Genomic DNA, 72,089 nt, shown 5'->3' on the forward strand with positions numbered 1-72,089 from the left:
AAGGTCTTCAGCGACCCATGCTTGCCGTACGAGGCTGTGCTATGCTTCTTGTTGTTAGAGGCGACTAACGGGATCGGGTCGTCGAGCTCCTGACTTGGTTGATGCATGTCATCATATACCTAATGCGTGGATCGATGATGCTGTCAATCACTGTACTGTCTGGTCCAGACTCGATTATTTACAGACCGCCGTCATATAGCTGGAATATTGCTGAGTGCGGCGTTAAACAACAAACAAACAAATTGTTGATAGCACGACACGTGTTGCCGGGTTACCTTAAACAGGATCCAACCACTAGAACGCCATTTTTACATCCTGTATAACCCGGTTTCCGCCCGCCGTCATATAGATGGGATATTGCTGAGTGCGGCGTTAAACAACGAACACACACACACGCGCAGACAGCCACACACACACACACAAACGCACACACACATACACACTGGATCCGCAAATCTCTCTCTCTCTCTCTCTCTCTCTCTCTCTCTCTCTCTCTCTCTCGTTTGTGTGGAGACATATGTATCAATATGGAAACGGTGTTTATATGTGAGTACCAGCTGTCCCCGTTAGTCACACAGGCACTCGTATAGACTAACATCTAGTCTCTGAGTTGAACATATTTTACAGAAAATAAATAAAATATAATGAAAAGGAGCCCAGAGACTCTCTTCATTTTCAGAAACAGCAGTAATCTAGACTTGCCCGCTAGACTGACTAACACGCGTAGTATATGTGTGTGTATTGATCACCCAAAATAGTAATTTACCCCACCCCCTCTCGGCACGCAAAGGGATACGTTCTAGAAGCGTAGTGGGCAACCTCACACCTTGTAGTCACATAATAAAAACGTGATGTTTCATTGACGTGTAAGCGTATACGTGTGATTCATTTCCCGATCTTTCCTTGACATAGGTAAATGTTAAGTATTTGCACAATTCAACCTGTAGAGGTCTCCAGAGAAGACGTTGGATAGCTAGAAAGCGCATTCCAATTAACATTTATGCGAAAATATGCCTGTTTTTATTGACGTCAGTGTCACATATAGATATTTGCAATATGAAGATCGGAAGAACATTAATGAGTGGATCTTTACTGTTCCCAGGTGCATATAATATGCGAGCTTACAGTTCGTTCAGTGTGTAAGAATAATACAGACCACTTAACAGTACATCTGAATCGGAATGAGTCAGCCCGTTCGCGTTCAAATTGATATGTTCGATATTTCCATTTCGCATGTGTCATTATGTTTGCACTGTAACTTCAAACACATGTTAATGTATGGCGCTTTATCGAGCATGGTATATTAGCTTTGAAATATTTCTCCAAATATGATTAAAAAGAGTTATGGCAGCATATGTTCTCTATGCTTCTGCACAGTGAACCTAACCACGGGGATGGTGGCCTGTGTAGTCGCTAAAGCCTTGGTTCGTCACGTTGAAGGCACAGGTTCGATTCCCCACAAGGGTCCATTTCTGATGTTCCTTGCCATGACATGGCTGAAATATTCATCAGCGGAGTAAAATCCGCCGTGATGTGGCTGGAATATTGCTCAAAGTGGGGGAACATCCGCCGTTACATGACTTGAATGTTGAACAAAGCGATGTTAACCTAGCCATGATATAGCTGGAATGTTTATCAGAAGAGTAAAGCCCGCCATTATATGGCCAGAATAATGATCAAAGCGGAGTGATATGGCTAGAATGTTGATCGAAGCGGTGTGATATAGCTGGAATATTGATCAGCGGAGTAAACCCCGCCATGATATAGCTGGAATATTGATCAAAGTGGAGTGATATAGCTGGAATATTGATCAGCGGAGTAAACCCCGGCATGATATAGCTGGAATATTGATCAAAGCGGAGTGATATAGCTGGAATATTGATCAGTGGAGTAAACCCCACCGTGATATGGCTGCAATATTGATCAAAGTGGAGTGATATAGCTGGAATATTGATCAGCCGAGTAAACCCCGCCATGATATAGCTGGAATATTGATCAAAGCGGAGTGATATAGCTGGAATATTGATCAGCGGAGTAAACCCCACCGTGATATGGCTGGAATATTGATCAAAGCGGGGTGATTTAGCAGGAATATTGATCAGCGGGGTAAAACAATCCGTGATATGGCTGGAATATTGATCAAAGCGGGGTGATTTAGCAGGAATATTGATCAGCGGGGTAAAACAATCCGTGATATGGCTGGAATATTGATCAAAGCGGGGTGATTTAGCAGGAATATTGATCAGCGGGGTAAAACAATCCGTGATATGGCTGGAATATTGATCAAAGCGGGGTGATTTAGCAGGAATATTGATCAGCGGGGTAAAACAATCCGTGATATGGCTGGAATATTGATCAGCGGAGTAAAGCCCTCCATGATGTAGCTGGATTATTGACCAGCGGAGTAAACCCAACCGTGATATGGCTGGAATATTGATCAAAGCGGGGTTATTTAGCAGGAATATTGATCAGCGGAGTAAACCCCGCCGTGATAAGGCTGGAATATTGATCAAAGCGGGGTGATTTAGCAGGAATATTGATCAGCGGAGTAAACCCCACCGTGATATGGCTGGAATATTGATCAAAGCGGGGTGATTTAGCAGGAATATTGATCAAAGTGGGGGAAAACAATCCGTGATATGGCTGAAATATTGATCAAAGCGGGGTGATTTTGTAGGAATATTGATCAGCGGGGTAAAACAATCCGTGATATGGCTGGAATATTGATCAAAGCGGGGTGATTTAGCAGGAATATTGATCAGCGGAGTAAAACCCTACGCAATACCTACGATCGGTATATCGCCAGGAACAATTGTAAATGATATAGCAAATGGATGGTTGGGCATAGGAACCAAGAATCTAGTAGTTAACTGGAACAGCAAGTGTACAAAACGGGGGCATGGGTGGCCCAGACGTCAAAGGCGCCGTATTTCGCTCTGTAGAGTTGCGTCCCTTAGGCGTGTTAGGCCTCAAATCATGTGTTCGAATCCCAAATTCGCCCTGATTATGTTGGTCAACACAATACACGTGCTCGGTTATTGGTGAAAAGACATATATCAATTCAGACTTTCGTCCCACATCAAGCTGACACGCCATGATATATGACAGTAGTTATCATATAACTAGTTATCAATGATAAGAGGCATTTTCCATAGAACCATTATGGAGACGGTCATATCACAGGGGGTATAATAACCACGTATTACACCCCCTACCGGGCTGATATGGCCTTTCAATACATTTTGAATGGGCGATCGATATCAGCTCGGGTGGAAAGAAATTAGAGTTACGTCCCTTAGTGCGTCGTCTGCTCGTCTGTTCAGCTAGATTTCCCGTGACAATGACTTCCGAACAAGGTGAAAATGTTTTGTATTCACTTACAAAAAGATACATTTTATAATCTTATGTTGAGGTATATGATAAAAAGGTTAATATATTGCAGTTTTCATATCAGATCCACGAAGACCAAATATCTTCAGCAAAATATGGTTGCTGTAAAAGGCGACTATGCTTGTCGTAAGAGGCGACTAACGGGATCGGGTGGTCAGGCTTGCTGACGTGGCTGATGCATGTCATCACTGGATTGTCTGGTCCAGACTCGATTATTTACAGACCGCCGTCAAATAGCTGTAATATTGCTGAGTGCGGCGTTAAACAACAAACAAACAAAACAGCTCCCCGGGCTGATGTGTGGCTCTCGGGTTGATATGGGATATGATATGAACTCAACCATATCATAGCCTTTTAATTATCAGCACATGTGTACGAAACTACGGTTTCAGTTCGTATCCAGAACGGATACGAAACTAAAAGTATCTTGAGATACAATCGAGCATGCTCTTCCTGCCAAGATTTCAAAGAGCGTCATAATACTCTTGCTCAGAAGTTGTTTGATCAAGGTTACAACATTCGAGGCCTCGGTAAAGCTTTCAAAGGTTTTTTGGTAGACATGTTGAGTACATTTCCAACTCGACGCATCAGTGACAAAAAGTGATTTCCGATGAAATTCCCTATTTTGACTTGTACCATATGTTCCCGTGTTTTTTAGGTGAACAATTGACTTGCTTTTGCATGTGTTAGTGACGGGTGCGATTGGATTCGTAAATGACTCATTAATTAATATATTTATACTGTAGTGGAATTCTACAATGCATGTCCACTCAAGTTATGTTTTTCATAAAACGGTATAAGTTTTTATAAGAAAAATATTTGTTCATTTTATCACAAGAGTCTATGCCCCGTACGTAAACCTTCTGTTTTGTGATATGCAAATATAAATCGTCAATGCCAGAAAACTAAAATCTGGGATGACCACGGGTAAGCATATCCTGTCCTACCGGACAAGAAAAAGTGTTTGTCTGTTGTCTGACGGCGGCCCGTAAACAATTGAGTCTTGACCAGACAATCAAGTAGCGACAGCGCATTTATTGATATTTTGTTTTAATACAAACAATACAAACATACAAACAAACAAACAAACAAACAGATATCCTGAGCTTATGGTTAAACTCGGGGATTTATGTGGCGATTCTGTCCTACTATGTATTTGTACTATTAGACCGGAAGAAAAGATTTTGTTTGTTTGTTTGTCGTTTAACGCCGCACTCAGCAATATTCCAGCTATATGACGGACGTCTGTAAATAATCGAGTCTGGACCAGACAATCCAGTGATTGACATCATGAGCATCGATCCACGCATTTGGGATGACATGCATCAACCAAGTCAGCGATTCTGACCACCCGATCCCGTTTGTCGCCTCTCACGACAAGCATAGTCTCCTCTTACGGCAAGCATGGGTTGCTGAAGACCTATACAACCCCGAATTTTCACAGGTCTCAGGAAGAAATGAACATCAGGGATCTGGTGATGATGTTGAGTCCTCGCCTCTTGAAATAAAAAAACAAAATTAACGGAAATAGCTGCATGTGTGTTAATACTTATACAGTGAAAACAAGCCTTTTCGGCGATAAGGAATTAAAGAAAAATGCAAAGTGCGCTATTCAAGTAATATCCATTTGGTATTAATCACTTGGTTACAAGCCGGGTACGAATCGACAGGCAGCTGACCACGAACTGCTACATTTAGCAGTGTGTGCACTGTGCGTTCATTGCCATCACGAAATGAAGACAATGTGCTGATATGGTATTTAAAGCGCTATTGACAAGTTCACTGCTTAGCATGACCGCTCTTAGTCACCAGCATAATATTGTTACAATCACGATTTTGAATGTTTTCCGTGCGAGCATTACCCATCCCACCCAGAAGGCTAAGTCACATATTGGTTTTTACATCTACCTAACATATCCGTAAAGTTATTTTTCAGAAAACGGATGCTGTTTCTATCTGAGAAAAATATAGTAACCGCACAGGCCCAATCCCCTTTAAAGAATAAATGATGGGTATATGTCATTTCTTCAATCAGAGATCATATGTCTATGCTTCAATCGATAAACTTCAATAATCATGCCACATTTTCAGTATATTACCCCATCTTTATCCATCAATAGAGAATATCATTAATTTATACATAAAATTGTATTTTAGTCTCAGGTAAAGAGACAATACGTTTCAAATTACAAACCTTATGACGCACAGGATTGATCTTTACGTTTTCAATTAAGGATTTCGTGACATGTTTTAGATTTATGTTTTCCATAGTTTCAAAACTCGTGACTAACGAAACTGTCAATGACGTATATACGATTACAGCTATCGTCTAAATAATGAAATACACGCCTCACACGCCCACTGTGTTGATGTGGCAGTTGCCGGGCAACATGCCAAAATAGGAGAGAGAGAACCCGGGTGTTACCAACAAACACTTGACACACTGACGTCATAACATAGTAGTAATTATAAAAGCGACAAATACATTTCATCATTATGCTAATGACATCCTTTTAATGCGAGCACAAGGTGTGTAAGATAGGCGTGAGGTTCCCCTCAACGCTTTTTACGCGTACCCCAGTGTGTGCCGCGAATGGGTTGGGTGGGGATAAATTACTAATCTCGGGTGACTGACCTACGACTATGACCGTACAGTCAAACAGGAATCAATATACTCACATGTACTGCGCGCGTTAGTCTGTCATACAGCCCCTGAAACAAATATATCCAATACAGCAAATACAAGTCTGACAGTGGACAAGTCATATATTTACACTGACATACAACACACATATAAACATAATTATGGTTTATATATGTTAGCACAGGATTCAGGAAACAAGTCACATATGTCTCACACAAACGCATATACGCACGCTTAGACGCTTACACGCTTGCGCATATTATCAAATAGACAAAGACACACAAAACACAGTCCATTATACGCATATATTACATGCAGACATACCACACGTATGATGTACGAGTGTTCTGCTTATTGTGTATTAACGAATATACATATAAGATTATACACGAAGTGTATATAGAGAATGAAAAAAATATTATCTAATTACAAAATTAAAATACTTAATAATGAAATATAGGAGAACGTGCTTGTATAACAGCGATAGCAAATGATGGTGTATACCGTTACATCCGTGCAAAATTCTTATTCATAACATTATATGAGAATGCATGGGTGGCCTATTCGTCTGAGGTGCCGCAATTCGCTGTGCAGAGTTACGTCCATTAAGCACAACGGAAACTTATGATTGTAGGTTCGAATCCTGGTTCGCCCCGACAATGTTTCTTGGTTTGTTAGCACCATCGGTGCTCGTGGGTTTCCCCCAAATGGTAAACGTCCGAGACCTCCATCACTTCGGGCTTTCCTCCCACATTAAGTTGACAAGCCGTGATATAACTGGAATTCTGTTCAAAGCAGCGTTAAACACAACTGTTTGAAATGTATTAGGCTTTCTTAACTTTCCACAAGAGACTGGGACACTACAAAGGGTAAACTGCCGGCGCTGTTACTCTCCCTAACACAGTCCATGACGTAAGAACGGGAAGTATGGCCTGATGACGCCAGTACCCATGCATTTCTGAGTATGGCATCAATCGAAATCGAGGAGGATAAGGCACCCGAAGCAGAAATTGCACCGATTTCGGCGATTTTGTCTAACTTATCCAGAGGTGAGATGAGATGACATCGAGTTTAAGTTGCGTTCAAGATTCACGCACTTACATGTATAGAACAACGTGCATGGTCGTGTGTGGAACTGTTTGTACTATTCCAGGCTAAAGCCAGTTCCATACTGTTAGCCCACCTTGAAGTATTGGTGTACAATAATAATAATGCCTGAACACCGTTTACCCAAGAAAGCCTACAACATGCTCGTACACCTCGGCAATCTTGGAAAGGGCTTCTTGTATTCGTACATTGCTTTTTACATATGGCTTTGGTTTCATTTGGCTGTCCCAGACAATTGGTAATGCAAATGCTTTCATTAAGTACTTTCGCATGCGTGCCATTGACATGTTTCATCAGAAATGGCATTCAGATATTTATGAAAGTTCAAGATATGATACTTATCGCCAATTCAAGTCATTGCTTGAACCAGAATCCTATTTATCAAATTTACGGTACAGGAATTCTCGTAACACCCTTATTCGTTTCAGACTTGGCCTGAATGATCTAAAAATTAACACAGGGAGATTTTCATCTATTGAAAAATCGATACGATTATGCCCATTTTGTGACATTGTTGTCGAAGATGAATACCATTTCATGTTTATTTGCCCTATATACGAAAATCTAAGAGACAAGTACTTACCGCAGTGGTCTCTATCTCATTTTAATGCCAAAAGATTGTCTTCATTACTGTCTTGCAAGGATCTTATAACACAACATCAACTGGCTTTGTACATACATAATGCTTTTTTGTTACGAAGTGAATTGTTACCTTGACTTTGTATTTTATAAAATATGTTATGTAACTCCGTTGTATATGGGCCTGTGGCCTTTCATATAGACTAAAATCTAGTCTCTGAAATGAACATATCGTACATAAAAACAGTTGTTCAGTTATCTTAATAAAAATATAATAAAAAGGAGCCCAGTGACTCTCTTCATTTTCAGATACTGCAGTGATCTAGACTTGCCAAATATTATAGACTTGCATGGGCTGTATTTGATATATATTTGTATCAGGGTCTGTAAGACAGACTACCTTTCATACAATAAAGAATTGAATTGAATTGATACCGTGGACATGCTGCAGTTTTAACATGAATACCCCACTCCACAGTATACTGATTCCGTGTTCATCCATCCTGGGTTTTTATTCCCTTAAGGCTCAGCGTCAGGCAGGGTCACAACAAGCACCATCTTTTAACGTGTTTTGGTATGACGCGGCCGAGGATCGAACCACAGACCTTCCGCTGTCCGGGAATCACGGAGGAGGTCTCATTCAGTACAAAGCATAGGCTGCACCGATCGACCCAACCAGTCCAACTTCAAGAAATATTTGGCAAGTTTGGCATTGTTCTGGGCTCCATTTGAATTTTGCTTTTTATTTTGTGGATTTATATTTTTAAGTGAGATAACTTTAATTCTGTGACTAACTGTAAGTCTAGCATGTTAAACACAACTATGCATCACGCGAAGCAACAGAAGTCCGGACGCCATCGTTTCAAGTGAACCATCCGCATTTACAAATCGGAGGTAGCCAGTGATGTCTGTCCGATTATATATATACACTGCTGGACAATAGAATGTGTACACCCATGTTTGATGATGAATAAACTTGAAACAAACAGGCTTGTTATTCGACGGTGATGTATTTGATACCGGCATCATAGCTCTGTTTTGGATCTTAAGTTTGAAGTGTGTCGGCGACTGTATTGAGTAGTGGGGTGTATTTGCAGCTCACAGTTCACTGCCAGTGGAGCTGGTACCAACAGTAACGAATTTGTCGTTAGGTCAAATGACCTGGGCCCACTTGCACAAAGCGATCTTAGTGCTACGACTATTGTAAGCCTATGTTAAAGTATGGTAGTTACGATCATCTTAGCGCTAAGATCCCTTTGTGCAAGTGGGCCCTGGGCTTGTCAGAGATGATGATAAGTATAAACTGCATCGCATTGGATTTGTTTGCTTTGTTAGGTTGTTGTTGTTGTTGTTGCGATCCACGCAGTTGGGATACGATGACATGCATCAAACAAGTCAGCGAGCCTGGCCACCCGATCCCGTTAGTCGCCTTTAACGACAAACATAGTCGCATGTTACGGCAAGCATGGGTTGCTGAAGACCCACTCTAACCCGGATCTTCACGCGTGCATTGAAAAATCCGGTGCGCAATAGGTTCCCTAGCACCAACTGCTTGTCAGAAAATAAGGGGTGGTTTGGGTAGCCAAGTGATTAAAGAGTTTGCACGATACGCCGGAGGCTCGGGTTCTATTCCCAACATGGACATAGTTTTTGTGAAACCCATTTGTGGTTCCCCCACTGTGATATTTCTGGAATATTGCTAAAAGTGGCGAAAAAATGATACTCACTCACTCTTAAAATCATATAGTTATCATATCGCCGGTTTGATTGTCTTGTCATACCATGGTATGTCGTTCATGCGATCAACCATTACTTTCCGTCTGAAACTCCCACAGCAGCATTAGTCAATTCCAAGGAATTTTGTAAGCACAAAAAGAGTGTAAGGTTGACTATTGTACTATTGTCAATATGGTCAAATCGACTATTGTGTTGGTGTCCTTTAAACCGTTTGTAATAGCGCACAATTTACGAAAAATACATGTCCATGTGAGAACATAAACTTCGGAAGGAAATCACGTTCTTATAAACCGTGGCAACTATGATTAACCCAGGGTAGAGTCCCTTTAAGACTCCCAGTCTGACACGTACCGCCACCGTCTAACGGAGATAAGTAGGACTATCTTTGTAATGCTCCCACTTGTACACATTCTTTTCCTACCACAACCATGTGTACCTAGACACGACTGAAATACAAATAGAGTTTATATATCGGGTGTTTTGAAAGCTTGGCTGTTATTGACATGCTTCGTGATGACATTGACATGACAGTTGATACAACTGCTATCCTATCTAGCATTTAATTATACCAGCTCTGACGCAAGCACACGCTCATCCTGTCATAAAACAAGGACACCGTTATACAAAATTGATTTACAAAAGGATGTTAAATAATATGAAAAGCAAAGTAGAAGTCGGTGTAACGTTTGTGAAAAGTAAGCAGGCCTAAGTCCATGTTTTCAAGTAAACGGTTATACAGGATGTAAAAATGGCGTTGTAATGTTTGGATCCTGTTTAAGGTACCCTGGTAACACGTGTCGTGCTTTTAACAATGTGTTTGTTTGTTGTTTAATGCCGCACTCAGAAATATTCCAGCTACATGACGGCGGTCTGTTAATAATCCAGTCTGGACCAGACAATCCAGATTGACATCACCCACTCAATTGGGATATGATGACATGCATCAACCAAGTCAGCTAGTCTGACCACCCGATCCCGTTAGTCGCCTCTTACGACAAGCATAGTCGCCTTTTTTGGCAAGCATGGGTTGCTGAAGACCTATTCTACCCCGGATCTTCACGGATTTGGTCTATTAACAGCAGAGTAGTTACACATACAATTCATGGTCTGGAATGAAATGTACTCCGACAATAAAGAACACAAACTTGATTTTGCATCTTCATGTTAAACCTGCTGTAAATCGGCGGCTTTACAGTGGGTTTCCATTTGGAATGTGTGAGGTGAATCTTGCTTATTTACCTGTGACGCACATGTCTACTCACTGCTGCATACCTAATTGTTGAAGGATGTATGAGTTGGGGGTATTAAGCATATATATCACTCTAAGTGACATCATATTCTGAATTTTGATTTCTGTCAAAATGTTCCTTTTGAAACTGACGGTCACGTAAAGTCTGAGGCGTCGCAAATTGAATTGTAGTTGGCATTCTGTAGCCATTCCTGGATCCGTTGTTCGAATACCAAGTTCGTACCGACAATGATTATTCTATGGTAGGGGACTATAAACACCATACCGTACTGGTGGCAATGATCAGTCATACCGTACGTACTGGTGGGTTTCACCCAAGTGACAATGATCAGTCAGCGCCATACCGTACCTGTGGGTTTCACCCAAGAGGCAATGATCAGTTCGCACCACACCGTGCTGGTGGCTTTCACCATAGAGGCAATGATCAGTCAGTACTATACCGTGCTGTTGAGTTTCACCCAAGTGGCAATGATCAGTTAGTACCATACCGCACTTGTGAGTTTCACCCGAATGGCAATGATCAGTCAGTACCATACCGCACTGGTGGGTTTTACCCAGGTGGCAATGATCAGTCAGTACTATACCGCACTTAGGGGTTTTACCACAGTGGCATTGATCAGTCTTACTATACCGCACTGGTGGGTTTCACCCAGGTGGCAATGATCAGTCTTACCATACCACACTGGTGGGTTTCACCCAAGTGGCAATGATCAGTCATTACTATACCGCACTGGTGGGTTTCACCCAAGTGGCAATGATCAGTCAGTATCATACCGCACTGGTGGGTTTCACCCAAGTGACAATGATCAGTCAGTACAATACCGCACTGGTGGGTTTCACTCAGGTGGCAATAATCAGTCATTACTATACCGCACTGAGCGGTTTCACCCAAGTGGCAACTCAGTCAGTACCATACCGCACAGGGGTTTCACCCAAGAGGCAATGATAGGTCATTACTATACCGCACTGGTGGGTTTCACCCAGGTGGCAATGATCAGTCATTACTATACCGCACTGGTGGGTTTCACCCAGGTGGCAATGACCAGTCTTTACTATACCGCACTGGTGGGTTTCACCCAAGTGGCAATGATCAGTGAGTACCATACCGCACTGAGGGGTTTCACGCAGGTGGCAATGATCAGTTATTACTATACCGCACTGGTGGGTTTCACGCTGGTGGCAATGACCAGTCATTACTATACCGCACTGGTGGGTTTCACCCAAGTTGCAATGATCAGTCAGTATCATACCGCACTGGTGGGTTTCACCCAAGTGACAATGATCAGTCAGTACAATACCGCACTGGTGGGTTTCACCCAGGTGGCAATAATCAGTCATTACTATACTGCACTGAGCGGTTTCACCCAAGTGGCAACTCAGTCAGTACCATACCGCACTGAGGGGTTTCACCCAGGTGGCAATGATAGGTCATTACTATACCGCACTGGTGGGTTTCACCCAGGTGGCAATGATCAGTCATTACTATACCGCACTGGTGGGTTTCACCCAAGTGGCAATGATCAGTCAATACTATACCGCACTGGTGAGTTTCACCCAAGTGGCAACTCAGTCAGTACCATACAGCACTGAGGGGTTTCACCCAGGTGGCAATGATCAGTCATTACTATACCGCACTGGTGGGTTTCACGCAGGTGGCAATGACCAGTCATTACTATACCGCACTGGTGGGTTTCACCCAGGTGGCAATGATCAGTGAGTACCATACCGCGCTGAGGGGGTTCACGCAGGTGGCAATGATCAGTCATTACTATACCGCACTGGTGGGTTTCACCCAGGTGGCAATGACCAGTCATTACTATACCGCACTGGTGAGTTTCACCCAGGTGGCAATGATCAGTCAGTACCATACCGCACTGGTGAGTTTCACCCAGGTGGCAATGATCAGTCAGTACCATACCGCACTGGTGAGTTTCACCATAGTGGCAATGATCAGTCATTACCATACCGCACTGGTGAGTTTCACGGATGGCCTAGTCGTGTAAGGCGCCGCGATTCGCTGTGCCAGAAACCTATGATTGTGGGTTCGAATCCCGGTTGGATACTGGAATACTGTTAAAAGCGGCGTTAAACCCAACTTACTCACTCACTAGTGCTCGTGGGTTTCACCCAAACGGCATCAATGATCAGTTGGTACACCAGTGCTCGTGGAATTCACTCACTCACACTTGCATTTGTAAAGTCTTGCATTTGTTTGGTTTAACCCCATCTTTCAGTATACTTCATATAAATGGATGGATATTTTGTCGACAGTGTGTGAGAGGATATTTAACCAGTCTTTACCAATATGGCAGCAGCATCCAGAACGTACTTCACTATATTTACCAAAATAGAGAATCGAACCCGGGAACACGGCGTGACGAACGAACGCCTGGACCACCTGGCTACCTTCCATTTTTTGTGTAATTGGAAAATAATTAAATAAAATATATTGACTTATTATGAATAATATTTATATTATTTAACTTAGATGCCTCGTTACATTTTATATACTCATACGTCCTGTATTCGATCAATACTATATTACTATGTAATGCATAAACATGATTATCAGAGCAACATATGTCCCTCATAAACATATTGATATGAGTAATACGATATGTCAAATCGCGTTTGGTTGTTTGCTTCATTTGACCAAATGAAAAGCACCATCGTGGTCGCAATGGAATTGACTAAACCTCCGGAACCTTTACGCCTGTAAGTGTGTATATATAAGTACCTATATTATCCACTAGCGTAGTTAAGCTTTACTGAATGCTTGGTCAGAAACTGCGCTCTTGTGCTACACAGGTGCAGATAAATCAGGCTAGCACGCTGGACGGTATTGTTCATAGGAGAAACTGCCACATCGAACGTCTTCCAAAGTGAACACACGTCTGATATTTCCTCTACATTGTGTATTCAACGATGGCCAACGGTCTTGTCAGTGATTTTGAAATCAATTTTCAGCTCAAACAGTTGCATATTGACGACCAAATACGTGCTGAGAAAGACATACATGATCGGCATGCCCATTTGAGCAGACGACATATTGAACAGGAAATCAAGCAGACGAGACATACTCTGGAAGACATTCACACTAAAACGATGTCGCCGACTGCGAAGTTGAAACTTAACGTTCCTGAAATAAAAGTGTCCGATGAAACATCTGATTCAAATCTAGACAATGAAGTGACCTTGACATTTGACCCACATGTCAGACTACACACTCGACAAAATATCCAGACGTCAAGACGACTCTCAAGGTCATTGGAACGGCGGGAGAGGAACAGATGCACTTCTCCTCTTGCCGTTACTAACCTTGTGTCTGTAAGTTCAAGGTCAATCGAGAACCTACACAAGGCGGCCTGCGTTTTGAAAAATACTCAACACGAGGGAGATGTTCAAGCCCTCTTGTCATCGGTGAAGTCGAAGAACTCATTGTGACATTTTGTAAAACTGTCTACAGTGAGGAGGTCATATGTGGAGGTCAAGCGTACCTACAAAATGGCGACAAGCAAAACACTGAACACTAAACGGGGACATGCAAGCGCTCTTGTCATCTTTGAAGTCGAAGAAAACATACTGATACTTCTAAAAAGAGGACATAAGTGTTTCAAGAGAAGATGTCGATACTGATGTCATTTAAATACTGTAAAGGCGGAATTAAATGTGTCTGACAGGTTTCAATATTTGGTAACGTAGCCTAACGATTGAAGCGACCGACCAATTAATGTCCTCCTAGAATAGCAAAGCTCGGGCTCTTTGAAGATTTGAGACCATTTCAGTTGTGGGTACAACGAGAACACCTTTATCTGGAACACTGCTGAAGTTGAGTAAGCCCTACCCATTTACTTACTGACAGTTTCAGAAATGTTAATGTAAATACTTTTAAAAAGCGATGAGCTAACTGATAGTCTTTTCAACCATTTAACTTTTTTTCGAGGTATTTCTTTGTGTTTCGGTGTCATGGAGTCATGACTTCAATCAACCAGGGTGTGTCCTTACACAAACAAACGATAAATGCTGCATTAAATAATCAAAGCTTTAATTCATCAGTGATTATTGTTTTTTTTTACAAATTATCTTATATTATTTTAATGTGACACGAATACACAATGATGTCATCAGGGTTTCTGTTTGGGGGGATTGCATAAACGTCTTAGATGATTGACTGATTGATTGTCTATTGCTATTGTTACCGTTATGTTCGTTGTAAAGAATATCATTACCGACTGTTTATGTATAGTTGCGCATATTCTGATCATGTTTATGTGATTTTATCGGAAAAAATGTATTGTCCGTGAAACTGAAGAAAATAATTATGCTTTCAGCTGTTGAATAAATATGAAATTGCCTGCCACAAAAGTTTTATCGTTGCTAGGTGTTTTTCTCAAAGAGGATTCAGGCTCATATTTTTTTTTAAATGTCTGGATTTGTAGCTGCAGATGAAAACATATCTCGATACAAAAGAGTCAGAAGCTAATTCTTTCCAAATATATGTCTTCTTGACTTGAGTCAGTATCCTGTACATCTCACACCTTTTTCAGAATCCTTGTTCCGCCTCTGGTGCTGTGAAGAACATGTGACATGGGGATCACGTTGCACGCTGATGTTGCTAATGATGTTGAAATTACGTTCAACGACAGTGTATGAACCTATCGATCGCAAAGCACCAGGTGTGTTGTGGATCGATATATGCGTTAAGGCATGAAATACATTGTCTGAAGGAAGTTTTTAAATAAAATAAACTCGCAATGTGTCACACGTGCCATTGTCTTCCATGCCAATCCCCTTTCGGTGACATAACTCGCTCCCACTTGGGATTCTGAGTTGGAATATGTCCTCGGCAACCTACTTATCGCACAGAGTGACTAAATAGACCAGATGACAGACTCGCTGACTTGACTGAGTGTGGTATGTTGTTCGCGGTATCAATCACTTGTTTCTTTGTGTCAGTTTGGGTGAATTTACAGGCTGTCGTGATGTAATCGGACCCCTGCTGAAAACGTGAATTAAATATACCTACATAGAACTACATCGTAATTATCACATGCTACTGAAAAGGGTTATAAAGAACTCGTTTGAATTTGTTTTCAGCTCTCTTTTTTGTGAACGATCGTTGGGTCATAGGTGGCCTAGTGGTCTGGCGAGCCGCAATTCGCTGTGCAGAGTTGCATCCCTTGGGCACGCTAGAACCCTAGTGGGTTCGAATCCAGCTTCGCCCCGATTATGTTTCACGCCCCATACCCGTACCCGTCGGTTACACCAAAGTGATAAACGTCTTAAACCTGCCTCATTTCGGGCTCCCCCATCCCCCCTCCAAACAACATTCTTGCCTCATCAACAGACAGTCGTGAACAGTCTGACGACCCCTGTGGCCATATTTCAGTGATAGTATGTACGCCTCCATCAATTATGACAACCCTCGCTCTCCTCGTATTTGCTGAAATCCAAAGTCCATCTCAAATCCATGCCATCGTTGCAGGAGTGAGTGAGTCTGGTTTTACGTCGTTTTTAGCAATATTCCAGCAATATCACGGTGGCTTCACACATTGTACTCATGTCGGGAATCGAACACGGGTCTTCCACGTGACGAGCGAACGCTTTAACCACAAGGCTACCCGACCGCCTCCAATCGTTGGAGGAAGTTCATGTAGGACAGTTATAGAGTCTGAAGCACAGTTTTAGATATAATGTTCAATGAGGTTTGCCTTGAATATGTCAATTATAACATTACTGCATGTCGGAGTCTTTTGCTATTGATTGAAGGGGGTTCCGCAAACAGCTGCTATGACTCAAACACATATATACATTCAGTCGCATTGTCGCAATGGACGCCGCGACTGGCCGGTTCACTCCAGTTATGGCTTCTACAAAAAGAAGAGAATAAGCATACCTATAAAACAATGGACTATTCCAATCGTCATCTGTTCTCTACACACGCTCACAATAACTGTCCCGATTTTATTGTATGTGTCGGAAATCTGAGGATTTGAAAATACAAATCTTATTGCAAGAGTGCGCTTAACATTTCTTAAAATTGCAGCTGGTCTTCGTTACTCAACGCAAAATGTCATGGTCTACCGTGTATTTGGAAGAGGACCACTATCTATTAAAATGTATACAGACGCATTTTCATATTTTGGCATAAAACTACAAGTGACAAGTGGAAATATAAGCTCAGCTAATCTACCGAATTTCCTGTATAAAGCGTTATTAAGATCCGCGGTTCCATTCCAGACCACCAACATAAAAGTGATCTTTTTCAGCACCCCCGACTAAGAAATTCACATAACTGCCCACACTGCCTTGTGTATATAACCGAAAACAGTAGCGTTGAAGGGGTACATACCTGCCTAGTAGCTATTATCGAAAACATTTAGCTGCACTGACCTATGGGTTACCTTTGCTCACGTTCCGTTCGTCTCCTAAAACAAAATCAACTTGTGTATTGTTTTAATAACCGCCCCTTTTGTCCAAGCTTCCGGGGTTCTAAGCTTCCGGGGTTGTTATTACGGCGATTATGATATTGTTTATATCTTATATATGAAACGACGTCACATATGACGTCGCTAATAATTAAAAACAATGGAGCTATGTTGCAATGGATTGGTCAATGAAAGAAAAGGACTTAAACGTTCTATGCCGTTTCTACCCTAAACAGGTTCACGGACATCTGTATCCATGTTACAGTAGACCTATATTATTTTCATTTTTTCATGTTTCAATTTCGCTAGAATGAAATCACACTTTGAACGGGAACTACTTCCAATCTGCTTGAATGACAATGTCTTCGGGGAGTGATCGTGAAGATAAGGCAGGGAATATGTAATAAATAGAACATAAGTTTTGTCCTTGCTTGTCATACGACATGTTTATCGCATCTCGCGAGAAATGGAGAAGCGAGTGCAAAACCACCAAGCAGCGAGTTTCTTTTTATTCCGTCATCAATACAAATGAATAAACTGAAGGGCATCTAGCCTATAGTCCGTTGTGTCCTAAAGATGGGAAGCAGTCACAAACTCACTCACTCATTATCCTTGTATCAAGGGCGGTCGGGTAGCCTAGTGGTTTAAGCGTTCGCTCGTCACGCCGAAGTCCCGGGTTCGATTCCCGACATGGGTACAATGTGTGAAGCCAATTTCTGGTGTTCCCCGCCGTGATATTGCTGGAATATTGCTAAAAGCGGCGAAAAACCAAACTCACTCACTCACTCGTTTATATGGAGCAGAATGGACAACCAAGTACAGTGTGATACGCATCCCCACAGCGTGGATGTTACAGAACTTACATAATCGTATTGTTCTCGGAACTTTAGTACATCGACCACCCTTGAGATTTTAAAATTATTTAACGAAATGACCATGAATGCTAGTATATATCATATAGTCTCCATCTATTCTATCTAAGAATTGCAAACCTCACACTTAAAGTATGTACAGTATCTAATATCACCAAGAATCTGAAGATACGTCATTACTCCCAGTAAAATCATTTTTCCTTGAACTGAAGTTTCTCTTGCATGAAAACAACATCTAAAGTTGATTATAAAATTACAAACCCAAAGATTTATAGTGCGTAAATAGTTGCGAGTTTCACCTTTAAAAACATTTCTCCATTTTCGCCAATTCATAGCTATTTTGCTACACAATTGTTTAGTTTTGTCCCTATTGTGTTAGGACAGTTGTACGCCATCTGGATGTATAATGAATACTGTTGTGTGATTGTGAAGAGAGAATAAATACGGATTCAATATATATCCTTGGCGCCCACTAAATTTGCATTTAACCATGTTTAACCATTATCCCCTTGTCTCTCACGCAGGTTTTTTAACATTTACATACACATGTGTACTTATTATGCGTCAAAGTGAGATTGACCAATCAGAGAGCAGAACTACTGACCCCACATGAGCCCGTATACCGTTAGTAAATATCCAAGATGGTTGATACTGACCTAATATGAGACCGAAAACCGTCAGTAACAGCAATCTTGGATTTTCCAACACCCACCTCACATATTTCACATGGAAATGCTGGTAGCGAAATTCGTTATTTGACACTGTTTTGTGTTTTACTTTAATAAATTGTGATGTGAAGGGACATAAATCTGTTTTTCAGATCACGTTCGTGACTTTATTGATAAATATTATAGTTAAAAATGCCAACAAGGTTTGTCCTCTAAGGTTTGAAGAGTGGTCTCCCTTTGACATCAGCAATGGCTGTCAAACGCTTTGCTTGTAGCACCGATGAGGAAATCTCTGATAAAAGGCAAAATGTGCGATTTTGATGCCAGAGAGTTAAAACCTTTCGGCATAATAAATTTGTTAAGGTGTCTTTAGCTGCCGTATACGGTGTCATATTAGTTTAGCAGAATTTAGCAAATATTGGGCCTCGCCTGATATTTTTCTGCTAATCTAATATGACACCGTATAAGGCAACAAAAGACACCATAACAAATAATATACGCCATAATGATGTCAGCCTTATGCTGCAAAGTCAAGTACATTCAACAAGCTCCATAATTAACAACGTTTTACAGAATCACATTCTTCAGCCTTCCCCCTTTTTGGCTTATAGACCGCCTCCGTGGTCTAGTGGTAGAACGTCCGCCCGGAGAGCGGAAGGTCCGGGGTTCGATTCCCGTTAAAAGATGGTACTTGTTGTTACCCTGTCTGACGCTCGGCATTAAGGGGCTAAAACAAGGACTGGTCGACTCGGAGTTAGTACACTATGACTGAGTGGGGTATTCATGTTAAACTGCGGCATGGTATCTCAGTGAGCTAGCACTATAAATCGGCATTAGCACGGACTAGTACAAGCAGCCACATACATGCACGTCGCTATATACGCGACTTTTACCCCATTTCACCCACCCACCCTTTCTGGCTTATAACGTACTGTGTATTAGAGATTGTAATAGAAAAATATCATCGAATGTGGAATACCTTACTTAAATATAGCTTTAGATTCAGAAATGTTAACCACATGGCCCAAGATACAATTAAGTTTCTTGTGAAAGTATATATTCTAATAGAGATACATAAAAAAGGGATACATAAAAAGTTACCCCTTGATAATTCATTTGAAGCAACATTCCTATGAAGCGGAAACACATAACCAATAGACCATGTTACGTAGAGGTGTCCTTTATCAAACATCATGTTAAATAACAGTTCTTAATATGGCGAAAGTGTTGAATTCTAATCAGCCTAGTGTACAAAGTATCATGTATTCCAGGGAGTTTGCTGCATTTTAGATGACTATCAAAGTTATTCAACATTTCATCTTGTGTGGCAGGCACATTGAGAACATATTCTGTATTATCACTGAGTTAGCAAAATCATCATTCGTACAGACATCGTAATATGTAACACATCCGGAGAATCGTCCGGTACATTGGCCTATTTGTTCGCACTTTAAATTGTTATTACCTGTACAGATCAGTCAGCAATACCAACGTTATATTCAAGAAAATTTGTACAATTAAAACTCTTAATCACATATAGGAGGCCCTTCAATTGTTACCGTTTGTCTTTTAAGAGTGTTTCTTATATACAAATAAGTAATTTATTTTCTGTCTGCGTGTCGCATATTATATATAGCCTACTTATTTCTAATGTGATTGTAATTCTCCAAAGGGCCTATAGTATCCTTATTTTTCTGAATCTATTCAAAGCTTTACATCTAACTCGTTTTAAACGTTAACTTGCAGTATCAAATATTTCCTTCTTCCAGATGGTGTCTTCATGCCATTTGGCCCGGTGCAGGCTACAACCGACCCTCGCCGCTATCACTAAAACAGCTATATATATATACTGATTGTCGAGTGAAAACATATTTTAAGAACGTTAGGCCTACATAATGCTTCTTTAATGAGTTGTATACTTTTTAACAGTGTCATTAAACGCCATACCAACAGATCTATCAAGTGACTCTTGTACATTATCGGATAACAGAATTTCCCAAAATTTCCCAAATTTAGACCTTAAATACGTTTTGCCTTAATTCTTTCCAATTCTGACAAGCATGAGATGTTTCTTGTTTCACGGTGGGCAGAAAATGAAACGTATATACTGTGGCGATACAGGTAGTAGCTAGGATATATATATATCGATCGTCTCTGTTTACGCTTCTGGCCACAAACAAATGAACCCCTTTCTCGCGCGCACATTTGGCGCCACACTAAATTAGAGTTATCTCCCATGCTGATGCCCGGATGATTCAGTCGGGTGCGATTTGATTGAGAGAAAGTTTGCTGGCAACAAGCGGTGCAGACTGGGTGTGTGTTGAAAGAAAAGCTAAAAAATCAACATGGGCAAAGTGAAAGTGCACGTCGTTTACTGGTAATATTCTTGATTTACTTTTATTTCAGGGTCTTATGTAAGGAATTAGGGCCACCAGTCAATAACTTACAGCTTCGGCTTGCTCTGATATTTAAGTCACGCAGGCGCTTGTATGGCAGTGAAAAATACCTAAGTCATTACCGTACTTAACCTAATTTTGATGGATATGTGATGTTATTAAAATAGATCAACCATACGAACGCTAGTGTCGTGCCATGACTCATCAAGTTCATGTTCGCTTCGCACCTAATCGATGTGTCAGTGAGGTAGGCCCAGTTAATTAGGATTGTGATGTTCGACTAAACGTGACGCATCTCAGGTGTCTGTTCAGTCGTATGGGTTACTCAATATGTAGGGTAAGAGGTGGGTAGGCACTGGCGGATCGAGAGACATTAATGCTTAATCATTCCCTGTGAATCAATATCCATACAGGATGGCTCGCTATATATCACAGTTGTTAATTTATAATGGATCGTATTGGTGTACGCTTAAAAACTTATTCTTGTTCTTTGTTCAACTTTTATGACACATCAATTCAGGATTGATGTTTTTCTCATTTTCTTTACTGAGTTTTGTTTACCGTGAAGATCCGGGGTAACATAGGTCTTCAGCAACCCAGCGATCGACTAACGGGATCGGGTGGTCAGGCTCATTGACTTGGTTGAAGCATGTCATCGATCCCAATTGCGTGAATTGATGCTTATGATATCAATCACTGGATTACCTAGTCCAGACTCGATTATTTATAGACCGCCGTCATATAGTGATAGTGCTGGGTGCGGCGTAAAACAACAAACCAAAACCAAAACCGAGTTTGGTAAACAAAGAACCTGTCATTCAGCATGTTCACGGATCCTCATGGAAATCTTTGACTGTGAGACAAAATCTCCCCAGGTCCTAAAGCAATGAGATTTTTTGGCTTGTGATGAAATTTTGCTATTGCCTAAGTTTCAGAGATATTTCATCTTCACACAGTGGAAACTTTATTTGATTTTTGGTACTTGGGACTCGAATAATATTGCAATTAATGTTAGTATTGTTACTAGAATATATAGATATATCTTCGGATATCCTATTTTCAAACATTAATTATTCCATTGCGAATATTAACAAAAAAAATCATTAGTACATATATTTCTGCTCATTGTCTACTTCAGGAGAAATTACACAAATATTTATGTATTTCTGTTCATTGTCTACTTTATGGGGAATTATTTGCGAGGACAATTATAGATCATCTAGGAGGCTAGTTTAGCACCATCAGCACTATCAGCTGTTCATTACATTGGCATGCAGGAGACAACAATCTACAGTTATTCAATTTTGACATTGTGTGTTTAGATCGTAATTTAATATTTTCAAAGTGATGACATAGAATAGCGACTGTTGTAAATGGTATTACAGTTTGTTGGCCAAAAATGCATTCCAGTTTTTTCGTCAATTTTGCTGTCCTGTTTCCATGTGTAGTGTGTACCGTATCAGAGACCGGGTCTCTGACCATATCAAATGAAATCTCCTCGATATGAACTTTTCAATTATAGTCTGGAAGTTAATTTAAGTTACCGACGTTTACTACAATATCTGAAAAACTATTGGACCTACTCCAGTCAAAGTTGGTATGAGATTATTAAACAGTCACACATAACTGGATATTACATTTAAAGACAATCAGTGCATAAATAAAAAATCTGTCTGTTTGGCTATCACTATATTTCATCAACAACCAGACCTGTTCATCACGGGTGAAACGAGCATTCATTGTAACAGACATCTGCATAATGCTACCCCTGCGTCACAGGGCCATACGACACAGTTGAACCAATCAACTCAACTCGAAAGGTTGCACGGGAATCACGCATGCACGAATACGATGTTAGCATTAGATTTTATGATGTCTCAGCACAAGTATCTTTCCGCTGAAGCGAAAGGTTTCGTTGTTAAAATATTTGAATACTTTAAGGCTGAAAGTGAAAGACCTTCGCCCTTCTTTGACATTTCAAAGTACATGAAAAGAACAATTCATGCGTTACAGCTTCCAAAACCAACCGTAGTTAAGATTTTGAACTCTCATAAAAACACATGCTCCCCTGCACATCCCTTAGGGGGCATCTCAAAACAGGATAGGAAATTAAAGTTAGATTCCTTGATAAGAAAGTTGCCAGGGACGTGATTCGGTGGTTAACACAAGAATATGAATTTATTTCGACACAAAAACAAAGACAAATTATCCTGACTTAGATATTTCCAAATGGACTATTTGTAAACTCCTTTCCGAATTTGGATATCAGTACAAAAAGACGAAAGGGTCGAAACTAGCAATGTGTGAACGACCAGATATCATTCGTTTGCGTATCAATTATTTCCCCACTATTAAAAAGAAACGAGAAGAAGGCTATGAGCCTGTCTATTTGGACGAAACCTGGGTTAACGCCTGCCGCACAGCGGCTTACCAATGGTCTCACCAAGATACCAGAGAGCCACACCGCAAGATCCCCCTGGGAGCGCCTCATTGTCCTCCATGCAGGCTCCCACAGAGGTTTCCTCCCTGGGTTTGATCTAGTGTTCAGATCCAGATCTACAGATGGCAGAGACTACCATACCGAGATGAATAGTCAGGTTTTCACTGCCTATGTTGAGGAGCAGCTGGTGGTTATGGACAATGCTCCCTATCACAGTTGTCGAGATCCTATTATCCGTTGTCCAACCTCAAATTCCACCAAATGTGAGATATGCCAGTGGTTGGACAACAGCCGCATTGCGCGGCCCCCGAAAGCCAAAAAAAACTGAATACTACCAACTGGTTCTTCAGAAAAAAAACCGCCCTCTTATTTGATTGACAACATGTAGTAGGAACTCGGTCACTAAGTGCTTAGACTTCCTCCTTACCATTGCGACTTGAATCCCATCAAACTAATCTGGGGTGATTTGAAAAATATGGTCGCACGGCAAAAAAAGACCTTCTAGCTTGCCGACGTCAAGCTGATTGTCTTGAAGGGATGGGAGAAATTACAGATGTACGTTGGGCAAACTGTGTCCAACATGTTATCAAAGTTGAGGAAGAGTATTGGAAACAAGACTGTATTCGACCAGATACTGTCCAGTCTGTTGCTGTTCATTTAGGTGACCGAAATCTGACGAGGGCATTTCGTGGGACCAAGAATAGTGCAATACATATACCCCTGTTTCACTACGACATGTAAGAGCCCGAATTACCATGGATATGAATTCTTACCTATTTGTACACATTCTTATTCATTTCTTAAGAATCTTAAATATATCTCATTTGATTCCCAAACATTCTTGTAGTTCGTGGGATTCGTGAGAAAATATTTGTTTATCAAAGAATTTCTAGGAAACGTCTACGAACTTCAGGTTCGTGCTTTGTAGTACATGTCGTAATCGGATCTTGTCCAGTTTGTGCAATTCTTGGCGCAGTATTTGATTCTCTTTCACCCGAAACAGCCCCGAAAGTCTCGAATCATCTAAAAAAAACACACCAAAAAGCAATGATTTATCTGAATGAATAATTACATATAATATATTACACCTAATAACATGATGCATGAAATATGATAATGTGGCAAGGAATGATACATTCAAGTCAATAACACTGACCTGAAAAAGAATGCAAAACAAATCGGATAGATATTATCAAATAACTGCTTGAGATGCCCAGCGCTAACACCGTATTCGTGCGTGTGTGATTCCTGTGCAACCTTTTGATTTGAGTTGATTGGTTCAACTGTGTCGTATGGCCCTGTGACGCAGGGTTAGCATTATGCAGATGTCTGTTACAATAAATGCTTGTTCCACCCGTTCAAGTTGTCATTTGTTATTACTATAGGAACATTCAGTTCCAGTATTTCTGCATTATTTTTTTTTCATGCTTTGAAATGTCAAAAAGGATGTAACTTCTCACAAATTTTAATATTTTAAATATTTGTTTCCCTTTTAGGGCACTGTTTCTCCTCAAATGATACAGGAGTCAGCTTTCCCTGGTTGATATGTAGAAAAAGTGTGTTTCTATTATACATGTAAATCCAGTTAAAGAACTTGTGATTTTTTTATTTATTACAAAAGAACAAGAATTCAATAAATTTACTAAGAATGACCCAAATAGCCCTTTTAGATCTGGTGTCATTGAAGACATTCATTATTTATTCATTGTTGTCATGGAGAGTATTTGTGTATGGGCAACAGATGAGACAGCATCAGAGCTGTGATGTTGTTGCTCATAGATTGCGAGAGAAAATCAATGCAGACTTTGTTTAGGCTTGTCAAAAGAAGTCACGCATCAGAAATACAGAAATATGCAGTACAATAAAATCCAAGCGTATGAAGTACGCAACGAACATTACAGATGCGCTACAAAAATAAAACTTGTGCGTATCATCAAAATATTGTGAAGTAACACTGCATATTAGATTAGCAAATCACCAACTTGTTTTGAAATTATAAACGTGCATTCCGTCAACCTTGCCAAACTCCACGATGACAGTTACATCATGATCGTTTGCCATCACACTTTCTTGTGGAAGTATCTTGGTATTTTTGAGTCCTATAAAGCTCTCGAACCCACACGACACCAGTTTGCAGGGACTAGATGAATAGTGTTTTTACATATTTAACTTAAATACCCACATGTGTAAAAACTAGTGGGGAACACTAACAGAAATTTGAATACCCAGATGGAATTACTGATACCCAATGATTTTAAAATGCATGGGTAAAATACCCACAACACCAAAAGCTTATCTGGGGCTCTGTATCACATTCAAAACATGCAGCTATTTTTATGAAATCTTAACACAAACAGGCCAGCCGATCTGTTTGAAAAAGTATTGTGAACAAACATTTCAGTCCAATTGGATGGACTTCCAATTTATTATATTCCATGAATGCAGGCACTCCTATAATCGCCACACCTAGAAATGTAAATACTACACCTGCATGTGGAAATCACCATGGAGTCCTCGTTCAAGTAGCCCAAGTTGGTGTCATTTTTGTGTGAATGTCAATTCATGCTTAGTATTGCTTGCACCAGTGACCTAACGAGTCTAAATCTGGGGGTATATCCCTGGGTGTTATGTATATGTGCCCACTTTTATACAATGATCTATTCAGTCGGATTAAATCATTCATAAGTAATCCATACCTGCATAAAGTACCAGCAGTCAAAAGTATCTGTGATCATATAAGTCATGGTAATTGGCTTGAATGAGTCATGTAATGTGATATGCTCCACAATATATTGCATGCATTCTTTCAACTGTAATTTGTTAAGAACCTGAATGAAAAGACTTCCCCCAGGCATTTTTGACCCCTTCATATGTTGTTTGATGTTGCTATGGTCACAACGCATGTGTAATAGACAGAATAGGTGTATATGAAGGAACCTTGTCGCAAATAGCCTTGCTTTTTTTATCACAAGACACATTTGCTAATTTCTTAATTTCAATTCAACTTGTCACTTTCATAAAACAGTCACCAAGATGAACGTATGCATGATTTTGAAAATAACGGAAATACCAGTATTCTCCAAACGTATTGTGATATGTATTTATTAGTATTTCATATCATGGTATTCAAGTGATACACCTCTAGAACATACAGAGTTATTAATAACACCATAATTTTCATGTGAAGAAACGAATAACAATAATATTAGTTGGCACACAATCTCATTAAAATCAGGTCATTTACTTGCATACCCTACGTCTCTCTGTGATTGGTATTCTGAGGAAACGTTCTGATTTAAATGAAATTGTGTCAGCACTCAACAAACCAGTTGCTAAGTTAGTCTTGAGTCTTGAAGTTGTTTTTATGTGTAGTAGGTATGAGATTAAATCACACTCCAAATTTTCTCTTCACATGAAATTTACATCTGTAAAGTGAATAAAAAAACTTACTATTTTTTACCATTACGGTTGTATAAAGTAAAGAAATGCAAGGCATTTGAAGATAGGGTTAGAATTGGTCTTCAACAGCCCATGCTTGTCAAAAGAGGTGAATAATGGGATCGAGTGGTCAGATTTGCTGACTTGGTTGATGCATGATATCATCTCCAATTGTGAAGATCGATGCTCATGATGTCGATCAGTGGATTGTCTGAAGATTTGATTTTTCACGGACCGACGTCATATAGCTGGAATATTGCTGAGTGTGGCAACAACAAATTTACAATTGTATGACCTTATTGAACTTTCACTGTTTTTGAGGTCCGATTCTACAATTAGGGGGCACGGGTGGCCCAGTTGTCTAAGGCGCCACGATTCGCTGTGCAGAAGTTGCGTCCCTTGGGCACGCCGGAAACCTATGATTGTGGGTTGGAATCCTGTTTGTATCTTTCTAGGTTTGTCAACACCAAACCCGTGCTCGTGGGTTTTTCCGAAGTGTCTGAGACCTGCATCACTTCGGGTTTCCTCTCACATTAAGCTGACATGACGTGATATAACTGGAATACTGTTAAAAGGGGCATTAAACTCACTCACTCTACAATTAGGGCTGGGCGGAAGGGAAGATATAGTTCAGGGACGGGGACAAGAGCAGACAGCCCTACTCAGCAACTGCATTCAAGGGACAAAATTCATCATCACCTTGACAAATTTGCACTCAAAAGATAAAATCTAGACTTACTTACCAGATCTTTATTCCACTTATCCTTTCACATTTTATACATGCTATTTATTAGGGCTCGGACGATACTCCAACTGTGAGATCTGATATGTGTCATGAAACCTTGCTTCATGATCCGATACGTATCACGATAGTTGCATTTGCTCTTATCTGTGAGGGTCGGTTTGGTAGCCTAGTGGTTAAAGCGTTCAAAGAACGCCAAAGACCCAGGATGGTGATGGCGAAATACCTGGCTAACTAGTGATTTACAGTTGGCAGTGTCAAGTATGGTGCAATGGATGAAAGTAATTGCGTTTTCACTACTCATTTTCACTAGTAATTACTGTTTGGTGTAACATTTATCAAAAAATACATTTTTGTTAAGAATTGATGCTTTATACTTAGTGTGCGATTGTGACTGACTGATACTTGTATCAAGAAGTGAAGAATTGAGATCCACCGATGCATCGGTGTATTGTCCTACTACAAACTATTTATAGCCCCATCTGTTTATTTTCTTTAGAAGACTTAGTATTGTATAATACAAAGTACTCTATAAAAGTTTACCTAAATGAAGAAAATTGTTAGTGTATGAAGAAAATTGTTAGTGTTATATCTTATTTTCATTCCTGTACCAATGCTACAAAATTGTGTTCTTGTGTGTTAACTGTTGAATATTACTTGAATTTTTATCTTTTGCAGTGGCGGATGAGGTTACGCCCCCAAGGTGAGGAGCACAGATTTATTATGTTGTGAGGGAGTGAGTGTGTGACTGAAAATGTAGACCCCTGAAGATCCCGAGGTAGAATAGGTCTTCAGCAACCCATGCTTGCCGTAAAAGGCGACTATGCTTTTTAGTAAAAGGTGACTAAGGGGGTCGGGTGGTCAGGCTCGCTGACTTGGTTGATACATGTCATCGATCCCAATTGCATGGATCGATGCTCATGATATAAATCACTGGATTGTCTGGTCCAGACTAGATTATTTACAGACCGCCTTCATATCGCTGGAATTTTGCTGAGTGCGGCGTTAAACAACAAACCAACCAACCAGCTTAAAATGTAAAGTTGCATCAGCAATATCTCAGCCATATAGCAACATGAGCATATTAATATTATACATTCCTAAGAACTAATACAGTGAATTAGTAGGGTAAATATCACAGATGGAATAAGAAACAAGTCGTACAGGCAGAGGTAAAAGATATCGAGACAACCACATGAACAAACAAAAAATGGTATTTCAACACATGATTTACAATACCATGCAATACAGACCAATTATTTTTAATATTTCAAAATCAAATGTCCTCTGACATGGGTAGACAGATCTTTTAGCATAGACTTGCTGCCTTATAATATAAATCCTGTGTTGTAGGTGGACAAAAAAGTTTGTAGTGTTGCTGTTATGGCATGGATAATTGTAGTCAGAGTGTGTTATTTCATGGTGGTGGCATGGGTGGCCCATGGTGATTCTGGGTTAGAATAATGATTGGTCACGATTATGCTTCTAGGTTTGTAAGCACCATACCCATGCTCGTAGGTTTCTCCAAAGTGGTAAATGTCTGAGACCTGCATCACTTGGGGCTTTCCTACCACATTTAGCTGACACGCTGTGATATTACTGGAATGCAGTTTCAAGGCAGCATTAAACACAACTTATTCATGCACTCATTACTTCTTACCTCTTGGTGATTGTTTAGATTCTGGATCTGGTACCTCATGCACACAATATGGCTACTGCTAGATATTTGCTTGTGTTTTACCACTCAAAACAAGATTGTTGTTGTTGCAATGGAACATGTTTCTCACTCAGAAACTAATGACCAGTTCAGAGATTATTACTTTTCTGTTTAATTACTAGTCAGATGCTCACAGGGCTGTCGGGTAGCCTAGTGGTTAAAGTGTTTGCTCTTCACACCGAAGACCCGGGTTCAATTCCCGACATGGGTACAATGTGTGAAGCCCATTTCTGGTGTCCCCCGCAGTGATATTGCTGGAATATTGCTAAAAGCGGCGTAAAACCATACTCACTCACTCACTTGGATACTGACACAATTATCAGGACGGTTGGCTCAGTCGCCTAAGGCGCCACAGTTCGCTGTTCAGAGTCGCGTCCCTTAGGCACGCCAGGAACCTACGATTGTGGGTTCGAATCTCAATTCGCCCAGCATAAATTTGTAGGTTTGTCAGCACCATACCGTGCACATGAGTTTAACCATGTGGTAAAAGTCAAAGACCTGCATAACCTCAGGCTTTCCTCCCACATGAAGCTGACAGGTCGTGAAGTAACTGGAATACTCTTAAAAACGGTGTTTAACCCAACTCACTCACTATCAGCACTTGTATGCTAGATAGACATGATTTCATTTTGAATCTCTAAGGGATAAACTGTTTTACTCAGTCAGTCATTAAGGGTTAAAATAAGATAAAAAGTAAGCTGATACCATAGATTCGACACCGAAGAAATTTGCAGAAAATGTTTCAAAATGACTTGCAAAAAGTAAGAAGTAGGATTGTTTTTGTGTGATTGTATACATAGAAAGTCACCCCCTTCAAGTGTTATATATAAATTTAAGCTTACACTAATGCCTTTTCATCATTAAATTGTAATCTTTTTTTTTTTTTATAAAACAACTTATATTAATCTTGTTACAGATGAAGGAGTTAAGATTTTGCCATATGTAAATCCTCCCCATGCTGAGTGTGCAGTGTGTTCTGTTTCCTTGCAGTTCCGAAAGCTGGAGACAGAATTGACGGACGAATTTGGGGGCGATATTGAAGTGGTGAGTTTGAAATTTTTTATGGTCATGATGATTAGGCTGTTTCATTACTAGAAAAATTACTGTAAATCTGGAAATTAATGTATCTCCAAATTAATACGAGTGTTGAGCCCTGGCCAAAAATGTGACTCAAAATCAATGCGACTCCCCCCACCCCATCCCCAGAGGGAGGACACATATCCTTACCTTAATCCAATCAAACAGCAAATTGCACTGCTTATTAGCTCTCTGTAGAGCACAGTTTATTTGTTTACTCTGCTGACTGGCATTAAGGAAGTTCAAAGGCAATCAAATAATTGAACCAAAAACAGTTCACTGATTGGTATGCAGAGAAGGTGTCAACAAGTTTGACACGAGTGGGTAGAACTCTTGACCTCAGCAGTGATAACTCACCAGTTGCCCATTGTGTAATTCCTATTCTTTGAATGACACTGTTTTTATACTTCTTATAACTGCTGCTTAATAAACTCTGTTTTATGTTTATATTCAAGTCTGTATTTCCACCATCGAAAGTCTGCAGTGAGGCTGTCTTATTGTTGATTGTCATTTGGAGACATAAATGCAAAGTTATTTAATGCGAGCAAAGACCCGTCGCATTTTTCACATTTAATTTTTCGCACTCACATTATTTCAAGATTTACAGTATACGTTCAGTCTTAATTCAGAATACCATTCCCAGGAAACCTCTCTGACTAACATTTTTCAAGGTTTATAAGTCATTGTGGTCGCAGGGTACCCATTTAGCTGTGTCTATTGACAATCCCAAAATAGAGATGCTTTGTCATGGTTTCAACTAATTATACCCACTCTCCCGTTGTCATTTGTATGTGTAACAGGGGTACTGTCTTGCACACACAGTACATCCTCTTCTCCACTGAAGTGCATGTCATTTTTCTATAAAGCAAGGTTGGAGATAGACATTGGACATTCTGTATTATAATCATACTGCTTTCCTTTCAGCATGTGTTTTCACAAACTAACAAAACATGTCATGGGAGTGGTATTGCAATGCATTCTTCTGCAGATATTTTAAAGTCTTAGTCATGAAATGGTATACTTTGGTCATGTGAATTCTTATACAAGACAAGCTATGATAATGTTATGAAAACAATAGGTCACAGAGACCTAAATTCTAAACATGCTAAAAATGGATGTGCGAAGCCCATTTCTGGTGTCCCCAGTCGTGATATTGCTTTGTGAATGTATATAGTGAATATAAGTTTCTTGGGAATGTTGCTGAAGTCATGGTCATGGGACTTTCTGCTTTTGACTGTTTGTGTGGCTAGATATGTGTTTTCCTAAACAGGACACCAAGTAGTTAGACCTAGGTAGTTCATACATATGCCTAGCTTTTGAAAATACAGCAGGCATTTCATTTATTTTATATCCTTCATACCAGCCAGTATTAATCTTTTACGTGATTATCTGATTAATATATTTTAGCAGTTAGCTGTAAAAAAATCCTATCCTGCATTATCCGTTTTATTAAAGTTTATTATTGCTGTGATATAGATAGCACAACCACCTGTGGCTAAAGTGATGATATAGATCCTGCTGGGTTATCGTGCAGGAAGCCGAGGCACTGAAAGTCCCCATGATCCCCAGCAATTGGCCTAGCTGTGGTTACTGGTGTTTTATGTTGTACAAATAATATTGTTATGCCCAAATATGTTTGATAAATTTGTTTTAAATATATCTTTGTATATATATGACAATAAGTATTTGTGTATGTATCAACTTCTCATCACTATATGGCTGAAATAATGCCAATGCGACGCTAAATTTTAACTCACTCACTGTGGAGACCATAACCTACCATTGCAAGGGTTTTGCTTATTTCTGATTTTACAGACTTCAGAGGCCACTCCAAACACCAGTGGCAAGTTTGAAGTCACGGTGAATGGCAAGCTTGTGCATTCAAAAGCAGTAAGTATCAGTCATCCAAGTTTCATCCAATAACTAGCCCAGAATACAATGATCATGGATCAGTTTCCAAGATATGATATGGCTTTTTTTATTTTTAGGATTACAGATTTTTCAGCCCAAAGTCCAGGGTTGGATGAGGGAAAAAAATGCATTGATGCATTTTTTTTTAATGCAGAATGCCTCTGGCATACTTTATGAAAAAGCCCCTTATAACAATACAAATTCAACCACTTACAACACGGAGTCAATTGTCAAGGGAGGCTATTCATGTTCGGCTTCAAGATCAACAAAAATCGATTATGTATCTCTTTACTATTTTACAACGGTAAATTCATATTTTTTTTATTAAAAGGTGATGATTACTGACTACGCGGCTATCGGCGGGGGTGGGAAAAAAATGAAAATCTGATATAGATTTTTTAAACAATTTCTCAAAAATTAGAGTCGGCCGGTCCGTAATTCGAAAAATATAAAACGCCTGGCCTTATGAATCTTGGTTTGTCAGCACCACAGAGTGGTAAGCATCGAGGACTTGCATCACTTTGGACTTTCCTTCCACATCATGCTGACACACAGATATAACAGAAGCACTGTTCAAAGCGTTAAACCAACTCACTAGCTTAACAGAATGTAGATAATTGAAGTATTTGACATGGAAAGAAGTTGGGTTAAGATGACCATGTCGGCCCTGTAAGGTACATGTGGACCAAGAAGAAGCTATAGAAGATAGTGGTCAAATGTAACAAATGTTATATTTGGGATAACACTTTATTAGTAAAGTACAGGACTGCCAGTTGTCGGACTTACATTGTTGTGGAAGCCTCGGTGGCTGAGTGGGTTAGATCACTGGCTTTGTGTGCTGGCAGTTAGGTGCCTCACTCTGGCAAGTGTGGGTTCGAATCCCGGACAGGGCTCAACCCCCAAAAAGTACGAGAATCTGTACTTAACAAAGTATTATCCCAAATATGACAATTGTTACTATAGAAGATAGTTTGACATGAATGAGGAACAATTATTCAAGCTGAATCCGAGCTTTGGTTCCATTGGAACAATGTGTGAGAGTTCTTGTTGGTATTCCAGACAATATTGGTACAAAGCTCATTTTCTTCCTCAGTCACTCAAAGATTGTTTCATATTTCATATTTCATGGCCATTTATCAGTTATATAATTTCCTGCACAATTTATGGTCACAATTTTTTTTTTTTTTAAAGCATGATCTTTCCAGTTACAGAAAGGTATGATGGTATGTTTCAGAATGGTGATCAATTCGTTAACAATAAAGACAAGTTAACAAAGATCATTAATGCCATCAATGCAGCTCTCTAGAAGCTGTTTTTGAAGTTGACAGGGGGCCAGTGAGAAGGTAAATGATATTTTCACCGATATAATGATGGCATGCATGTGTGGCTGTTGTTCTAGTCTTAACTAGTGCCAGTTTTATAGTTCTAGCCCAAAGAGATATCATGCTGCAGTTTAACAAGGATACCCCACTCGAATTCATACACCTCGCTATGTAAGTGCAATAATCTTGATCAGATCCGTGATGATCCGGGGTAGAATAGGTCTTCAGCAACCCATGCTTGCCGTAAGAGGCGATATGCTTGTCATAAGAGGCGACTAACGGGATCAGGTGGTCAGGCTTGCTGACTTGGTTGATTCATCATTTCATGTCATCGTACCCTAATTGCGTGGATTGATGCTCATCATATTAATCACTGGATTGCCTGGTCCAGACTTGATTATTTATAGACAGCTGTCATATAGCTGGAATATTGCTGAGTGCGGCGTTAAACAACAAAGAAACAAACAAAACAAAATAATCTTGATCACAATGTTAAACCCCATTTCACCTCATGTCACCTCACTACTGTGTGTACAGACTGACCCCTTAGATATTGTTGCATCTCGTCTTAGGTACAAATCATACAAATATTTTTACGACCTGAATACAGTCTTTTCTTACACATCAATCACTTCCCTTAAAGTGTGTATATTTAAAGTCATCCTAAATGGCAGCACCCAGTTTGTGAAGTCTGTTCTTTGTGATCACTGCACTACTGCTAAGAACGGACATTTGGTTACAGTGAGTGGTCAACATTCCCTGACCACATGTCATTGCTCATGCTATCAACCACTGGTTGGCATGGTCCAGACGAGATTATTTACAGGCCATCTCGATATGGCTGCAATAATGGCGATTGCAATGTGAAAGAACATCCTACTGTTAAAGAGTCAAATAATCAATAAGGCCAACATTCTAAAATGGGAATATACAAAACCTTTCATCCGTCAATATCTATCATTGTGACCTACTGTAAGAGTTCTCTCCCTTCCTCTGCAGTTGGCTGATCTTGGATGGTTTCACTTCAAGCGTCATGAGAATGAAGATGCCAGATAAAACTTGGTCTGGTGTTGGATGATACAGTGATGGCTCGACCTGATGCTATTCTACATCTCTAATTTCTCCTGGATCTTCTTGACGGTGTAGCCCAGCGTGACTCGTAAAGTTTGCAGACCTTGGCTTTGAGTCTGCTTAGGTCATTCTGAGCAAATCTTAGAACATATATACCTTTCTGTTTGAATGCTTTAGATAATATGGTGTAATGGATCACCTCTATCTCCTGTTCCCTGCCTGAAAGTACCTATAACAGTTTGTTTGAAAAAGTGTTGTTTTTGGTCATTCTGTTTGTGTGTGTGGATTATCAGATTCAAAGTTATTTTCATCTCATATCCAAAGTCTTTATGTCCATTGTGTTACATGCTTTTTGACAATTGTCATTTTTTTATGCAAACATATCTGTATGGATTACAGGGTGAGAAATAACACTTGTCTATATTTCCGAATACTCACAACTATTTTGATTTAACTGCTGGTGTGTGTCTCAGGATGTGCATGGAGTTATTTCTCTATCTACACTTACAGTTGCAGAAGTTTAATATAACAATTCATTTGCTATGTGAATTAGAGTACAACAAGATCTAACTTATTGAGAATTGTTAGAAAATTTGTTTTTGTTAGATAATTTGAGATAAATTGAATTTATGTGATGAAATTGACTGAGATCTTCAAGTACAACATCTGTGATATAGAGAGAACTAACATCTCAGGCACACATAATAAAGAGTACTTATATCCCTTACAGTTTGTTTTGTATTGTATAACACAGGGTTAAACATCTTGTCAGAACGTGTATTGTGTGGTCAAGCACAGTGATCTCTTGTCGTAAGGAAGGTGTATTGGGAGGTCAGTCACGCTGATCTCTAGTCACACGGACACAGGGATCTCTAGTCACATGGAAGGTGTATTAGGTCAGTCACACTGATCTCCAGATCAGCCGTTGGAAGGTGTTTTAGGTCAGTCACACTGATCTCCAGATCAGCTGTTCCTCAAAGCAACCTTAGCGCTGCGATTATCGTAAGCCTATGTTTAAGTATGGGACTGACGATCACCTTAGTGAAAAGTTTCTTTTGGGAATGGGGCCCTGGAGGTTATTGGGGTTTGTGACATGTACCATCGATGGGGCAGGGTACGCTTGTAAACCCTTTCGGGAACACCCGGTATCGTCACTAAGAAGGCTATGGTCTTTTCTGGGACAGCAAAGGCATAATGCATAATTTGGATGTTACATTTCTTGGGGTGTGGGGGAGATGGTAACATTCTACATTAAAAGGAGCGGGGGTAAGCATAATCATACAGTAAATAAGACCAATCCCACCACCCACATATAACAAATGACCAGTCCTTTAAAACCATGAAGCTATATTTTTCATTTCGCGTTTTGTTTTGTTTGGCCCAACAAATAGACGACTTTACCTGTAGACATTTACATCTCATTATGCACTTCTTAACACAAATGCAATTGGTTCCACGGTCTCCAAAAACCTACTCATTACCCCTCTTCTAGTGAGTCGTCCTCTCAAGCCCGGCCACACATTACCAAGGCAAGGAGGCAGATTTTACTACGCTTCATGTGGCTTTGGACAGGTTTGGATTGTCACTTGATTGTCTGGTCCAATTTTGGGCAGTGCGTCAGGCAACAAACACTTTCGTTTCTGTGCAATCAATATGTCTCTTTGTACGGATGTTTATGGAGCTTTGGAATCCCGTACAAAAGGGAATGGGCATGTATTCAGGTTTGAGAGTCAGATCGTCTTCCCGAGGCAAGGGAGTTAACTGACTATTTAAGTCCAGTGGAAACTGGACTTTTACAGTCGGTTTACTCCCTCGAAAGATGGAGTCAGATTTTACTCAAGAGCGAGGGGAATCCTATGCTTATTAAAAGATCAGCGAGATGGGGATGGTGAATGAAGTCACTTCACACTTCGTTCTTCATTGTTCTTATGGATTTATCGCGTAGCTATCTCATCCAACACAATATAAGATAGCTACGCTATAAATCGCAGAGAACAATGAAGAACGAAGCGCGGTTTATTTAGCAAATAAACATACTGTGTTTTGAAATGTTATGTAGTCCCGCTGTAGAGTAGATACCTCTTATTTTGATTTGGAACAGAGCACTTTAGCGCGAGGTTTCAAATATATAAATAAGAGGTATCTCAACTTGTTCTCTCCAACACAGATTGATCTCCCCTGTCCTCTAAAAACAACGCCAATCATTGTCAGTTCATGTACATATACTGTTAACATCTAGACTGTCATACAGACCCTGATACAAATATATCCAATACAGCCCAGGCAAGTCTATAATGTTTCGCAATCTGAAAATGAAGACAGTCTCTGGGCTCCTTTTTATATTTTTTAAATATAATATTTAACAACTGTTTGTTTTCTGTAAGATATGTTGATTTCAGAGACTAGATGTTAGTCTATGTTAACACCTTTACACAACGAGAGGGATTAGGTTATTGTTTTATGCCGCATTGATCTAGTCTGTTGCAGTTATTGCCGATGAAGGCAGGATTCAAGTTATAAGCAAGTTACAAAAAGGTCTGTCCTCTTTTACGAACAAGTTAATAATATACCAGCGAAAAAAAGTCACTGTGCTTTATATTAACTGGTGTAAATGTCCTGTTATTGAAAATAACATATTTGGTCATTCGTCTGTTCAGTGTTGTATCATAACAAATTCACTGACAAAACCTATACATGGTAACAGGAGAAAGGCGAGGCAGCGGCGGCGTATTGAAGACATCAGATGACTGAAAACAGCCAAGGGGATGTTGTTTCAAACGTCAACCAAACTGATGGGTCTGGAGAAACAGACGCTCATGGAAATAAAAAATGTTATGCCGCCTAAAAAACTGTTACAACACATGCAACATGTGGGCTGGCGTATCCTGACGCAACGTAACGTTACGTCCCTACACTTGCACACAGGGGAGAACGTGATCTCGAGCTGTGTCTTCCGGGTAGCGTACGCCATTCAAATTGCCATTAACAATAAGGGCTTGTGTTCACCCCATACAATTCAACCCCTCAACTGACGAAGAAGAGCGTCACTCTTGTTCGCTGCAGACCCACGGCGCATAGACGTTGATTTTCAGCAAGCCGTGGCATTGCGTACGCGTTATTTACAGTTAAACAAAAGTGTTTTTATGAGCACTTGATAATTAAAGAATCATTACGTATTGTTCACATGAACAAAACACGTGTATGAGTATCACGCTCTCATCAAACAGAACAAAACACGTGTATGAGTATCACGCTCTCATCAAACACGCAAACGTCCAGATTGTGCGCCGTGCATGAACATGCACGCCCAAACCGTGAATCGCGATCTTAAAGTCGTGATGTCTTTATGAATATGTATTGAAAAATACATATATTTCAGAATAAATTTATTTTTAACGACGCAGAGTTATGTTTGTTCCTTTGGTATATATAAAATGACGTGTAGGTCCACTTAATACGAATATCCACTTGTCTGATGTCAACTTATCAGGGGTCAATTAATGAAAATTTCAGAAGGAAAATAAATATCAGATGACCAGCAAGTACATAGGGACACGTCATTAAGAACCCATTAATACCATTTAATGCGTTTGCACAAGAGCCCACAATACAGACACGTTGTACTAAATGTCCCATAAAACACCGCTAAGATGAACATGACAATTCCGATCAATATAATAAAACTTATTATCTGTTAAAGTAAAGACTTTGAGTCTTGTGATAACAATGGCTGCTCTTATTCTACGACGTCTATACACATATATTAAGTCAGACGAAGATAACATGTGCCACGGAAAGGAAGTATTCATTGGTGTTTAGTTGTTGTGTTTCAGGTGTCATTTCACAGACCTCATTTTGGAATACATGTAGGTATTTAATTCATAAATGTACACGACCCGTGAAGATCCGGAGTAGAATACGTCTTCAGCAACCCATGCGTGCCAGAAAAGGTGACTATGCTTGTCGTAAGAGGCGACTAACGGGATCGGGTGGTCAGGCTCGCTGACTTGTTTGATGCATGTCATCGTATCCCAATTGCGTGGATCGATGTTCATGATGTCAATCACTGGATTGTCTGGTCCAGACTCGATTATTTATAGACCGCCGTCATATAGCCTGAATTTTGCTGAGTCCGGCGTTGAACAGCAAACAAAAAAACGTACTCATTTTCACAAACATGCTTGTCTTCTTACTTTCGTACAATATAATGATTCACAGGAACCGCCTGTATTAAGTTACATGAAAAGGACAATGTCATGCATCTAGAATCCTTAGTCTACTATATTTTCCTTTAATAAAAATTAATATGATAATAAAATATGTCTGTTAAGACAAACGTTTTCGGTAATAACTATATTTTGCATAATTCATTAAACTACTTCGGACAAACACTTCCGTGCCATAAGCTTTGTAACTATTTGTTCTGAATAAATATTTATATTTTAAAGAATGCCATTTTGCAACTCACGTTACAAACACACGATTATCTAGGGCACCCACAGAGAAACATGAAAATATAAAAGAACACAAGAAAAAAAGACAATACACAGATGACAGACCTTTTTGCAACAGTAACTGCATAACACTTTTAACAATAACCAAACCAGGAAATGGTCTGATTTGTCTGCAGAACGCAAGAATAGAAACGACAAAAACAAATTAGTAAGGCGTGGTTAAACAAGACAACGCGACCCAGGTGTGACATCAGCACGTTTACCTGCAGAGCAAGCCTACGGCGACGGGAGGAAAGTGTTTTTGTAACAGATGCTCGTTAGCCTTGCCATCATCATGCTGAACAGAAAGTTGGTGTTCGGGCCTCTTGTGCTTGGGTTCCTTGTTAGCTGCTTCACCGTCGTCTGGATAACAGGTAACCCTATGTAATCATACTGATAATTCCTTGCATACAGATTTTGTATTAACACCTCCTTCCTGATCCTCCTTCCTGAACACTCAAAGGCTAAGTAAAGCTTTCAAAATGTTTTATGGCAATAAATGAATGAATGAATGAATGAATGACATGTATACATGCGGAGAACATTTCCAAATTGGATGCATCAGTGACAAAAATGATGTCCGATGTACTTCCTTATTTTGTATTGTTCCTTATGTTTCCGTGTATTTTCAGGTGAACAATTGACTTGTCTTTGCATGTGTTTGTGACTGTGCAACTGATGGGTCAGGATACGCTCACCTTTTCGTGAACCCTTGGTGTCATCACTATTTGATAGTGATTCATAAACACATGCTTGTGATATAGTCGGAATCATACAATCGACTAATAAACAGTATGCTTTAGGCGGAGATTTCTTATGGGTATGGAAAGGGTTTATGTCGCTTTTATTTACAAATGACAAAATAAATGGATGATCAGTTGAGGAAATAAACCAGCTGAGTTTCAATGTAGAGGCTTCGAATGTAGATATACAGGTATCGAATCGAAGTTCGCAACCTCAATATTGAAAAACATAGTTGAATTATCTCCATGTTACCAAAGCGAACTGTTTGGTTACAGCGGACATGTTACAGATGTAACAGATTAGTTTTAGACTGCATGTATGTTTGTTTTATGTACCCAAACCATAATTTTCACAATAATACTGAACCACTTCAAATCACGTATGCAAATATCCGGTAAGCATTATTCAATCTGATTTCCGTAGAGAAAATGAGGCGACCTTTGTAAAGTTTTGTTCTAAAGTAACCACCACGAGTATGGCGTGATATAAAATATATCATCCAAAACGGGCTCCCACATGAGATATCGCTTGGGTGAGATCGAACGATATCTACAGTGTAGCTATCGCTGCAATGAAATTGCATCACAATGTCATTGTTACCATGACGTCACAATCAAATGACATCACTAATGGCTCTGCTACTGAAGCTGTTAGCAGTACCTCTTACAAACTGAAAAAAGTTGGAAGAATGATGTTGGATGATAAATAAAATCTCAACCTCGTGTCTTTTGATATCAAATATATCAACACTCGTTGATCAAGTTTTGCCACTTTTATCAACTCGTGTTGATACATTTGATATCAAAAGACACTCGGGTGAGATTCTCCACATATAAGATAGTTATATGAGATAGCTACACGATATATCGCAAAAAACAATGAAGAACGAGGCGTTATTTATTTCATGATAAAACATTGTTGTATCATGACGTCATTTCTGGAGATTCGAACATTCACTCGCTCGCTACTTGATGACGTCGTAAATTGGACGACGCTATTTTTGAGAGGGTAGTGACTTTCCATCAGATGTAGGTAGACAACGCATAGATATACGCATGGCCGAACGATTGCACCCCATTGGGTGAGGTGGACCGATCGGAAATGGGAGAAAATGTACAGGTAATGGTCGACAATTGTTTGTGTTTGTGAGAATATTCAGGAAATACCAAACTTAAACCCCCCGGTCATAAAAAGATTTGTCCGATTTTTTTTATGTATTGACGAGATAAAATTGTATTCAGAGGGTCATCCTTATTTAAGAATGAGTAAAAAATTTAAAGCTTATAATTGGTATTTACATCAATGATATCAGGGCAACTCTTTTTAATGAATGTATTGCTAAATCTTATAATGTTTTAGATATACCTGATATCGACAAACTTTGTTTAATTTGCTGTGACTCCAGTGTGTGTTTTATACTTGCCAAAGTCTGCTTTTTAATTCTTAATCGTAGAAAACATCTTTTATATGGATAACTTTTTACTATATCATCTTTATATCATTTATGTATAAATTCTGTGATAATTCGTCTCTCATAATTCTATTGAATGGTTCTGTACATTTTATCTATGTCAAGTTGTACAAAGCTGTTTTATGTATGTACAGGAGTGAGACGTTATTAAACTATTGTCTGTCTGTCTGTCTGTCTGTCCTGAACGAGACTGTAAATAATGTTGATATTTCACATCAGCAATAAACGACCCGTGGTACTTGTCTATCGTGGTCGTTTATTGTTCCTGTGGTGTTTTATTGTACAATAAACACCTCTTCCCCCCTCGTCGTTTATATCGTAAATATAAACCTACAGATGGACAGAAGTCTTTATTACACATTCGACGATAAATTGGGAAATTACTCTTTTATATCAGAATAAACCCCATCTGATTGAAACAGTATATACATACCCTCCGACAGATGACACTATCGTCTCTTGAGATTGTATCACGTATACATTTGTTCCAGATCGAGCCACAAAACTGGTGTTTCTCGCGGATACGACACATGGTACTGTTAAGGTATGCTTAATACAAACAGTAGGTTCCGACACATGGGCGCTGAGACCCGTGAATAGGCCGTAAAAGGCGACTAACGGGATCGGGGGGTCAGGCTCGCTGACATGTTTGATGCATGTCATTGCATCCCAATTGCGTGGATCGATGCTCATGATGTCAATCACTGAACTCTCTTTTCCAGACTCGATTACTTAATGACCGCCGTCGTATAGCTGTAATATTGCTAGCGGGGCGTTAAACAACAAGCAAACAAACAAAGCATAGGCACTGATGAAATACGATAAGGTGTGGGAGGCGAAAGAAACAGTCATAAAACATGGCTTATAACTGAGTCGTATGAAACAATTTGTAATCACATACATGTACGCACGTGATCATCCCAGTTATATAACAAAAATGATAACTATTGCGACTGTGATATTATCTGCAAAAAAACATTGACAAGCTGAATAACCAGCAAGACATAACCTGTAGATAACCATTGGGATCATGTTGCCTTGTAAAAGGTATCCCATTTATTAGACGAGAAAAATTCCTTGTTTCATGACGTCCCAAAAAATGTCCTGTGCGTACGTGACACCGCATCCTCACGTTTTCACGTTTGTACTCAAGGAAGCTGATAAAACATGTTGTCATCCAAAACTGGTTCCCACGGGAGATATCGCTTGGATGAGATCAAGCGATATCTACACTGTTGATATCGCTGCACTGTAATTACATCACAATGCTTTGCAGACCATTGTGACGTCACTGGTTACCATGACGTCACAATCAAATGACATCACTAATGGCTCTGCTACTGAAGCTGTTTGCAGTACTTTTTACACTGAAGACACTGCTAATTACTGTCTACAAATTGAAAAAGTTGGAAGAATGATGTTGGATGATAAATAAAATCTCACCCTCGTGTCTTTTGATATCATATATATCAACACAAGTTGATAAAAGTGGAAAAATTCCGAGGCTTGCCGAAAGACACTCTGGTGAGATTCTCTGTTTATTTATGTACCGTGAACAGGGTTGTGTACAAAGAAGGCCGGCTCCTAACATAGTTCCCGCAACAATACTTAAACTATAAAATGTATCACAAAGAAAAATGGATATCAGTATGAGCGTGTCGCATTCTTCATTTCATGAACTGTTAACAATAATAGGGCTGTACCAATCGAGAGCACACAAGAATGGGCGAACGCTGTGTACCCATATGGGGTATATATACTTTTCTTTTCATTATTTTCTGTAGGTGAGTTGGGGGTTAACATTTTAAACAACATGTCAGTTATATCACGGCGTGAGAAGCGGTTTGTTTGTTGTTTAACGCTGCACTCAGCAATATTCCAGCTATGTGACAATGGTCTGTAACTAATCGAGTCTGGAAAAGACAATCCAGTGATTGACATCATGAGCATCTATCTATGCCTTTGGGATACGATAACATGCTTCAATCAAGTCAGCGAGCCTGACCACCCGATCCCGTTAGTCGCCTCTTACGACAAGCATAGTCGCCTTTTACGGCAAGCATGAGTTGCTAAAGACCTATTCTACCCCGGATCTTCACGGTTGTACACTGTGTATGAAGAAAGAGTGTTGCATTTTCCAACCCAGAATACAAACAGAGTTTGGGCAGCAAGGGAAATATAAAATAGTTTTTTTGGTAAGGAGTTTGGTTTCAAACCACGTACCCCAGTTCAGTATCCAAGATGAGCCCAGGTAAACGTCTCTTTACAAAACCAATTTCGATACGGGTGTGTCAAAGGTCACCTAATTATAGCTCTGAGCAGCATCGTGTGTTTGAAGCCTATTACATCCTAGTCAGAACGACGTGACATTGATACCGATGCATGCATGAGAATCCAAACTTTGATGACACAGATGACGTGACTTAACCTTCACAGGAAGCTTGTGTTGTGTACTACCCAGGGAGCTCAGTATTCAAATCGCGTGCACATTCATCAATAATGATAATGAACGAAGAGAAAACAATATTATCTTTTTCATTAATTTAGTTTTATTGTGAATATATTTGTTCTAAGCACCCGACATCTTTCTCTTTTTTTCTCCAATCACATTGATTTATATTTCAATATATTTGTGTAGACATTACAATCGAGTACGATGTGATTTTTTACATGAATAATGATCATCTATCAAAAAGGGCTAAACATTATTTCGTCTCCTTAACTGAAACATATGCCATATTTGTGAAATAAGAAACGCCAATGTTTGATTGAGTGAATGTTGTTGAATGCCGCTGACTGAAACATTCAACTCATATCACGTCTACCTGAAAATAATCGAGCTATGTCACACGCCGCCGTGAGACTATGTCGCCTCATCAACCAAGTCACCGAGCTTGAATATTGTATTCAAGCCTAATTTACATGTAGACTTACCCGCAATCCAAAAGTAATGTCACTGGTCAACTATCAGGACACGTATATCTCAGGTCCAGTACACACAAACCGTAGAATCATTAACATGGCCACAGGGACAATCAGTATGTACCCGTGAAGAATCGGGTTAGAATAGGTCTTCCGCAACCAATGCTTGTCGTGAAAGGCGATCGGGTGGTCAGACTTGGTTGATGCATGTCAAAGTATCTCAATTGCGTTGATCGATGCTCATGATGTTAATGACTAGATTGTCGGGTCCAGACTCGATTATTTACAGATCGCTGCCATATAGCTGGAATATTGCCGAATGCGGCGTTAAACAACAAACAAACCAACAAACAAATAAACAATATGTAAGTGCTGCATTTCACAATTCTTTGTTTTGCATTTTTCTTGTAGACTCTGAGGGACCTTCATCCAGCTTTACGTCAAAGCCAAGAGATGAAAATAAGTCTTGAACACAGATTTGCCCAAAGACGAGAATTGCTGACGAAATCGTGTCAGAAGAATAATCGGTATTTCCAGAGGAGTTTTCCTAAAATACCACCTGCTTTAAAAGTGACAGCAAAGGCGGACGCTTCTATATGTCCAATCCAGAAAGTTGGAAGCATGTTCTGGAAACGAATGTTGACCGTCTATAAGAAGGAGCTGGGCCACAAGGTTAATACTTATCTGAACACAAGACAATCTGTATCACCGAAACAAGAATTACCACCACTGCACATACTGACTACCCGGAAATACATATTTGTAAGAAATCCATACACAAGACTCCTTTCTGGTTACGTAGATAAACTATTTGCAGTTAATCCAACGTATTGGGAAATTACTGGACTTCAAATTGTGAAGTCTACACGATACAATGACATGTCTGGTGCTTTGCAGAAACCGTGTGGAGATGATGTAACATTTGAAGAGTTTGTGAGCTTCATTCTTGACAGCAACGACAGAAATATTTCAATTGATGGCCATTTTGCACCTATCCATCGCCACTGTGGTTTGTGTGATGTTCAGTATAACTACATCGGTAAAATGGAAACCTTTTTCGATGACATGGTGTTTTTTGCTGACGGTATGGGTATGTTGGAGGAGAGCAGAACAAGAAAAAAATTACTGAATGAAGGTTTTCGTGGTGTGAATCAAATGTTGGTCAGAAATGCATTATTCTTATTTACAGATAGGCGAAGTGCAATGGAATCCTGCGGAGTGACCTTGCTTCAAGGTCTTCGCGTTACATGGAAAAGATGGCAGATACGAGGTATGATTTCTATGGAGATTCCATTTCCGGATGAAGCAAATGATGAAAGAATTACCTATGACAAATTCGTTGCATTGGCAATGGAAGCAAATGCTAGATCCAGTCCCGAAATATTGTCCAGAGGAAAGGCCATGGCACTGAAAGAAGCATATGGGTCATTGTCTCACAATGTCAAGGTCAAACTGAAGAAATACTTTGAACCAGAGTTTGATATGTTTGATTACGATGCTACCCCGGACTTCGTGTTTGATGAATATCGGAAGTCCGAAAATACGTTTAGTTTCTTTAATAACAAATATGACTAATTCTATGTACATATTCAAATATAATTATGTCATAATGCAACTAATATGGAACACATAATGGAACACAGCGGTAGCATCCAGGTGACACAGACGTGACATCCATGTGCCCCCCCCCCCCCCCCCAAACTCCGTGGGGAAACCACCACCCAGAGGAAGCGCCCCTTAGTGGACTGAAACAGTGCATTGGCTGTACATAAAATACTGTGGAAGTTGTTTTTGTATATATATATTGTATTTGAGTTAAAACAGGGAGTGTTCTCTTGTAGACCCTTAAGTGCAGTGACATTGGACGTACCTAAGAAACCGTGGATGTTTATGCATATATTTTGAATTGAAAGAGAAATTTGAGTGGCATTTGTACATGTATATGTAACTCCATGTTGTGAATTATTTATTGTGTGTATTAGTGTTAGTACTAGGATTTTAGGGTTTCAGGGGTTTCATTGAATAAGAATAAAGTGATAAAGAAAACGTGGTAATAAGTTCAAGGGTTTATCAAATTAATACTAATTGTACTAATTAAGGATAAGAATTTATGGATGAACAACTTCTTTATTACAATTAAGAGCGACGTTTCGATGTAGGTTCAAACACCGTTATCAAGCCTTCTTAATGTATATCAAAGAAGTTAATTGTACTAATGTTTGACAATTACAAATAAATCCACTCTGCGCTCACGCAGATCACAAATTAATTCTATCAGCGCAAATGTACAACCAAGTTATACAGCCAAACAACTGAATTACAGCTACAAAAAGAAAGGTATCTGAAACAACACTTTGACAAGATACGGACCAAGTGCGTCGACTGCCAATTAAGTCCGCTACGACCAATTAACACCTAAGGCAATTAACTCTGATGAGGTCATTCCTCGGCTCAGAAAACAAAGGGGAAATAAACACCGAGTGCTGATCCCTAAAATGAGCCACTAAGACTACAAAGCTAGACGATTACGTCTAAACAACAACTAGTCTCAATCGACAAAAGTGCCGGTCACTTTCACTGAACAAGGAAATACTAACGTTCCCAAATAGTGACTTAATCACGGGAAGGTTGGTTATCTACGGATTACCAGAAAAACACTAGTTACTAAGAGAGATCCCCTGCTAGACCGCCGGGGGATACAACTGACAGGCGACAAGCCAACGTGTGTTTATAAACACGTGGAGAACACGAACTTCAAACTAACTACTATATCGACACTGGAGATGTTAATATCAAAATAAAGCACCGAACATAAGCTATCCAACGGTATTATCAGATATTCACAACAAGCTATGTACAATTATTGACGAGGCAAAAATGACCATAAGTAGTAGTAGTAGTAGTAGTAGTAGTAGGACATTAGTAAACCTAGGCTAGAAAAGTTGAGCAAGTTTAGTTAGGTTATTTAGTTGTGTTAGTAAATTCGGAATTAGTTTAGATTTAAGCATTGTTACTGTCATACTGGGGTTTAAATATATCTTAAAGGGAGGGAATAAACGCTTTTAAAAGTTAATCTGTGTTTGGGGTCACTTCAGTACGTGATCACTAAGTCGACGTTTTATGCACTATGTCATGTGTAGCAGTAAGCAACAGGCCTGTCCTGGGTACTTGTGTCTGTTACAGCTGGTTTGACGCCAATATATGACTCGCTGTGGGGTTGTGATCGGTTTTTATTCAGATGAAGAAACGTTGCAATGACGGAATGGAGAAAGGGAGAAAATGGAGAAAATGGCCCTGAAACAATTACAACAGAATAGAAACGGCCATACATTATATCAGTTATACATTCATATCACAAGTAGCTTATATAAAGAATATATTAATACTATGGTATCTCATAATACATTGTAAATTGTTACAAATTAATCCATTAGTGATGACACATGTTATCACGCCAAGGGAGACAATTTCCCGCCAAATACAACATTTTGCCCACATACTCAAAATTAAAACAATATTTACACATATACCTAATATACACATAATTCCACAAGTAAGCTGACGTACATTTAAATAAGCACGTAGTAACCATCAAAAGCTACATACAAAGTGTACATGAAGATAAAATATATTTAAACATGCTAATGAGCCTTACCTATTTGTGGAATGAGCCATGTAATTGAACGTGGTGACTCACGTCCGATGACCATAGATTGCCTGTAATTCATAAACACAATCATACAACATTGTGACAATGCATTCACCATCACTCAGGGTCTCCGCTCACACAATTCAAACAAAACCATTTTTATATATATATACACACACAACCAACTGACAAAAGCAGACGTTTAATAACTATTTTTAACTCTAATCAGATCATTTGTAGCAACTTTCTACACAACCACATGGACTTTAGGTTTGACTTAGTTGACAAAACATCAGATACTTTAGATACTTAAATACATTTTTTAACCTTATCAGTTTTAACAAGATACAAAATGACATTTATTTCTAAGAAACAACATACTTAATGAACATGTAAAAGACATAATAAATCTAAACATAATTTAGTGTTTAAGTATTTAACTGACCTGTTGAATCCTACTGCCACCTTGTTGTTGCCTATGCGGTGCTGTGATTGTGAGTTGGTTAGATTGGTGCAAAGAAGACTATCTTAGTTTTTTAAATTAGCCAATGAGAAGTTAAGAATTAGGGTCAGGTGATAAACAACTTTCATCCTGGATCCAGAATGAGGCAATACTCTTGATCCAGCATTATACTTTACATAACTCTGACGTCATAACCATTCAGATGAATGAAATTCATAGGAACTAATGATAAACATAATCAAATGTCAATCTAATTGACATTTCGCTTAAAACCACAAACATTAGAATACTGCCACCAACCATCAATATTTTTAACAACCTTTTTATGACTTATACATTATTTTTATTCATATTTTACCTTTAAACCATAAAATATGAAACACCATGTTACATCCAATACTTGTAAAATAGATATATACAAAGACACCAAATTATGACATTAAAATACCCTCAAAATGTCACTGCTACACACTACCCCCCTATCAATAAATGACGTCCCCGTCATCTATCATTTATCTTTGACTACGGATAAAAGAACATCTGATACCTTAGAAGGCAATGTGTCAAAAGTTCCACTGGTGGCCAGATGTTCTAGAAATCTTGCTTTCTCCAGCCAGTCTGGTGGTCGACCTGTTTGTGACATGACAAACTCACCACTAGTTTGCCATGCAGGTTTCCGTGTAATTCTGTCTGATCGTCTGGGCCGACTTGGGGGAATAGGTTGCACAGGAGGTCCAGTCCTTGCATTGTTCACTCCAGATGTCTCGGGACTACTTTTAGTCTCTGTTTCAAGATTTTCTGGCATGACGTCCATGACAGTTGCAACATCACTGATGTGGTCTACATCAGCCACATCCGGGACAGTTGCAAGATCTGTGACATGAGCACCATCCGTTGCAATGCCATTGGCAGCATCGGAGACATCTGTGATATTGGCAAGATCCGAAACGACCTTAACATCCATTACATCTTGATCTTCAGTGACTGATGTGGACTCTGATTCTGATGGAGAATCACCAATACGATCAACTTCCACTGATTCAGTTTCTTCCTCAGTTCGATCTTGTACAAGATCTTCAACATGGATTAAATCACCTTCATCCTGTTGCTTCATTTCCGTCAGTTGAACTTCAGCACCAACCATGTTACCTGTGGATGTATCACTGGCTGAAGAGACAGAATCAATATGAGGAGTAGATGAAACTGACAAAATAACCTCGTCATTGTCTTCATCATGTTCCAGTATGTCATCTGGTTTGTCTGTCACAGTTTGAATACTCGTTCTCTTTCTTGGTTTTGGTTTAGGTCTTACGGTTTCCATAGCAACACTTCCAATAGGGAGGAGATGATTCCGATGCAAAGTTCTTATTCGACCCTCTCCATTCTCTGGCTCCACTACAAACACGGGTATAGTGGGATTTGGGTGTCCTTTGACAATGTATGCATCATCCTCCCACCGGTCTGCTAGCTTATGTTTACCTTCGAAGGCAAGGGCTTTTACCAGTACTCTATCCCCAACATGGACAGCTGCTCCTCTTGCTCGCTGATCATAGTTCTGCTTTTGCTTTCTCTTAGACTTCCTGGTGATGTTAGAGGCCAATTCATATGATTTCTTTAGTCTGTCACGCAGAGACTTTGTGTATAATTGTAACGACTGGTTGGCATGGTCTCTGTCAATTCCAAATGCAAGGTCTATCGGCAATCTTGGATGACGTCCAAACATTAAATAAAAGGGAGAATGACCCGTAGTTTCATGTTTGGTACAGTTGTAGGCATGAACTAGAGGAGAAACATGCATCTTCCAATCCTTCTTTTGATCAGGTTCAAGGGTGCCCAGCATATTCAAAAGTGTTCTGTTGAAGCGCTCTGTCTGGCCATTACCCATAGGATGGTACGGTGTTGTCCTCGACTTCTTCATTCCGGTAATTGTACACAGCTTCTCAATCAGACGACTTTCGAAGTTTGCACCTTGGTCCGAATGGATTCGGGCTGGTAAACCATAATGTACTACAAAGTGATTAAGAAATGCTTCTGCTGTTGTACGGGCAGTCATATTTCTTGTTGGAACAGCCTGAGAATACTTAGTGAAGTGATCCGTAATTACAAGGATGTGCTGATAGTTCCCCTTCGAAGGTTCCAAGGTAAGAAAGTCCATAGCAACTAACTCCAATGGATATGTGGTCTCGATATTCACTAAGGGAGCTCTGGTATTTGTTGTTGACTTTCGGCGTAAACATCTCTGGCATTCCTTCACCCATTTCTCAACTTGACTTGCCATTCCAGGCCAATAGAATCGCTCTCTTACCAAAGCCAATGTTCTATCCCGTCCTAAATGACCAATATCGTCATGAAGACTCTTGAGAACTTGGGCACGGAGATGATAAGGAAGTACCAACTGTTCTGCAAGTTCATCATCCATGGTAGTCACTCTGTATAGCACACCTTGCTTGAGTTTAAGGTTGTCAAATCTGCGAGAAAGGGATGTAAATTCACTGGATTGCATGTAATCATTTCTTGGCTTTTGTCCTGTTCTGACCCATTTGATGACATCTGCAAGTGTCGGATCACAAAACTGTTCATGTCTCCAATCCTTTGGAGACATGCTCTTCAGGTCATGACCTGTATCACCAACATCTACCGACTCTGAGGACATGCTTAAACACTCAACATAATTGGGTGCAGAAACAGACTGACAGATAGCCTTGACAGATTCTGAGGAAATCTGATTATCTGCAGGCTCTGTTGCATGATCTCCTGGAATCCTTGACAGCACATCTGCATCAATATTTGATTTTCCAGGTCGGTATTTGACATCAAAATTGTAAGCTGACAAGGCAGCTAGCCATCTGTGGCCAGTTGCGTCGAGCTTCGCGGTAGTCAGAATATATGTCAGTGGGTTGTTATCTGTATAAACAGTGAATTGATTGCCAAAGAGGTAATCATGGAACTTCTCAGTGATTGACCATTTCAATGCAAGAAACTCCAATTTGTGGGCTGAGTAGTTGTGCTCCGACTTTGACAATCCTCGGCTGGCATAGGCAATGACTCTCTGCTTCCCGCCTTGATTCTGGTATAGAACAGCACCTAGGCCACGTTGACTGGCATCGGTATGGAGTTCAAAGGGGATTGAGTAATCACAGTAACCGAGTACCGGCAGCGATGAAAGTCTATCCTTCAACTCCTGGAATGCTGCTTCCTGAGGATCTCCCCAAATCCAGTCCACTGAAGGTTTTCCTTTCTTGTCTTTCGGGCTAGGCATTAATTGGGATAGAGGCTTCGATATCTTAGAGAAATTCTCTACAAACCGTCTGTAGTATCCTGCGAAACCTAAAAACTTCCTTACATCAAAAGGGTTAGTAAGTCGTGGCCAATTTCTGATTGCTTCTACTTTTGCAGGATCTGGTTCAACTCCATCCTTGGAAATGACATGTCCAACATAGGCAACTTTCTCTTTGAAGAATTCACACTTATCTGGAGCCAGTTTTAAGTTGCATTGGCGCAGGCGTTCAAAAACTTTGGTGAGACGTTCTAAGTGTTCCTCATAGCTATCAGCAAATATGATAAGATCATCAATGTATATCACACAGATTGATAAATGCAAATCTCCAAGACAATCTTGCATGAGACGCTGAAATGTTGCCGGACTGTTGCAAAGTCCAAACGGAAGCCTGTTATACTCAAAGAAACCTAAAGGGCCAACTGTAAAAGCAGTGCGCTCCTTATGTTCTTCTGCAAGTTCGACTTGGTAATACCCAGACTTCATGTCCAACTTAGTGTAAAACTTACTGCCAGCTAGACAATCTAAAATTTCCTCTATCCTTGGTAAAGCAAAACTGTCCTTAATAGTGGAATTGTTTAGTTGTCTGAAGTCCACGCACATTCTAAGTTTTCCATTCTTCTTCCTACACAGGACAATGTTAGAAGCCCAAGGACTATGTGATCTACGTATAACTCCACATGCTAGCAACTGTCTAAGATGATCTTTCACCTCTTGAAACATGGCTGGGGGAATACGTCGATGCCTTTGTTTAAAAGGAGTTTTATCCATTAACTCGATACGATGTTGTACTGCAGTTGAATGACCAAGATCTAATTCCCCACTTGAAAAGACATCAATGTACTTTGAGATAAGTTTAACACCTTTATCTAGTTCTTCGTGGGTAAGTCCTTTATCATTGACATCAATAAGGCTCAAAATAGACTCAGTATTGTATGACTGACTCAGCTTGGACTCTTCTACAGATACTGGTTGAATTTCACAGAGTACAGCTCTGGGTGGAATAACAACAGTACGAGTGGTAACATTTGACAAGTGCACCTGGATTGGATCCTGCTTCCTATACTTGTACAACATAAGTGAAGGAGAAACATCGATGTCTGATGGAATAGTTGAACTCTGACATGACTGTAGTGTACCAAGAGCTTGAGGATAACTGATTTCCTTGTCAACATAACCCTGGATAATGACTTGTGAATTTGGTGGAATAACTATGTTCCTGTCTTCAGCATTCTTGACCAGTCCTAACCTCCAATCATTCTTCGCTAGCTCCTTCTCACTAATGACCATATTCCTAAATGTCAAATACCATGGGGTATGAAGTGATGCTTTCTGAAGAAATCTAGTACCCACTGTTGCCTTACATCTCTCCATCAAAGATGACAAGATATTAGTACCCAACAAGATTGGCACTGACAAGTTATATCTACTGTCTGTGACAACTAATAGTAAACAAGGCAAAGTGTCCATTGAATCAAGGCCTGGGGCTAACAACTCACTCTCAATATACCCTAGGTATGGCAATGTTCCACCATCTGCGCACTCTATGTCCAAAATACGGTCAAGTTGATGCATTGGAAGATGAGATAATTGATGCCTGTAGAATGATTCACTAACAGTAGACACTGTGGAACCTGTATCAAGTAAAGCTTTGCATACTTTACCTCCCACTGTGACACTGGCTTCATTCGCTTTCCCGATCAATCCTTCTGGAGTTGTGGTAGGCGTTGTCTCTGGTTTGCTTGTGGATTGGCCCATGAATCGCCTGCCTCCAGGGGCCTGTGCATGTTTAAAGTCCAGTTGTGGTCCATGATAACCCTACATCCACGCCACAAATGACCTATCTGTCCACATTTCCAACAGACAATACCCTGCCTACCATCTGGAGGAACAGCTCCCTGATAAGGTAAGTGTGAAGGACCATATGTAGGATGACCTCTAGCGCTGAACTGACCCCGTCCATTATTGTTCCAATGAGACATATTAGATCTGCCACGAATAGAAAATGAGCCACGATCTGATCTGCCTCCTCCTCTAGCTCCTGAAGGAGATGGCGTGGGAGTGAGAGTGGGAATGTCAGCTAATTGCCTTTTAATGGCACCAAACTCTGCTGTTAATTGTTGAACCATACCCTTCAATTCCTAGTAATTGCTGTCAGATTTAGCAGCCATTTTAGAAGGAATTGGCTTCTTTAAAGATTCTAGGGGCTTCCTCTGATTCAACTCAAATTCAATCCTTCTAATCGCTACACGCAACTTATCAAAGTCCTCAATAGCATCGTACTTGTGGCCAGATACATCCTTCAAATTTGGTTTAAGACCTTGCCAGAAAACACTCCTGAGGGCTTGGTTAGTCTCACTAGGTGATGACTTACTACTCTGTCTAGCCTTAGCATATAGGTCTTCAAGTCGGCAACCCCAAGAAGAAACATCTTCTTCTGCCATCTGTTTGGCACTATAAAACCTTGCCATCAGGGATTCACTTTCCTCACAGCTGCCATAAACACTTGTAAGTTTAGCTAACACGGAATCAAGGGAAGACTGCGGACCTAAAAGTGAAGCAGCTTTACCAGCTTTACCCTTCAGAGAGCGCCTAACAGCCTCAAATATGACATGTTTAGGATAAGCACTCTCAGCCAAGAGACACTCTACCTCATAGCGCCATAAATCATAAGAAGCCTCACCCTTACCAGCTTCACCAAAGAAAGATGACAACTTAGGAGTCTGACTTAAAGTGACTACAGATTTACTAATGTCTGCCTGAGTAACAGGAGTAAACTGAGGACCTTTACTCTCTAATGGGTTAGCATCTGATTGAAAAGCCTTAGTAACCACAGAACCTTTGTTACCCCATGTACCTTCAGAATCAGCCTGAATACCACCGGGCAATTTCCCTACCGACTGCAAATAGGAAACCATCCAATCCTGAAAATGTTCAGGGCTATCTACCACAGGTACTACACCCATCTGCTTCAAAGTATCGCTAAGTCCAGTGAGACTAAGCTCGCCTACATCTGACTCTAAGGCTGGCATGATATCAGACCCTGGTTGCTCCTTCTGTTCTGGATCCTCCTCCTTGATACCTGCAAATCCCTCCATGTCTTATAGACCTAACTGCCCAACTACAAAACTAAGTACCAGTACACTTATCCAAACACCACTAAAAGCCGTCTACAACGCAAAACAAATGCTGCATGGGAGTTAACTTAAAACTTAGGTGTGCTGTACCAACTAAAGGGTTAGTTGAGTGATGAGTGCCTAAACAAGAAGAGTAAACGGGCAACAACAAGTATAATATTGGGTGCCTTGAAACTAAACTGTATTATTACCTAGTTGAGATTGGATAAAAAATTAAATTGACTAAGTACTATTTAGGTAATTTAGTTAATATAAAACCAAGTTTGTTTTGATATACTAATTAAAGTGTAATTAAAGTGTACCTATATGTAACTATATAACTGACTAAGACCTAACACAACACAGGGACTACACACCAGTGACCAAATTCATCATTCAATCACACATGTCACAATGTAACCATACGCATACCACACATAACAAAGGCAAAAAAACGAACCTATAAAATAAACATGGGCAATATGAGATCAATCAGGGCAACTACTAAATTCATTTTTGTTTCACAACCCGTAGATACACAAATATCACAGTCTTCAGATACAATGTAAATATATATAAAAGTCAGACAATATAAAATATCACAGAATCAGTAAATGTCCAATACACCATGTCAATCTGTAATGTTCACTGGATCCCTGCTGTACGTTAAAAGTTCAATGCTGTAAAATGTTCACATGATTGTATAAACAATCTATTGATCCAGTGTTCATGGTGAGTTCAGCAAAGTAGCATTATCACAGCACGCTAATTAAAACAGGCAAAATAGATATCACAAGGCAAAGACAGGTAACTCACAGCAAGGCAGATCACATGATGTAAACAAGTCAACTTCCGGTCATCATCAGATCAACATCCGGTCAACATCAGATCAACTTCCGGTCAACATCAGATCAACTTCCGGTCAACATCAGATCAACTTCCGGTCACCATCAGGTGCAGATCCTATCTGAATAATTTCCTCACTGGGGGCTCCAAATGTTACAGCTGGTTTGACGCCAATATATGACTCGCTGTGGGGTTGTGATCGGTTTTTATTCAGATGAAGAAACGTTGCAATGACGGAATGGAGAAAGGGAGAAAATGGAGAAAATGGCCCTGAAACAATTACAACAGAATAGAAACGGCCATACATTATATCAGTTATACATTCATATCACAAGTAGCTTATATAAAGAATATATTAATACTATGGTATCTCATAATACATTGTAAATTGTTACAAATTAATCCATTAGTGATGACACATGTTATCACGCCAAGGGAGACAATTTCCCGCCAAATACAACATTTTGCCCACATACTCAAAATTAAAACAATATTTACACATATACCTAATATACACATAATTCCACAAGTAAGCTGACGTACATTTAAATAAGCACGTAGTAACCATCAAAAGCTACATACAAAGTGTACATGAAGATAAAATATATTTAAACATGCTAATGAGCCTTACCTATTTGTGGAATGAGCCATGTAATTGAACGTGGTGACTCACGTCCGATGGCCATAGATTGCCTGTAATTCATAAACACAATCATACAACATTGTGACAATGCATTCTCCATCACTCAGGGTCTCCGCTCACACAATTCAAACAAAACCATTTTTATATATATATACACACACAACCAACTGACAAAAGCAGACGTTTAATAACTATTTTTAACTCTAATCAGATCATTTGTTGCAACTTTCTACACAACCACATGGACTTTAGGTTTGACTTAGTTGACAAAACATCAGATACTTTAGATACTTAAATACATTTTTTAACCTTATCAGTTTTAACAAGATACAAAATGACATTTATTTCTAAGAAACAACATACTTAATGAACATGTAAAAGACATAATAAATCTAAACATAATTTAGTGTTTAAGTATTTAACTGACCTGTTGAATCCTACTGCCACCTTGTTGTTGCCTATGCGGTGCTGTGATTGTGAGTTGGTTAGATTGGTGCAAAGAAGACTATCTTAGTTTTTTAAATTAGCCAATGAGAAGTTAAGAATTAGGGTCAGGTGATAAACAACTTTCATCCTGGATCCAGAATGAGGCAATACTCTTGATCCAGCATTATACTTTACATAACTCTGACGTCATAACCATTCAGATGAATGAAATTCATAGGAACTAATGATAAACATAATCAAATGTCAATCTAATTGACATTTCGCTTAAAACCACAAACATTAGAATACTGCCACCAACCATCAATATTTTTAACAACCTTTTTATGACTTATACATTATTTTTATTCATATTTTACCTTTAAACCATAAAATATGAAACACCATGTTACATCCAATACTTGTAAAATAGATATATACAAAGACACCAAATTATGACATTAAAATACCCTCAAAATGTCACTGCTACACACTACCCCCCTATTAATAAATGACGTCCCCGTCATCTATCATTTATCTTTGACTACGGATAAAAGAACATCTGATACCTTAGAAGGCAATGTGTCAAAAGTTCCACTGGTGGCCAGATGTTCTAGAAATCTTGCTTTCTCCAGCCAGTCTGGTGGTCGACCTGTTTGTGACATGACAAACTCACCACTAGTTTGCCATGCAGGTTTCCGTGTAATTCTGTCTGATCGTCTGGGCCGACTTGGGGGAATAGGTTGCACAGGAGGTCCAGTCCTTGCATTGTTCACTCCAGATGTCTCGGGACTACTTTTAGTCTCTGTTTCAAGATTTTCTGGCATGACGTCCATGACAGTTGCAACATCACTGATGTGGTCTACATCAGCCACATCCTTAAAACAGGGAGTGTTCTCTTGTAGACCCTTAAGTGCAGTGACATTGGACGTACCTAAGAAACCGTGGATGTTTATGCATATATTTTGAATTGAAAGAGAAATTTGAGTGGCATTTGTACATGTATATGTAACTCCATGTTGTGAATTATTTATTGTGTGTATTAGTGTTAGTACTAGGATTTTAGGGTTTCAGGGGTTTCATTGAATAAGAATAAAGTGATAAAGAAAACGTGGTAATAGGTTCAAGGGTTTATCAAATTAATACTAATTGTACTAATTAAGGATAAGAATTTATGGATGAACAACTTCTTTATTACAATTAAGAGCGACGTTTCGATGTAGGTTCAAACACCGTCATCAAGCCTTCTTAATGTATATCAAAGAAGTTAATTGTACTAATGTTTGACAATTACAAATAAATCCACTCTGCGCTCACGCAGATCACAAATTAATTCTATCAGCGCAAATGTACAACCAAGTTATACAGCCAAACAACTGAATTACAGCTACAAAAAGAAAGGTATCTGAAACAACACTTTGACAAGATACGGACCAAGTGCGTCGACTGCCAAATAAGTCCGCTATGACCAATTAACACCTAAGGCAATCAACTCTGATGAGGTCATTCCTCGGCTCAGAAAACAAAGGGGAAATAAACACCGAGAGCTGATCCCTAAAATGAGCCACTAAGACTACAAAGCTAAACGATTACGTCTAAACAATAACTTGTCTCAATCGACAAAAGTGCCGGTCACTTTGACTGAACAAGGAAATACTAACGTTCCCAAATAGTGACTTAATCACGGGAAGGTTGGTTATCTACGGATTACCAGAAAAACACTAGTTACTAAGAGAGATCCCCTGCTAGACCGCCGGGGGATACAACTGACAGGCGACAAGCCAACGTGTGTTTATAAACACGTGGAAAACACGAACTTCAAACTAACTACTATATCGACACTGGAGATGTAAATATCAAAATAAAGCACCGAACATAAGCTATCCAACGGTATTATTAGATATTCACAACAAGCTATGTACAATTATTGACGAGGCAAAAATGACCATAAATAGTAGTAGTAGTAGTAGTAGTAGTAGTAGTAGTAGTAGTAGTAGTAGTAGGACATTAGTAAACCTAGGCTAGAAAAGTTGAGCAAGTTTAGTTATTTAGTTGTGTTAGTAAATTCGGAATTAGTTTAGATTTAAGCATTGTTACTGTCATACTGGGGTTTAAATATATCTTAAAGGGAGGGAATAAACGCTTTTAAAAGTTAATCTGTGTTTGGGGTCACTTCAGTACGTGATCACTAAGTCGACGTTTTATGCACTATGTCATGTGTAGCAGTAAGCAACAGGCCTGTGCTGGGTACTTGTGTCAGTCCCATCGTATATTAAAGCCTTCCAACCTTGTTTCAAAAACAGTGTAGTAGTGACGTTGGAAACGCAATACATCCAAGATTCAGGAAGGTGCTTGGCAACAGCGGATTTCGGAATAATTATGATAAATCTGACATTGGTGGGCACGGGTAGCCCAGTCGTTGAAGGCACCGCAATTGGCAATGCAGAGTTGGGTCCCTTGGGCATCCCAGAAACCGAAATCGTGTGTTCGAATCCCCGTTCTCCTCGAATATGTTTCTAGGTTTGTCAGTACCATACACGTGCTCGTGCGTTTCACCAAAGTGATAAACGTCTGAGACCTGCATCAATTCTGGCTTTCCTCCAACATCAAACTCCCATGCCGTGATGTAAAAACTGGAATAATGTTCAAAGCTGCGTTTAAACCCAACTCACTCACTCCCTGGCACGACATTGTGCACATGCGCAGAGCTGGAGTGTTTCAGATTCAGTCACCTTTAATTAGAGACTAAGCGAAGAGCAATTGGCTGTCCTGGTATATTGTACTCACGTCTATCAACATACCACATTATTTTTTCTGTAAACAAAATTCTCATAATGTATATCAATCCAGCAGTTGACAATTATCCCAATTACACAAAAACAATGTCTCAGTAGAAACAGCACACTAATTACAATTTCTTGACCAGTACATATAATGGACATCAGATGTACGTCACACAATAAGACAGTCCACACATTGCAACCACCCTATCCTAAATGGTCGGCTCTCGTCAAAGCATGGGCTAGGTAGGACGTCTTGTGTGTCATCTTTTACCCTATCACACGTGCCTCTATACATGTGTGTGTACCCGTGAAGATCCGGGGTAGAATAGGTCTTCAGCAACCCATGCTTGCCATAAAAGGCGACTATGCTTGTCGTAAGAGGCGACTAACGGGATCGAGTGGTCTGGCTCCCCGACTTGGTTGATGCATGTCGTCGTATCTCAATTGCGTGGATCGATGCTCATGATGTCAATCACTGGATTGTCTGGTCCAGACTCGATTATTTACAGACCGCCGTCATATAGCTGGACTATTGCTGAGTGCGGCGTTAAACAACAAACAAAACCAAACCGAAACATATGTGTGTATATTTACAAACGTGTGTAGAAATACATACGTGAGTATACTTGTCATTTGAACGCGTTTACTTGTGTGTATATTTACACCAGGAGCAAATTTGCATCGTGTCTGGATCAGGTGCAAATGTAAATATAAATTTGCACAGTGTGTACATGTTGCAATGTGATCGTTTATGTCAACGTAAGAGGATGATCTAATTAATATCTGTTCTTTTGGCAACACCAAAAAAATTGTCAACAGTTGCCAACTTGTATGCGTAAATACAGAGTTGGGAGAACGGTGTTTTCTTTTAGTTTCAGGAGTCAAAACTTTGTGTACAAATTAAATCTAACACACGTTGCGTTCGGTGAAGTAACTCTCTTCTCATTCAACTTTGATTGGAAAACAACCTGTTTTGTGTTGAAAGTCGTGAACAGACTAACTAATATGTGTGCCTTACACAATTTACATACTTTATTTACACACCTAAGTTGATTTTCATGTGAACGCATAGTAAATTTACATTTACACACGCATGGATAGTTATACATATGTAAAATTACTTACGTTAGTAAATGTTGTGCATGTGAACGGGGTCAAATATTTGTAATAGGGTCTTAAAAGAAAACTACCCACAAGACTGTATGACAAGAGCAATGGCTTCAACTTCCAACTTTGGAAAAGAGTCAAGTTGCCCTTACTGTTTGGGTTACGTCACTCAGTGCCTTGGTAAAGCTTTCAAAAAGTGTTAAGACATGTGGCGGACATCTCCAAATTAGACGTATCAATGACCAAAATGATGTCCTGTGCAATTTTTTATTTTGACTTGTACCATATGCTCACATATCTTTTCAGGTGAAATGGTGACATGCCTCGCTAATACCTGCTGTCATGACTGTTTGATAATAAGTAATAAACACACGATATAGTCTGAATGTTTCTGATTTTAGCAGAGATATATCATGATTTTGGGAACTAATTTGTTGCTTTTACGTAACATCGATCGTATGGGCGTACTCCCCACTGAAGGAATCAGCTGCGGTCACCGTATCCTCCCATCCGCTTATGGGCGGTCGGGTAGCCTAGTGGTTAAAGCGTTCGCTCGTCACGCCAAAGACCCGGGTTCGATTCCCGACATGGGTACAATGTGTGAAGCCCATACCTGGTGTCCCCCGCCGTGATATTGCTGGAATATTGCTAAAAGCGGCGTAAAATCAAACTCACTCCCATCCGTATAAAATAAATTATCATTTCCAACTTCAGAAGGAATGGAGAGAAATCCAAGAGCCAATACTCTTATAGCAATGGTAGAACCCGCTATACCGGTAGTACTTGCTCGTAGTGATTAAAGGTGTGCGATGAAGCGCAATCAGCCGATGGCAGGGCACGTATTCACATTTGTTGGGGCTAACCGAGAGGCTGGTAAAAATTGATATGTCCTGAATACTTTACCGTTATTTTTCTATATCCATCTGTTGCGTTATAGATGTATGCCGTTTCACACTCACATCAATATTGGGGTTTGTAATGAGTTCAGCATATATGTATTGTGATTGCTCTATTATATTGACATAAGTCTCAAGTTAGAGCTGTCATAAAGTAGTGGGGCAATGGTGAATGTTTGGAAAATGTACCAGCTTGCATTATCAGAATAACGACTCACATGGGTTTCTTATGGTATTTTGTGGTTATGAAAGCATTTTGAATTCTTAACATGGCACCATCTGGCCCATAATAATACCGAATCAAGGTTTGTTTGGACAATTGACCAAACACCCGACATTGCCGTTATAATTATGATACATTCTCATGTTTCATACAGGTGTATAAATATATCTATATATTTATATATACCTGTTACATGAAATGGGCTTCCGCACAGGGTAGCATCACAACTTATCAGTACACCTTTTTACGGAAAATAACATACATCTCACTCACACATACATCTCACTCACACATTCACTCTAGTAATACAAATATACTGATACATGAAGTATGCATTACGGCTTATATATCATACTGCAGTGCAGGAATGTACACGGTCTCAAACATTAAATTCTTAAGTATAAAACTAAAATCAAAATAAAAGCTGCTCCTCGCTTATGCTGTCTTAAAATCCCAGTGCATTAAGTGTATTCCCAGTATTCAGATAACAGTCATCAGGTCGTACACTATTGGGACAGTGTCTTGTGTGTTGTGCTGCTATTGCATTGTAGATGCGACAGTGTTGATCAGCTTGCAGCGAGTGAGTACGTCAATTAGCCCCATTTGTCTTTGGTATGAGGCCTTACAATTGTATGCTTTCAATGATAATTACGATTCAGCAGGTGCTGTTGCTATAGTGATCAGACGCTACTTACCAGATAGTCTCTATCAATCTACATGTAAATGACTGCTGCTGCATTACATCAATCATTACGGACACGCTTGGCTGGAGTTCACACACGGTTCATGAACCCATCAAGGCCCCCCTCGCTGTTTGGCCGGTATTCACAATCAGATTTCATGTCTCATTATACCTTGTGCATTGCTAACATCCTTAGAGTAGCAAACATTTGAATGCATCCTGTGCAGACACAAGTTCAGAATAATGTATATATGTCTCCGACATTCAATTCAGGTGCTTTCAGTAGAAAGCTTGTGGGAACGCCAAATCGATATGTTACACATGCACCAAGCAATATTACTGATATTGAAAAAACAAGCATGTGTTAGTGCAAATATATGCTAGTCGTGTAAACACGAGCTATTCAGAAGGTTCATACCGTTGAATGTACACTCTTCAAAAACAAAGAAACGCACAGGTAGATTTTTAGTAAATGTATTGTACCTTATAAAATCGATATATTGAATTTAATATCATAGATACAAATATGAAATTTGGAGCTCGATAGTCACATGTTGTCGTTGTACAAAGGCATCGAAAAGTGTTCATTGTCATGTCACATAAGGTCACTAGGTTGCACTGAACTCAGTAACTCGTGTGACCGCCCCGGGCAGCAATCACGGTTTTGCATCTCATCGGCACTGACTCGATAAGTGTACGAATTCTGTCCAGTTGTTGGGGTGTCTTCGGCGTGTTGTGACGTTGACGTACACGATCGATCGATCTCAACCTTTTCTACTTCCGCCATGCGCAAGGCAACAACTTCTCTTTGCCTTGAACAATCTCTTAAGCCACACAAAATATTCAGTTTTTCAAAAAATAGTCTTTGAAAAGTTTGACGGAGAAACGTCTATATGCGCGTTCAGCAGATAACGTGCCAGTGCCTTAACTTAACTGACGCAAGAGGACGACCAAGCCAGATACACCAAGGGAAGGAAGCCTGCAACAACTACAATGACAAGCCAGGATGTACTCGACACCTATGTCCATTTCAGCATGCCTGTCTGTGGTATCAAGTGCCCATAATTTAGGCCCATCTGAAAACCTATGACTTCCACTCTTTGCTAAACTTCAGCAAGATGCCAATTGCCCTGACCGTGACTTTGCCAAAACACTATTGTCAGGTTTCAAGGACGGTTTCTCCATAGGAATTTCACCTTTGCCTCCCGAGAGCTATGAATGTCATAGCAACTTATTGACCAGGAAGGACTCTGTATCTGTGTCGAGTTTAATTGCCCAAGAGTTGAAGAACTACCTGACTGGCCCCTTTTCAACACCCCCATTTCCAGTTTTTCGAATCAATCCACTGGGACTAGAAATTGGGAAGTACTCAGGTAAGAAAAGGTTGATCATGGACATTGTCTGCTCCCCACAATACCGACCAAACAACCAATAACCACCTGATAGACAAAGAGCCCTCTTGCGTGGAATAAGAACTGACGATGCTATCAGGTGCATACTCCTATATGGGAAAAGTGTTCCACACACTCTGCAAATTCGATATTAAAGATGCCTTTTAACAAATCCCTGTTCATCCCGATATGTGGCCCTACCAAGGAGTCAAAAGTAAACCAGTTAATACTTTTATACCAGGTTGGTCTTTGGGCTTCTCTCCAGCCAAAAGGTGTCTGGTCAGCTGTCAACTGATATCTGCCGGATTTGCACACAACAACTACGGAATGGAGACTGTGTTGCACCTTTTGGATGACTTCCTGACTACGGACAAACCAAACGTTATTGCAGAAAGAACTCTGGCCTCGACTGCTTAAAATCATCGGTGTCTCACTAAGTACTCAAAAAGTGGAAGGTCCAGCTGCACTGCTAGAATACCTTGGCTTCATCCTGGACACTGAGAATAGTTTGCCGGACAACACAGTTCACAGAATCATTACATTCATCAAGGACGTTTGCAGTTCCCACAGCTGCACAAAACAAATTCTACTGTCCCTGCTGGGACATCTGAACTTTGCTGCTCGCGCTATTCGATCAAGGAGTTGTTTCATATCGAATCTGTTTGTCTATAACAGTACAAAGTCTGTTCGACAAGGTAGCACAGACAGCCGAATGTCGGAAAGAATGTGAAATGTGTCTGTTGTTCCTCCAAAACTGGAACGGAGTATCCCAATTTATGGACCTGCATACAATCGTAGCTTCGGACATTCAATTGTTCACAAACGCTTCGTCATCTGTAGGATCTGGTGGTTCTATGAAGGAAAACGGTTTGCAAGTGCTTGACCCGTGGAGGTAAACAAATTGTCTGACATTTCCATGGCTTACAGAGACCTGTATCCCATAGTTGTAGCAAGTATTTGTGGGCATCGCTTTTGAAACGGAAAAGAATCGTATTTCACTGTGACAATCAAACTACAGTGAACATCATAACCACTGGAAGATCTGAGATGATGCCAGGCGACTAACTGTTATGACCCTGACTCTTACATTTATACCTAAATGTCATTGCTGATAGTCTGTCACGTTCAAAGTTCCAGGATTTTCGTCGACTGGCTCTAGAATCGCAAAAGGACCCATGATAGTGTGGCTGCAATACAGAGTTGCAGGTGGTATGCAAACCATCAATTTCCACGTTGCTCATTACGAAGTTTGAACATGTTTACCACACATCCTGCTATCTTCGTTAATTAATCATCGCGATAGTTCGTGAGTCTATTCCAAGCGGTGAGGACTATATACCCTCCCGCTGATCAATACTGGCATACAGCTGGTGTTCTCAGATGACATTACACACAGCGAACGCCATGATACGACAATTACAGTGTGTTTTGGTTGCTGTTGTGTGTGGGGTTCTGACATGTTCATATTTATTCTGGAGAGAAGGTACGTGTCGATGTGTGTGTACATTTTATTTGCATATCTTGAAGGTACATTCTTGTCAATAGGACGCAATCAGTTCAGTGTAACGTACAGTAGTACTGATATGAGCATAGATTGTGTAAGGGGAAAAGTAGTGTGTGTGTGTGTGTGTGTGTGTGTGTGTCTTTTCCTTCTTGTTCATAAAATAAAATAACAGTATATAAGCAGTTATTGTGATAAATATTCGTCTGTGGTGTTATGACATATGTGGTTGTGCTGCCAATACAATATGTTACATCTGTATCAGTTCAGGTTTGTTTAACTCTGTGGCTATTCCGTTGAAAATAGGTCACCAGCATCCCATGCCAGTCATAAGATATAACAAGACTTTTACTCGTAGCAGTTCGATTCATGCCACGTAATCTATAGCACAAGTAATAGATCTATAGTCTTATACTAAGTGCACAAAGGTTATTAACTCAATAGCATGCAAGTTGAGAACATTGGTAAATTGCGTTTGAAGTGCATGGCTACCGCCTTAATAAAAATAATATCATATGATATACTTGCAGGATTTGATATGTTGTATTCCAAAAGGAATCAGCCAAGCCTACACACGCGTTTGTACAGGACGTCGACAATGCCATCCACTTTTGCATGTATAGGCTTCTATCGATTAACACGTCCCATTTTAATTCTGGAAACCCAAAAGTCCAGAAACTCTACGCTCTTTGCCCAGGCTCCGTTAAAGGTATTTACAAAATTAAACATGCCGTTTTCATGGGAACATACCAAGGAAGAAAAAATGAAAAAAAAATTGTTTAAAAACTCAATATTTAGACTATGTCGCCCATAGGCCTGCCCATGGGCGAAGTCTGGCCCATGGGTAGGCCCATGGGCGAGAATATGTTCCTTTACTTAAAACTCATGTTTTTGTTTCGCAAATACATTTAATGTATTTATTCAAGTATCATGACACAAAATTTAACTCATTTTAACTTAATTCAACGATTTTATAGCGATATTGAAATATTTCGCCCATTGGCGAGAAAAAGGTTTGGCCCATGGGCGAGAATATGTTCCTTTACTTAAAACTCATGATTTTGTTTCGCAAATACATTAAATGTATTGAAAGAAGTATCATGACACAAAATTTAACTCATTTTAACTTAATTCAACGATTTTATAGCGATATTGAAATATTTCGCCCATGGGCGAGAAAAAGGTTTGGTCCATGGGCAGGCCCATGGGCGAGAATATGTTCCTTTACTTAAAACTCATGATTTGTTTCGCAAATACATTAAATGTATTCATTGAAGTATCATGACACAAAATTTAATGAAAAAATGAAAAAAAAATGTTCAAAAACTCAATATTTAGACTATGTCGCTCATGGGCCTGCCCATGGGCCTGCCCATGGGCGAGAATATGTTCCTTTACTCAAAACTCATGTTTTTGTTTCGCAAATACATTAAATGTATTTATTTAAGTATCATGACACAAAATTTAACTCATTTTAACTTAATTCAACGATTTTATAGCGATATTGAAATATTTCGCCCATGGGCGAGAAAAGGGTTTGGCCCATGGGCGAGCATATTTTCCTTTACTAAAAACTTATGTTTTTGTTTCGCAAATACATGCAGGTGTTCTTACTATTTTCATGGCATATAATGTAACTCAATTTTACTCAAATCAGCTATTTTACAAATTTATTGAAATATTTCGCCCATGGGCGAGAAAAGGTTTTGCCTTCGAAATCCTTGATTATTATATCATGCCAGAGTTCTGAAATACAGTGACAATGTTGCTGAACAGTAGAATCTGATGGACGTTTTGTGCAGAACCTGTTTGACACTATGGGTTCCAGGACCACTAACACTCTGAGCTGAAAAAGTTTGGTCCTAACCGCACCCAACATCTTTAATGAACCCGGCCTTATCTCTCAAAACGTTTTGGCAGTTTATCATACGAATTCATGTGCGTGTACAACATTAAGTTTTAGTTAGTTTCTATTTCATTTCCCATTTTATGACCCGTTGATACATCCCACTGTGCAATTACGTGACAGGTACGCGTGCGCGTATTTTAATGGAAAGAAACTATTCGTCTTTTATTGCATAACGTTTGGCTGAATATCTTACATTCTAACGAAATCTCGAAATAATTATTTAATTACAAGCAGTGTCGAACTAACCAGTAGGAATTATGTTTCAATGCGATTGAGGAAAACGTGAGTGAATATTGTGACACTAAAGCAACTTTTAACTGCATTGTCACTTTTGGTATGAAAATGGTAATAGTTAAGAAAAACGTAACAGCCTTCTTATGATAATTTTCATATTCTCATTAGTACGTTGTGTCTAATTACAGCGTCGGCCTTATTTACAGGTGATTCTACAATACTTGTTGTCGGTCAATTACAATCTGCCACACCACGCGTGAATAAACAGTTATGCAGGTGTTGCTGTGGGCAAATACCTAGCCTGTACATGTATATTTTTGTGGATACATGTATTACATATTTTCGTTGATATGTGGATATATAAAGCACCAAGAAACAAAAAGTTTATGAAAGATGAATTTGTGCCTTGATATATATATTCAACGCGAACGAAGCTTGTATTTTCTCCGCGATCCTGATGTGTATCATCGTTTAATTGGTCATTCATTAAAAGTATGTTGTGAGGCGATATCAAAGGAGCCGCTCAATATACACAGTGTCGTCCGTTTCGCGTGAACTACCACCCCACCCTGACAGTAAGAGTTATGTAATCGGTACACAAATATATTTGGTGCGATGTCAGTGTGGAAGGAGTTTGAATTACGTCCGCCAGTGGCCACAGAAAGTATAGTACCAATCAACAAGGCCAATGCCGTACTAATAACCTAGTGACTCGCGTAACAACGGCTGTTAATATGTCTGCTACATCTACCATACCATCATCCCTGTCACAACTGGCGTATTAACGGTTTATTCAAAAATTTATTGCAGAAATGTCGTTACCAGACTAACGTACGTCGTATTCAGTCCTCAACTGGATGTCACATTCCTTATATCAGTTAACAGCCCTGTTTGTGAAAGTATTTACTATACCTAAGATTTAAAGACTAATAAAATCAATTGTAAGACCATAAAACCGAATAAAATATGTCTTGGTATCATCTCTTGTGTATTAGATGATGGCAATGACCGGAAATGTTATAACGTTAGATTAAGAAGGAGAAACATTAAAGTGTTTTACCATACTTGGAAACATGAGCAATAAGATGTAGCAACATAAACATGCATGGAATAGGGAAAAAGGATGAAAACAAATTGAAAAGGATTTTAATACAAAATTATCGAACTAAATAACTTGCCTGAACAGAAGGGGTACCCAAACTTGTTTGACAGTTATTCGTGTGTTGTAGACTGTCGAATGGGACTCGTGTGTACGTAGGGTACGCATATCTATTGCAAGTTTTAGTACTCATACACTTTCTCTTTTTGTGTTTTGTTTGTTTGTTAGTTGTATAACGCCACACTTAGCAATATTTCAGCTGTATGACGGCGGTCTGTAAATAATCGAGTCTGGACCAGACAATCCAGTGATTGACATCATGTGCATCGATCCACGCAATTTGGATACGATGACATGCATCAACCAAGTCAGCGAGCCTGACCACCCGATCCCGGTAGTCGCTTCTTACGACAAGCGCTGTCGCCCTTTTACGCCAAGAATGGTTTGTTGAAGATCTTCACGGGTCTATTGAATGCAGGGATTTGTGTAAAGTCATCAGACAGCATACAATGCCAACTAAAAAATTATACTCAGTGTCTCCGCAAAGTAATATAGTACGGAACTTAGAGTACATGTGAGATTATACTCAGATTAGGGAGATGTTTAATCCATATAACGTGTTATCATTCTACCTAACAATGTATTTAATGAAATGAATGCAAAACAAACTCAACGGCTAAAAGGTTTCATTGAAAAAACTACCCCTAGTCTTGACTAATAAAACAACTGCAACCCGACACAGATTAAACGCAACTTACAAACACAATCATAATCTGGTTAGTCTGTATCACTCAACGAGGCCGCTTACTCTGCCCACAGTATGACAGTATTGGGCAGTTCAGTAATTAGGAGCCAAAACCAGGCAGGTACGCTGGTCACACTTGACTGGTCTGACTGATGATTAGGTCGTCTGACAATTGGGAGTGAACCATAGCAAGAAGTATCTGCGAAACTATTTGCTCCTTTTATGGGACCGATTAGTTTTATGACCATGGGCCTCGGCACAAGCGTGGTGTTGGAAGACAAGTTATACATGTACATCCGATATGGTGACTGTTTTTCGCTATTCATATTCTAAATACATTCATAATACCACAACATTTTAGTACTCCTTGAAACTTTACAATCACTTCAATATGTACAATAGATTGAACGAGAACACTTGATATATTGCAGATTATTAAATCATTGTCTCTATTATCAGCCGCTACGTTTGTATCGTTTGCATTGTACAAAGAAATATTTTATCTGTCCTTTTGCAGATTTAGCCTCAGAATGTGCTCATTCGAATTAGGAACGAAAATAATTGCTTATCATGAGTATATATGATACAGTTAAAAGTTACTTGTACACTGTAGACGTATTCACTTTAAAGTCGCATACGACGTTCGCGAGCGAGTTGAATGATCCAGGTTAATTGGAACGAAGTCTAGAAAGGGTTATAAAGTTTTGTATTTGGTAATGTGTAGGTTTGTTAAATATAATTTTTTAAATTCCTTTTATTTCAATATGTAAAAACATAACTATGGGCTTAAAAACAGAGCTGACTTGATGGGAGATAGCCACCTCAGATTGTCTGTTGGACACGGTTTAACCTTACTGTGTCCTCACCCTGGTTGTTGTTACCGTTGTTATAAGGGATTAAGAGCTACGGCTCATTGCATTTTTGGTTACAGTCTGTATCACTAAAGTGGACATGTGCAGGTGAACTCTTTTCAATTAGTATGTGAAATGCCCCAAAATGTGAACTCCAGACAATAATAACCTGAGGGTAAATCCACGTGCGTCTGCCTTTCCCCTCGTTCACCTTCGAAATCCTTGATTATTATATCATGCCAGAGTTCTGAAATTCAGTGACAAGGTTGCTGAACAGTAGAATCTGATGGACGTTTTGTGCAGAACCTGTTTGACACTATGGGTTCCAGGACCACTAACACTCTGAGCTGAAAAAGTTTGGTCCTAACCGCACCCAACATCTACAAGTTTGTAAGCTTGTAGACATCATTAAGAAGTAATTAACAGTCCCATGCTGAGACCTTTCTCAAAATTCAGACCGGTGGCAGGCTGCCAACAAAGAGAATAAAATATCGCAACCCCGACACGAGTGTGCTCAGTCAAACAATGAACTTACGACCGGCAGAAACGTCGTATTTTAGGAACAGTGCTATAACAAGACATTCGAAATTTCTTACAAGCAGATACATTAGAGACAGTGACTAGACTACAGGTACGTAATCCGTATCAATCAAAGGTGTAAAAAAACTGAAAATCATATCTGTCGGAGACCTACCAAATTACCAAGTTTTATCATTACTATATTTATTACAATGCAAATACTTTAGTGATACATTTTTTAGAGGAGAGGGCATACACACAAGTATATTGCTTCCGTGTGTGAATGCAGGTTGTACTTTATATAGAATATAGATACTTTGTTCGTATTTTCATAAATGTATTATTCATGCTTGTCGACAATCTAAAGTTTCAATGTCACAATGCCGCCTTTGGATCAAACCTCCGTATGTGCATGCATTTCTGTGTTTCATCGTTTATGTGCATTTTAAGCTTTGAAATATTTTGTGCTCTGAACGAAAGGTGACACAGGAGGATAGCGCGAACACAGGGCAGATATGTTATTAAACTTTTGTATTTGCAGACGAACCTTCACTACAAATGTCTCTGTCGATAACATCTGGTTGTAACGTTGAGGTAGGTGTTGTTGGTGAAGAATGTAAACACAACGACATTCTTAGTGTTTTGCATTTACATTAGGGGCAGTCGGGTAGCCTTGTGGTTGAAGTGTTCGCTCGTCACGCCGAAGACCCGGGGTCGATTCCTGACATGGGTACAATGTGTGAAGCCCATTTCTGGTGTCCCCCGCCGTGATATTGCTGGAATATTGCTAAAAGCGGCGTAAAACCATACTCACTCACATTTACATTAATATACTCACCGACAAAAGAAACGCGAATACAATATATGTTTGTTAATACGAGATATAAGATTGGTTTGATGCACAAACGAACATACTGGTATGTTGTGTGAACCGAAGCTCATGAATGCATCACATGTGACGTCATAGATTCATGACTCGAGATGCACCATTTGTCTCGGGCAGGATTAGTGCCAAGAAAATAAAGACACTTTGTGGTAACAATTGACTGATTTTTAGTTTTGTCATTAATTGATACACATTGGAAACATCTCTTCTTAACGTACATACTTCTATATATGTTTCTGTGATGCTCGTTTCTTTTGGCGGTGAGTATATAACCAAAGGAAATGTCATTATCACCCAAAATAACAAGGAAATTTATGATTTGTGACAAGTGGCGTTATTTTATGTGCTTTGCATACTTGTTGTTTAAAGTCGCTCTCAGCTATATTCCAGCTATATGACTGCTCTTTAAGGGCGGTCGGGTAGCCTAG

The 72,089-nt window shown here is 39.6% G+C and overlaps 1 protein-coding gene and 1 long non-coding RNA gene across 2 annotated transcripts in view; both read left to right on the forward strand.

Annotated features, from left to right (window-relative positions):
- Positions 1-20,918: 20,918 nt before the first annotated feature.
- On the forward strand, positions 20,919-38,162 carry LOC139442962 (uncharacterized). The gene is made up of 7 exons (XR_011651709.1): positions 20,919-21,051; positions 28,369-28,393; positions 30,398-30,451; positions 32,300-32,374; positions 33,630-33,738; positions 34,717-35,684; positions 35,730-38,162. It is a non-coding gene; the product is annotated as an uncharacterized lncRNA (long non-coding RNA).
- Positions 38,163-65,297: 27,135 nt separating this feature from the next.
- Positions 65,298-72,089, forward strand: part of LOC139444065 (carbohydrate sulfotransferase 11-like) — an 8,421-nt gene continuing 1,629 nt past the window's right edge. The window contains exons 1-2 of the mRNA XM_071224970.1: positions 65,298-65,400; positions 71,317-71,369. Of these exons, the coding sequence (XP_071081071.1) occupies positions 65,298-65,400; positions 71,317-71,369 (156 nt within the window). The remainder of the gene's footprint in view (positions 65,401-71,316; positions 71,370-72,089) is intronic.

The sequence above is a fragment of the Haliotis cracherodii genome, unplaced genomic scaffold (genome assembly GCF_022045235.1).
Source record: "Haliotis cracherodii isolate W230 unplaced genomic scaffold, xgHalCrac1.p SCAF_5, whole genome shotgun sequence".
Lineage (NCBI taxonomy): Eukaryota > Metazoa > Mollusca > Gastropoda > Lepetellida > Haliotidae > Haliotis > Haliotis cracherodii.